This window comes from Pinus tabuliformis, chromosome 7 (assembly GCF_031772625.1).
Source record: "Pinus tabuliformis cultivar Carrire ecotype Pingquan chromosome 7, CPIR1, whole genome shotgun sequence".
NCBI lineage: Eukaryota > Viridiplantae > Streptophyta > Pinopsida > Pinales > Pinaceae > Pinus > Pinus tabuliformis.
In genome coordinates this window covers 1727232855-1727304943 of record NC_142293.1, presented here as the reverse complement: position 1 = coordinate 1727304943, position 72089 = coordinate 1727232855, and the positions used below count along the sequence as shown (strand labels likewise).

The following is a 72089-nucleotide window of genomic DNA, read 5'->3' as shown; positions in this document are numbered from 1 at the left end:
CAATATATTTTTATTCAATTGCAAAAATGGTTTAAATCCATTGGACATAAAATTCTATACAATGTTTTGAAGTAAATTTGAAAACAAATGAAGTTGCAATGGCTGGACTAAGTGGTATATGAAATAAATTCCCCGAATCTCAATAGCATTGCTAATGTGACCAGCAAGAGGCTGCCGTTCTGATTACATTTCATAAAATAAGGAAGATGCCAAGAAAACCAATCCTATGAATCCAAGGAAAAAGGTCTGCCAAGCTACTGTACTGCCTACGAGAGTGATGATCCAGTGGCGCGATGGGTCGCTCCTGAGATGGTGGTATTCTTGTCGCAGGTCTCCAAAATCTCCGTTGATAATCAGTCCCACCGTAGCTGTTATCATTACCATAAACGACTGCGACATGACAGTAACGGGTACAAGACTTTCTTCTACAGCGATCTCTTGAAATGCACGTTGAGCCAGTGGAAAAACAACGCCCGAAATGGTGAAAACAAAACCCAAAATGAAGTGGCTTCTGCTTACTCCTGGTCTCTCGCCACTGGACCAGAGTCCGGATAGAGCAGTATGAACGGCAAGAAGGACGATTGAATTCAAAGGACAATATGTTATCCCGTGCGCAACTAAAAAAGAAGCGAACAACTTACTGCAAAACATGGAGACGATGAAGAGAAAACCCAAACTGGAGGGATAAAACAGTGAGACCCCAAGTGCCATTGCACCCAATAATCCAATTAGGACACTATATCCAACGGTAGCAATTGACGATATTCTTTGCCGATCCAGTATGGGGAGCAACGGTATAGTCAATCCTATGCATAACAGCAGCCATCGTAGCAATTGGGTATGTGCGCCCCGTCGGAAGTAAAAGCCGATCAACAGAATCCCAGCCGAGAATCCCAGCAGCCAAGAAATAACACAAATGCTAACCACCAAACATCGCAGCTTTCTCACAATTGTATCAAGTATGTCACTGACATTTTCTCCTTCAGAGTCGATTTCAGTTATCTCTCCCTCCACCTCCATTTGTTTCTTCAGTCTAATGTTTTGGTGAAGTATGTAAAAAAATAGCTACTAACAGCCCAAAGATCATCAATATCGAATATTTCACAAACAAAACTTAATATGATAGATGACATACCTTGATTAACAGCGGAAGATGTAATGGCTGCCATCTTCTTTGATCTGACTCCTGACTGTTCCTCTTCCTCAGAATTCGGTTTCTCTTTCTAGCCCTGTTTCTTCATGCGCTTCTTGATGGAGAAAAAATGCGACTATGGCCGGGGGAGAGAGGACCCAATCCTTTTTATATTTTTTAACTCTTAATCTGGTACGTCCATCATATACCAATTCAACGCTTTAATGTTTTAATGCTTTAATGCTTTTAACGCTTTTAATGCTTTAATGCTTTAATCGGGTCACATTAAGATTTAGAAACTGTAGATTTCTAACATTCTCCCACTTGACCCGACTATTCATAATAATAAGTGTTGAACATCATACTATGATAAATTGCTGAGAGTTATGGCGATTGTGCACTATTAATTCAATGCATTTCCTTCCATATACTACAATACCAGCAATCCATCAATTCATACTCATAATTTATATAAAACAACATAATGGTCCACATAATGTCTTATATCATAATGATTAAACATAATATCTTTATAAGACTTTTTCTTATTTAAAATTACATAAAATACGTACTACTATATTAAAACAAGAAACACATAATTGTATATCAGAAACACATAAAAGAGCTCAGAATGTCACACATCAATTATTATTAATACAACCAAGACCCATTCTTTGAACATGTTCCTTAAATTGTCTTGGTTGTAACCCTTTCGTCAAAGGGTCTGCAATCATAAGTTCTGTCCTGATGTGCATGATTGACAGTTTTTGTTTCTGAACCTCATCTTTCACAACAAGATACTTCAGATCTATGTGTTTGGCACCTTTAGAGTACTTGTCGTTCTTTGAGAAAAATACAGGTGCAGAGTTATCACAATAGATTTTCAGCGGCTTGCTAATGGTGTCGACAACCGCAAGTCCTGAAATAAAGTTCCGCAACCATAATGCATGAATTGTGGCTTCAAAACATGCCACAAATTCTGCCTCCATAGTGGATGAAGCAACGATAGTCTGTTTCGCATTTTTCCATGATATGGCACCTTGAGCAAACATAAACAGGTAACCAAAAGTCGATTTTCTAGTATCGATGCATCCTGCAAAATCTGAATCGCTATATCCAATCACCTCTGATTCATTGGATCTTCTATACATGAGCATGTAATCTTTCATGCCTTGTAAGTACCTCAAAACTTTCTTTGCAGCTTGCCAATGTTCCCTTCCTGGATTACTTTGATACCTCCCTAACATACCGACCGCAAAGCTGATATCCGGTCTAGTACAGGTTTGAGCATACATCAGGCTACCAACAACAGATGCATATGGAATTGATTCCATTTCCTTTCGTTCAACATCATTCTTAGGACATTGCATGAGATTGAATTTATCACCTTTCTGTACAGGAACTATTCCAGGTGAACACTTACTCATTCCAAATCTCTCTAGAATCCTTTCGACATATCCTTTCTGAGACAATCCCAATATTCCTTGTGATCGATCACAAAATATTTCTATTCCAATCACATAGGATGCCTCTCCCATATCTTTCATTTCAAAGTTCATTGAAAGAAATTCCTTAGTCTCATGCAATATACTTAAATTATTTGCAGCAAGCAAGATGTCATCAACATAAAGGACCAGAAAAATAAACTTGCTCCCACTGATCTTTTGGTATATACAGTGATCAATCGTATTTTCCTTAAAACCAAAAGATGTAATAATGGTATTAAACTTAATATACCATTGCCGGGATGCTTGTTTAAGCCCATATATTGACTTCTTAAGTTTACACACCAATTGTTCTTTACCTTCTACAGAAAAACCCTCAGGTTGATCCATATAAACATCCTCATCAAGATCTCCATTCAGAAAGGCTGTTTTCACATCCATTTGATGTAACTCCAAATCATAATGAGCTACTAATGCCATTATTATTCTTAGTGAGTCCTTTTTCGAAACAGGAGAAAATGTCTCCTTGTAATCAACACCATCTTTCTGAGTGTAACCCTTAGCAACAAGTCTAGCTTTATACCGTTCGATATTACCACTAGAGTCGTGTTTGGTTTTAAAAACCCATTTGCATCCGACTCTTTTACAGCCATGTGGTAACTCAACGAGATCCCAAACTTCATTATGTTGCATGGATTTCATTTCTTCTTTCATGGCATTAATCCATTCCTTTGACTCTTTACTTTCTACAGCATGTGAAAACGAAGCTGGATCCTTATTGATTCCAATATCATAATCTGATTCTTGCATATAAACCACATAATCATCAGAAATAGCTGACCTACGATTTCTTTGAGGTCTTCTTAATGCTACTTGTTGTGGCTCATGCATATCAGTATTATGTAAGTCATTTCCTTCAGGAAGTACTTCTTCATTTATATGTTGTTCATTATCATCATGCTGTTCTACAACAGCTGGAACAACATTTGGAGTAATAGTAGATGGAGGAACTATTCTAGGCAATGTAACATTTACCCTTGTTTCCTTTATTTCTACTATTTCTCTTCTAGTACTCCCACTGACTTCACCATTTTCAATGAATCTTGCACTACCAGTTTCTATAATTCTTGGACTATGATTAGGACAGTAAAACACATACCCTTTAGATTTCTCAGGGTAACCTAAAAAATACCCACTGATCGTTCGAGAATCTAATTTCTTTTCATGTGGATTATAAATTCTCGCTTCCACTGGACAACCCCAAACATGCAGGTGTCTTAAGCTAGGTTTCCTGTTAGTCCATAACTCAAAAGGAGTCTTTTGAACAACTTTACTAGGAACCCTATTCAATAAATAGTTAGCGGTTTTGAGAGCACACGACCACAAATTCTTAGGTAGTGTAGAATCTGACATCATACTCCTAATCATATCCATTAACGTCCTATTGCGCCTTTCTGCTACACCATTTTGCTGTGGTGTACCTGGCATTGTGTATTGCGCACATATGCCATGACTTTCGAGGAATTTTGCAAATGGACCTGGACACTGGCCTGACTCATTATATTTACCATAATATTCACCACCTCTATCAGACCTTATGATTTTCACCTTTTTATCTAATTGCCTCTCAAATTCCTTTACAAACGTCTCAAGGACATTCACAGATTGAGATTTTTCATGAAGCAAATAGACATAACCATAACGGGAAAAATCGTCAATGAAAGTGATGAAATACTTTTCTCCATTAAAGGCTGGAGTGTCCATAGGTCCGCAAATATCAGTGTGTATTATTTCAAGAAGCTGGCTGCTTCTAGTGGCTCCTTTCTTATTATGTTTGGTTTGTTTAGCTTTAATACAATCCACACATAATTCTAGATCACTAAAGTCCAAATTTGATAAAATTTCATTACTTACTAATCTCATCATTCTTTCTTTGGATATATGACCTAGTCGTTTATGCCACAAGAAAGCAGAATTTTCATTCAACCTGCTACGTTTACATCCAACATTATTTACTACATTCAACAAGGAATTCACATAAGTGTCATTCAGTTTCAATTTATATAAACCATCAATTAGAATACCAGAACCAACATTATCAGTATTCTTATATAAATCAAAACAGCCAGATCCAAACATACATCTAAAACCAGAATTATCCAACTTACTTACGGAAATAAGGTTTCTAGATAATGAAGGTACATAAAGGGTACTGTATAAGTCTAATACATATCCACTTTCTAGAATTAGACGATAAGTCCCAATGCCTTCAATTGAAGATTTCATTCCGTTTCCCATAAAGAGAAAACGATCTTCATTTGGATTTATGGTTCGGATCGTAAGAAATCCCTGCATATTGTTGGAAACATGAGTTGTAGCACCAGTATCAAGCCACCATGTATTAATAGGAACTTCAACTAAATTTGGTTCAAAACATACGAAAGATAGATAATCTGCAAATCAAAAATGAAATAACTATAAGCTCATAACTAACGCGATTCAGATGTAGACATAATAGTATAATATAGCACTCCTTTGGGTAGATACTATCTTATACTTAACATAATTAAATACCAAAACATAAGTAGGTAATAAATATATTCAATTAAATAGAACTGACATCTTTGGATGATCAATATTTATTTAATCAAAATATCTATCAAACCTCATCATGTCAACTAGTTATAGAACAAGACCTTCCTTTGGGTAAGTTCTCAGGTTCTATCATTACTGACGCCAGTTTTTAATTGGTATTATTATAACTGGCAATTTCTATCAATAATCATTATGTCACTTATGCACTAAATGATTATTCTGATTTTGACCACTTTGGTGATTAAAAAAATCATAAATCTCATGTGCATAAATAATTTATAACACATACCTTATGCAAAACAATCAGTCATAGAGCAATTACTTTTATGCCCAAATTTCAAACGTCAATCGAAACTGTAACTTTCCTACAGGAGTTCTACTCAACTCTGTACTAAAAATGATTGCTTTGTTAGTCTTCTTACAGTGCACAAATTCGACTATCTACCAGGATTCAATAACTTATATTCACCGCATTTTAATACATTCATTCCAACATACACAACGAACACACAATGATATGGTGAATAAATAAATTTTGAGATTCATATATGCAGGAATTCTATATCACAGGGATCCCATATTTTATTTTCCCGAAACCCTAGCGATTTCTGCAAGCCCACGACTACAACCCTCACAGGCAAAGCCTTCGCACGGCCATTGCCAAAATTAAAATGAAAGAGAGACGCCTAAGATAAGCACGCCTATATCCCCAACAAGCTTTACGGCGACCGCTACGAAACTTACAATTTAAAAAGGGCCTAATGCTTGCACGCCTGAAACCCTCAAAGGGCCTTCCGGCAGCCATTACCAGAGATAAAATCATAGATATCCTCGACTTGAGACATCTTGATTAACAGAAATCCAGGGTGCAGTTAATGAGGGCATGGTTTGGGGCTAAATGATTTTAGATTTTAGCGCTTCGGAACCAATAGCTTAGCTTTCTCCCCTTTATTGTTGGGTTCCTTTAGGTTAAAATCGGGACAGAGAATGAACCTAAAACATTAAAATACTTTTACAGGAATCGAATCACAAGTTTATCCGAAAAGTATTGATACCCAAAATCCAATGTTAATAGTATCGATACCCAAAATCCAATGATTAATATTGGACAAATTAGATGTTTTTTGAAATCGAAGTTCGACAAATGGCCAACACAAATGATGCACGAAAAGACCCTCTGAAATTGTAATGGATCAACGCATCATTTAAGTAGAACGACCAACACATATGCAAATTCTGAAGAGACATTCAACACATGACATCAACGCATAGAGAAATGATTCAGTCACCAATAGAGCACCATTGTTTTCCCTTCAACCAGCGTTCAAACTTCAACGCGAATGGTCCAAGAGTCTATGCAAACTTCAAAAAACAGCACAGTTGTGGAGATGCTCAACTTATCACACTGTAACTTGATTAATTTCGTTGTGAAGCATGCGCGGGATTTGATTAACATCATGAGTAAAGCTCAGAACAGATCAATTGCAATCATAGGAAATATTCAGTTATTGATTGGTGGCTCTAATACCAAATGTAAAAAAAATAGCTACTAACAGCCCAAAGATCATCAATACCGAATATTTCACAAACAAAACTTAATATGATAGATGATATACCTTGATTAACAGCGGAAGATGTAATGGCTGCCATCTTCTTTGATCTGACTCCTGACTGTTCCTCTTCCTCAGAATTCGGTTTCTCTTTCTAGCCCTGTTTCTTCATGCGCTTCTTGATGGAGAAGAATGCGACTATGGCCGGGGGAGAGAGGACCCAATCCTTTTTATATTTTTTAACTCATAATCTGGTACGTCCATCATATACCAATTCAACGCTTTAATGCTTTAATGCTTTTAACGCTTTTAATGCTTTAATGCTTTAATCGGGTCACATTAAGATTTAGAAACTGCAGATTTCTAACAAAGTACACATACAAAAGCCTCCAGTTAGTTGCATTAGGTATCTTGATCAAGCTATCTACATTGAAGTTTGTCTATCCAAATGGTTATATTGATTGGTTAATGGTCCTAAAGTCAAAATTAGCCATTGTACAAGATAGTAGTTGGAGGCTCTGCTCAGACTATTTAACATGTTAATCTGGATCTGTTTCTTCAACTTGTCCTCATGATGAATCACACTAATTGGTTCGAAACACGTCGACAAATGATTTATTTTGTGATTTATTTACGCCCAAAAATTTCTCTTAAACTTAATATGGATCACAGAAATCTCAATTCAACAATTAATTATGTTTGTTTGTTGCGACAACAAGTCTACACCCAAATTGTTATTTTAATTTATGTTTCTCCTTCCAAACGGTTATTTTAATTTCTGCTTTTGGTAGGGTCGCCATCTCCGTCCAAACTGTTATTTTAATTTCTTTTTCTCCTTCCAAACGGTTATTTTAATTTCTGTTTTTGGAAGGGTCGCCATCTCCGTCCAAACTGTTATTTTAGTTTCTGCTTTGTTCGTTCTGATTTCCCCTTCTAGACTGTTATCGTTTAGTATTGATTGAATCTTAAACATTGCAAGTCTCTTTAGGGTTTTGTTTGTTTTTTTAACCAAACTCGAGTTGCATCAGGTTTAGTCATGTTACAACGTATATTCAACGAGTTTCAGCTTTAAAGTTTACCTAGAAGCCGAATAAGCAATACTGACATGGACTGGAATATTCATCTCTTTTTCTGTTTTGAAAAAATAATAATTCTGATGTGTTTCGCGATAATTGTTTTTTGGTGATAAATTCATATTACCTGTTCTCATGCACAAAATAATGAAGACGACCATTCCACACTGACATAGAGTGGAACGATGATGTTTGTTTGTCTCAATTATTTATTGATATTCTATCCTCCATCATCATTGTAGTAGAATTTGATCTGCATTCTCCACCATCATAGTAGTAGAGTCCAGTTTCCATCTCGCTTAAATTAAATCAAAGGTGGTTTTAGTTGGAGTTTCAAAGTAGTTTAAGATTTTTTCCTTATGTTTTTCATATAGTTTAATTGGTTATAAATTATTATTTAGTTTAATTGATTATAGTTTGATTATTTTTTATTTGGTTATAAATTATTATTATTTAGTTTAATTGATTATAGATTGGTTATTTTTTATTATGATATTTATTAACGTGTATTGTTTTAATTTTGAGATTATAAATTATATTTTTTATTTTTTAATTTTTCATAAATATTATATTTTTTAAAATTTAATGATTAAAATAATAATTTTTTTAAAAAGTGTTTTTTATTTTTATTTTTTTATTTTGTTTTCCAATCTCTATTGATTTATAATTGTTTTTAATTTTATAATAATTGTTTTTAATTTTCTATTAATTTATAATTATTGTTAATTTGATAATATCTTTTTTATTCTTAATTTATTTTTTTCTCAATATTTTTAGTTAATTTTATGAATTATATTGATTCCTTAAAATTATTATTATCATAATTTTTTGGATTGAATTATTTATTTGTCAATATTAATAATCATACTTGTATTTGAGCATAATCATTTAACTATATATAGATTTTACTGAAATCTCATATATAAATTTATTAATAATTGTCAAAGGATATTAGCTTGAGTAGTTTGGTGAACAACTCATTTCCCTAGCTACAGGGGTTCAAGTTTCCGAGGATCAGTTGTAACTAGCCTATTGTGGTATTTATAAAATAACAATATCTAGTATAATCTTAGCAACCGATGTATAGTCTAATTTATAGAGTCTAACTTATAGACCCAATGAGTTTTCCCAATTAGACAAATATTTTTAAAAACTTGAGCTTAAGTTGTTTATATGTAGAATTTAAGTGCCACGGGGTTTTTAATTAGGTGCTATATCTATTTATGCATTCAAAAATATATTTTAAACAATAAAAAACACAATTTTGTTTAAAATTTAAGTTGTTTAATTTATAAAATTCAAATACTAGCTTTTTCAATGTGATAAATTTATTTATGCATAAAAACATATTAAACAACAAAAAAAACCTATTTTATATATAAGGTAGACTATGCCTCTCTTTGTATGTATAATTTCTCTATATATAATTTGAGTTAGTAAATATTGATGATTTACTTTGAAATTTAAGATGAGCCATCAAGAATACCTCTTAGATTCTAGCAATTCCATCTAAGTGGCGATCAAGAATACCTCTTAGATTCTAGGAATTCCATCTAATTACTTATACAAAGCTTACTTTCTCTTTCAAGGAGAATGACTTGTAGCTTCTCTTGATTCTCCAAATAAGTTATAGTAGGAAATTTTCTTATTGTTATTTGATAAATGATGTTGAAAACAAATCCAAAAACGTATATTCTCACGAGGGCTAGAAAAGTGTTATAGAGCATCCCGAAGGTTAAGTTTTATCACACATATTGAGAAAATAGTAAAAAAGTGGATGTCCATGCAAATTTCACCATTGGGAAAATAGGATTTTTTTTTAAAGTTACTAGAAGTTTTAATCATCAACCTATTTCTTAAGAATAATTGGATTTTCAAATAGTGTTGCATCTCGTTTTAGGAGGCCATGCTAAGAATCACATTTCATATCTTTTAAAGTGATGTGATGGTTCAACCTATTTCTTAAGAATAATTGGATTTTCAAATAGTGTTGCATCTCGTTTTAGGAGGCCATGCTAAGAATCACATTTCATATCTTTTAAAGTGATGTGATGGTTCACACTCTTGGCTATAAAGGTACTAGATAAGTAAATAAAAATTTGTGGAAAAGAATAATTAAAAAGGGTTTAATATTTAAAAATGTATGATGACAAGTAGATTATGTGTATGGAGTTTTTAATTACCGTTTTAGACAAAAGGTTTAATGGATAAAAAAATAAAAATAAATTTTATAGTTTGATATTTATTTATTACGCTAATATTTATAATTTTTATAACTGATTTTTCTAATATTTAGACTTAATAGCTTAGATAACTTACTTTTAATTTAAATTAATTCATTTTATTATATATATATATTTCTAATATCATAATTATAATTAAATTACTCTAGTTACTCTGACTTATTTAAATAACTATTATTTAACAAAAAATAAAAATAATTTAGTAGATTATTAATATTTATTAGTGTGTGGAATAATGCCGTTAACTTATATGTGAATAATATTATATGAATATTTATGCATATTTATATATTTAATTTTTTTTTTATAGCTAATTAATTATTAACCTAAATTATTTTAGGTTATAATTAATTTTTAAAAACATATATTTATAATTATAATTGGATAAAAAAGATCTATTTACTCTTGATTTAATAAGAATTTAACTAACCTAAGTTATTTTTTAATTATATAATGGTCATACTAAATCTAGCCGTTATCTATATAGCGTTACCTGGTCAAGGAATTCAGCCGTTGGGGTTTCTGCTCTATCTATTTAACATGAAAAGCCTGATCTGCTCACTCAACTTGTCTTGACGATGAACCACACTAGCTGGTTCGAAACACATCAACAAATGAAATATCTTGTGATTTACACCGAAAAATCTCTCATAAAGGAGAAGCATGTTAGACATTTTTTTCTTGCATACAAATGATAGGAAAAAATGTTTAATCATTGTCATAAGTACATTGAGGGCTCAGGTGTAGCAAGATGTAGAGAGCTATGGTGCACTTGAGCCTATGGATGGGTGGAGAGTCATCACCTACATGTTGGTTCATGGGGGCTTCACTTAATGAACCTATGGAATATCATGTGCATTCGTGGCATATTAAACAATACCATTAATTTGAACACATATTGGAAAATACATCTAAAAATAAGTTATTTAACCCCTTACCAATCTGAATCCAATACACCTTTCCAATTAAAAAAACCCTACTTTCACTAGATATTGTAGGTATCTATTTTTTTAATAACATTTTTTATACCCCTTTATATTTTTCATTAACTTTGAGCTCCATTTTTATACCCACCAATATAAAAAGCCTTTACGTAGGTATCTACTTTTTAATAACATTTTTTATACCCCTTTATATTTTTCATTAACTTTGAGCTCCATTTTTATACCCACTAATATAAAAATCCTTTACCCCCTATTATATATTCGATATATTATGTCATCTTTCCCTCAATATATATCCCCCAATATGAATGCATGTGGTGTGGTGTGGTATGGCATTTCCCCCAGTGAAGCCCCCGTGTCTTGGTTGTGGGCATCTAAATTAAAGTATCAAAACTATTTAAAGTCACGACTAAGTTAATTTGCTAGTTTCAAATGTAAAATTATCACCACTCATTTCTTTATGGGTTATACATTTACTAGCAAAATCTTCTTGATGGTTGTAAATGAATGGTCTTGAATTTTTCTAAGTATCTTTTCAAAACTCTATGATTGAATTTCAGGCCACTACATCAACCTCATGCCAATTTAATGTCTCACTTATGTATTCAAATCCCTTTAATGACACGATGCAAGTGGGATAATTATATTAGGGTTGCATGGTAGAAAATTTTTATACTCAAAGAGTTGGCTTGATTAGATTTTGTTTAGAGCTAAATAAGTTTCAAAAAGATTCATATTTAGGGGTGGTTGACTCGCTAGTTGTTTGTTCACTCCTCTTATTCTAGGTACTCCTTCATCGTTATGTGCTCTCTTATTTTGTATTCCTCACCTTTGTGTGTAGGTTTCTTGAAACCTCTCTTGGAGGTGTTTTTTTCAACTACTTGGCACTCATTGTGGTGGCTCATTAGCTTCAATGTTGGCATGCATACAATTTTTAGTAGATACCCATTAGTTGGGTGGCTCTCTTAGTGGAGTCTTGTTGGTTTGATAGTTCTTTTGATGTAGTCTCATCAAAGGACCTTATTTACTTAGATGTATATTGGTTAATTTAATCTAGGGTTTTTTCTACCCTCGAGACTTTTTGGCTTCACATATAGAGTGGGTAGGGACTTCTACCTCCCACTAGTTTTTCTTTGCACTAGTTTTCCCACATCTTCCTACTCCCTTCCTTCTTTCCTGAAGCTATAAACATTCCTTGATCTAGATCTTTTAACTTCATGTATGCATAAGTAATTGAATATAAAAAAACATGTTAACCAAGTAACTTAAACACATGGAGAAGAAGCGTAAATCATAAAGAAACAATGATATCAAAAGGCACAAAATGATTTGATTACAGACTTCACCCTATGTGGGCTATGTTTCCGGGCCCTTCTCAAAGAGGGGATGCCTCTTTCATTAAATGGAAGGAAAAATTAATTACAATAAAATTTACATAAATGACTCTTATACCCCCAATTTCTATCATGGACAAGAAATGCAAAGATCAAATGTAGAACTGGACATCACCATTGGATTCATAGCGTGAAATTGTGTCAAACGACTATAAAATTGACCATATTATGAGAAAGTGACCTCTGGAGCTCCAAGGAATCTTTATATTTCCTCAAGATTCTCTGAAAAAGATTCTCCCAAGATTCCTTCATAATATTTCCTGAATTTCGTGCCCGCTTGGGTGCTCCTGGTTCCACTTGCAAAAACTCAAATTTGGTCTTTGGTCCACCACACCTCCTCCAGTCGAATGGAATGATAGGTTTATATATTAATATGTGGGTGAAGATAACAACATCTGAGTCATGAATCATTGGTGGTAGAAGCAACTATTTCAAGGGCAGGCTGGGTTCAAGGCCTATCGCACCCCATATAGCATGCGTTTGTTTTGAATCAACGAAATATATTGTTTTTAATAGTTCGGCAGTGTAATATTTTAGGATGCCCATTGGCAGGCTGACCCACATGGGCCGAGTGGGTTCAAACCCCACCGACTGCTTCCATGTGTCCTTGTTGCAATGCTTGGTGGGTTGGGCATGGTTTGGGTTTACGGTGGCTCGCCCTAATCATATATATTATATGAATACCATTGTTGTGGGTGGAGGGGGTGGTGGCCCACCACCCTATATATATGTATGTATGTATGTATGTATGTATGTATGTATATATATATATATATAAAATAGAAATTCTGGTGGTGGTTTTTAAGGGTCATTGGGAAAATTAAAGAGGCGACAAATTCACCCATTATGACTACCAGATTCCATGCGTCGTCCCTTCGCAAAATTGTTTCCTCGTTAGTGACTGCTACTTGGCCTAGTTTGACTAGAAATTTGACCAACTATATCCTCAGCATACGAACTCATATTTGCATGGCATTCATACTGTTGCAATTAGGGTGGCGAGAAATACGATTTGGTCATGGTTGCACTTCAATCTGATGACATTGATTTTTGAGCTCTTTTAGTGCCACTTCTATTTTTGGAGCCACTTGGAACATTCTTTTCCGCTAATGATATTTTGGGCTGCCAAAAGATTTATCAGTCAATTGGCGAGTGAGGGAATTCCTCCCTCACTTTCTCCTTGTCAATCCATCGGGCTTTACTTGGATGAATTCCCTTGAAACTAATACAAAAGTACTCCACGTCTCCCCATCATGAAGTCATGGTCTTCCTGTCAAGAATGATATCCTCAGGTAGATTTTCCAAGTATTCAGGTGAAAATTTGTCCACTGTAGGAACCTATCCAACCTCTTCAGTGTCCATGATCAACAAAGGCTCATAAAACTTCAATTGTTCAATGTTCACCACTAAGTACATCTGCATGCATGTTGGAAAATCGAGATGAAAAGAATTGTCTCCAATCTTCTCTAGTATGGTGAATGGGCCATATTATATTGGTCTCAAATTCTTTTCTTCCCCTTTCATTCTGTCTTTGAAGATGTGGAGCCACACTTTATCTCCAACCTAGAATTGGTGATCGACTCGATGCTTGTCATGTCTAGCTTTATATTGAGCTTGAATTTTCCCCAAATGCTCTTGCACTTCTTGGTGAATCATATGAATTCTCTGAATGAAATTCCGTGCTTTTTCCCTATCATATTGCCCACTAGAATCTTCATATCTCCCAAAGACCATGTTTAAGTGATCCTTTGGAAAATACCCAAAGTATGTCTCGAATGGTGAGCTCTGAGTGGATGAATGCACTACCTGATTGTATGCATGTTGTACATAGGGATTTTTCTCATCCCACAACTTGAGATGCTTTCCGAAATAGCCTCAGAGTAAATGTGTCACAGTGCGGTTGACAACCTCTGTTTTCCCGTCAGTCTACAGATGAAATTTCGTGCTCCTCTTCAACTTGGTTTCCATCATTTTCCACAAAATAGTGAAAAACTCTCCAAAAAAGTGGGAGTATTGATCAGAAACAATGGATGTGGGTAGCCCAATGTGGACACATACAAATTGGAAGAAGAGATGGGAAGTCTGCTCTACAATGACCTGCTTTTTACAAGGCATTAAGACACAGATTTTGCTAAATTGATCCACAATGACATACAAATAGTCATGAACTCTCATAGACAAAGGAAAACCACCTACACAATCCATTGACACACTTTCCCATGGACGACTCGGAACAGGGAGTGGTGTGTAGAGCCTCAATTTTCTATTAGTGGGCTTTCTAACTAAACACAACACACATCCCTTTACATATCAAGCCACAATATTTTTCATGTGAGGCCAATAACACAACCTCTACAAATGACACAAAGTTTTCCCTACCCCAAAATGACCTGACACAAGAGAGGTATGTGCCTCTCTGATTATATGTATTCTCTCATTGGTGGGGATACAAAGTTTTCCAAGGTGGTACAACAACTTTCCTTGTAAATGGTAATGGTCCACCTGCAATGCATGAGTCATCTTTACATAAATATCCTTAAAATCATCATTATCAATATATTGTTCAACATAACTTTCAAAAGAGAAAGAAGCATTTTGCAAAATTGTAGATGAAAAAATAGGAGGGCGAGAAAGCATATTTTCCACTTTGCTATTTGTGCCCTTCTTATATTTTATTACCAAGTGAAACTGCTGGGGGAATCCCATCCATCTGAAATGATGTTCTTATTGAATATTGGTCTACCAATGGAGGTATTGTAAGGGCTGGTGATCTTTGTGAATGATGGTCTCCATGCAGATCAAATAGTGCTTCCACTTCTTCACGCTTTGAACCAAGGCATACAAATCCTTGTCATATGTGGGATAGTTCACTATATCTTGGGAGAATTTCTTTGAATGGTAACATACAAGTTTCCTCTGCTGCACCAACACTAATCCCATGGCATATCCACTGGCATCTGTCTCGATCTCAAAAGGCTACTGGAGGTCAAATAAGGCCAAAAATGACACAATACTAATCTTCTGTTTGAGTGTATCAAATTCTTTCTACTACTTTCCTCCCCACTGAAATCTTTGCTTCACACTTGTCAATGCATTTAAGGGGGGTGCAATGGTAACATTGGTGGGTTTAGGCCACTTTACAATCAAATCAATTTTAGAAGGATCTATTTTTAATTGTCCACCTCCAATAATGTGACCCAAGTAAACCAAAGAGGTCTTACCAAATTCACACTTAGACATTTTGACATACAACTTTTCTTTTTGCAAAACATCAAGCATATTTCTAGCATGACTCACATGATCTTCCCATGTCCTACTAAAAACAAGAATGTCATCAAGATAAACAAGTACAAAATCATCAAGAAAAGGGATGAAAATGTCATTCATCACCCTCATGAATGTGGCCGAAGCATTGCATAGTCCGAATGGCATCACCAGCCATTCAAAAAACCCATATTTTTTCTTGAATTCAGTCTTCCATACATCCCGTTCTACAATTCTGACCTGATGATAGCCACTACACAAGTCTAGTTTTGTGAAATAGACAACATTTTCAATTGATCTAATAAATCATCAATGTGAGGGAGCGGGTATTGATTCTTCACTGTTATTTGTTGAGAGACCTGTAGTCAACACACATCCTCCATGTGCCATCCTTCTTTTGGCACCAGCATGATGGGTGAGCCAATTGGAGAAGAACTTGGCCTTATGACCCCTTAGTTCAACATTCCCTACACCTGCTTCTTTATCTCCTCCATCTCAATGGATGAAAACCTGTACATACCAATATTGCATAAAGAAGCATCTTGCTGCAAGTGAATCTCACCTTGGATCTCACGCTTTGGAGGCAACCCACTTGGTTTCTAAAAAAGGCTATTATAGTTAAAAACAATTTCATGCATTTCCTTTTTATGAGTGGGATCACAACCTTGGAAAGCTTCATATGCCTCCGCATATTTTCCAGTCACAACAATGAGCATGCACCCTTTGTTGGAACTGATCAATCTCTTCATTTGACCTGCACTTACAAGATTGAAACTAATTTTGGCACAATGAACTCTAACAATGTATTTCACCTCATCTTTCGTAAGATGATACTTGTTGTCATGGTGAAATAAAAATGCTTTCTTGTCATACAAACATGGACTCCCCAATACAATACCACAGATATCCAAGGGTACAAAATAAAGCTCAACCTCATCTACTAGTTTGGATGCAATCACAATCTAGCTCTACCCTACTTGGTTACATGTAATTTGGCTTTATCACACATGCAACCAAGAGGGTAAGGTTTCAAATGAGTCTTGGTCTCTAATCCTAACTTTTTAACCAAGGATTTTGAAATCAAATTTGCTTGTGAGCCCGAATCAAACAAGGTATCCACTCTAGTATGTTTCATTATGACTCTAATGTGGAACAATTCAATCCTTTTTCGTTCATTAATAAGAAACTCATTTGAAGAAATTATACTTGCATGTAATTCATAAATTTCGTTAGCATCAAGAGAAAGAGTACCTTGTATGCCCACTGTTGTGATCTGTGTCTCGTCACCAGAATTGGATCCATGGTCTTGTTGTGAGGTTTCCACTGTTGTTTGCATGTTCTTCACACCAAATCTCTTTGGTTTCAACTCCGTATGAAACTTCCAACAATGTTCATCATCATGACCTTCCTTCTTGCAATGTGTGCGAGATGGCTTTGCTCCTTCTTCTTTCTTGGTTGTAGCTACCTTCTTATCCTTTCCCTTCCCTTTTCCTTTGAACTTGCCATTATGAGGTTTGAAAGATGATTTCTTCAGTTTCTCTTATTTATCATTCTTGCCCTTCCTTTCAAGGTGAATGGCCTTCACACTAGATGCATCAATAGTAGTAGGCTCAAATAACAACAAATAATGTCTGATGTAACTATGTAAAGTGCCAATATAATTTGTTATAGTTTTAGGTGAATCAAGTGAAATGCCCAAGTTTAAAGCTTGTTTTATAAATTCTTATGTGAATATTTGTACATTTTGACCCTTTCCTTGTCTTAAATATTGTCATTCCATTAAATCCTTTTGTTGATAACCCAAAGGATAAAATCAATATTTTAATGCAGAAACAAAATTGGGCCAAGAAGAAAGGAGATTACCCAAGTTTTTGCTGCCTTTCTGCAACTTTCTCTCCCACCAGACGAGTTTGGTGCCACTCAGCCGAAGAGATGCTAATTTGATATTGGCCTCATCTTCCTTGATCTGCTGAATTCGACAATAAACCTTGATACGTCTAATACAATTGTTTAGTTTATCTGTATTACATTCTCGTTATATGTGGCCAAATAAAACTTTACATCTAGATTAAAAAAAGGCTTCTTAGATGTATTCCTATGATTCCTGTTACAGTGATGAGAAGAAGAAGAATAAGAACTGTCCCTAGAGGATGGAGAGGGTGGTTCAAGAGGCTCTCCTCTTCCACCTTCATGATTTATTGAGGCATGATCATGTGGTTCTTTCTTCTTAGCCTTTATTATCTTCTCATATTTTGCAAACAACTTGTTAACTTTATCTGCCATGGTGAAGAATATCTTGTGATAATTTCACTCTTCCTCCATTTGAGCTTCCTCATTTTCCATGTTCTATCTTCGTGGTACACGCTCTCCTTTGGGAACAAAGGATTTGATTTTTTCTTCACCTATTTGGAGCTTATTCCTGGTTAGCATTCACTCATGCAACTCACATCAAGAAGAATTGCTCTAATACCAAACTTGATCCAAATCTTTTAACTTCATGGATGCATACAAAATTGCATATACAAGAGCATTTTAACCAAGTAACTTAAACACATATAAAACAAATGAAAATCATAAGAAAGAATGAGATCAAAAGGCACAAAACGATTTGATTACGGAGTTCACCCAATGTGGGCTACGTCTTCGGGCCTTGCTCAAAGTGGGGAGGCCTATTTCATTAAATGGAATAAAAAATGAATTACAATCAAATTTACATAAATAACCCCTATACCTCCAATTTCTATCACGGATAAAAAATGCAAATCTCAGATGTAGAAATGGATACCACCATTAGATTCGTGGCACAAAATTGGGTCAGACGACCATAAACTTGACCATATTATGAGAAAGTGACCTTTGGAGCTCCAAGGAATCTTTAGATTCCCTGTAAAAGATTCTCCAAAGATTCCTTCAAAATATTTCTTGAGTTTCATGCTTGCCTAGGTCCAATTCTAGCTTGGGCGCTCCTGGTTCCACCTACAAAAATGCAAATTCGGTCCTTAGTCTGCCATGCTTCTTTCAGTCGAATGGAATGTTGGATTTATATATCAATATGTGGGCGAAGATAATAACATACGAGTCGTGGCTCGTTGATGGTAGAGGAAACTATGGCGGGGGAGGATCGGGTTCAAAACCTACCTCACGCCATATGACATGTGTTTGTTTTTGAATCAATGAGATATATTGTTTTTAATAGTTCGATGGGCCACATGGGCCAGGTGGGTTCAACCCTTGCTGACTCCCTCCACGTGTCCTTGCTACAATGCTCGGTGAGTTGAGTGGGGCTCAAGTCTATGGTGGCCGACCCCAAATGCCATTAGGGGTGGCCGGGGTGGTGGCCCGCCACCCAAATATATATATTTTTATTTTTTATATGAATAATAGACAAAATTCCGAGGGAAATTTTTAAGGGCCAATGGGAAAATTAAAGAGGTGAAAATTTTTCCCATTCTGGCCACTTCATTCCATGCGCCATCCTTTTTCCAAATTGTTTCCTTGTTAGTGACTGCCACTTGGCATAGTTTGACTAGAATTTTGATTGGTTATATCTTAAGCATACAAACTCAAATTTGAGTGTTGTTCACACCATTGGAATCAGGGAGACGAGCACTATGATCTGGCCCTAGTTTAACTTCGATTTGATGATTTTATTTTTGAGCTTTTTGAAGGCCACTTCTATTTCTGGAGCCATCTAGATCATTCTTAGTGGGCCATATTGTATATTAGGGACCAACTACGGGCCCTCAGGAAGTAGCAAGACTCCCAAATTAAGAATATTTGAGCCTTTGATCTCTCTCTCACAATAATGGCAAGTACAAGGACATTCAACATTAGAACAAAGGTTAATCATTATGGGTATTGTTCTTAGTATCAAGGGGTAGGTCACTAATTTCTTTTGTAACCCTACAACCCATTATGTCCTTGCCATCCTAGAATTTTGTCATTGGTTCCTTAGTCATTCAAACAATCTTGACAATAAGGCAAGTAGAGGAAGTAAGATAGTCCTCCCTTCTAGATATCCATGCTTCAATAATGGACCCCTCTATGTTTCTTGAAGGGATAGCATGAAAATCTAGTGTTACTCCCCCTCCAAATTAATGTATTGTAATGTTACATGTTTTTTAGGGTATTTTTGTAGGATATATAGAATAAGGTTTTTTTTTTGTACTCATTCATAGTATGTATAAGCTTACTTTTTCCTCCTCAAGTTAGTAAATTTGATATGTATTATCAATGTATTTCTTGCTCTAAAGTCCTCAAAATGGATTGACATTAGTCTCAACCCTTTTTTGCATAATGCAGACTATCTTATAGTTCTCCTAAAAAAGTATTAATAGCTACATTAATTTGTATGATGATAATTGTGCATTTTGACAAAACAAAGAATTTATTTCTCCCCTTTAGTGATCAAATTTGAAGGGATACCCTTAATTTCAAGTTGAAGGGTATATATTCATTCAACACTTCTATGTAGGAAAGTTGAAAAAGTAGTTGTACTTTAAATGATATCAGTGAAGGAGGTATGTATTTAAAAAAATATCCTGAATAAACTATTACCCTTTTAAATATTTAAGATGATAAAATTCAATGAAAAAATTGGTATATAAGTTGAAATTTCAATAGAAATTAATAACAAGCATACTTCTCAATTTCGAATACAACCTCGATGGATTTTTTTTAATTTTATTTTTAATTTTTTTATAACTGGCGTAATCAGTAATGCGCCGACTATCATACACGCGTGACACAGGGTCAATCCCTGACGACTGCCACTATAACCTCTAGGTGCAACTCCACCGCCCCCAAGTATAACACACAAGTAAGATGAGGTTTGAACCTGTGAACTGCATAGCAACAAAAACTCCTTAGCAATGCATTCTCTGGCCAACAAGCCACACCCTAGGGGCCAAATACAACCTTGATGGATTATATATACATTAATATTAATTAAAATTAGTAACCATTGAGCTATATTTTCTTTGGAGGAATTTAAAAATGTTAAAAACAATAATATAAAACTTTTGGCACAATAAAAAATCATTTTTTTGTGAACAACAATATAAGAGAGGATGTAATATATCTATTCATGTGATGCATGAACATTAAATATAATATTCACATTTTAAACATACTCTAATCCTACTAAACCATGAGAGTTCGGTTCATTCTAGATCTCATTAAAAAATGTAAAACTGTAGCAGATACTACGATTCTATTTTAAACTATGATAATTCTAACAAAATGCTAGAAAATAAATGAAGAGTCCATAATTACAATGTCGACCGCTAGGAACATGGAAATATAACATGAAAATATCAATTTGATTCCAAGGTTATGCCAAATTATTTCTTCAGAAAACAATTTGTGTTAAATACCAAAGTTTACACAGTCATCCAATGGGATTTCAATTTGATTTGAAGAAAAACATAAACCCCTTCATATCCATTCTATTTCCTCAATTGATAGCTAAGCTTTGTTTTTAACAATACCATTTCGAAGACTTAACAACTAGCTGGAATCATCCACCATACTATGTTCCAATGTTTAATTTTCCATGATGTAATACTGAATTAACAATTATAAATTAACCACGCTGGAAATTATTGAATTTCTTCTATGCATGGATCCTGACAACAACAATATTATCACTCACACACAATTTTTATAGAGTAATCAATCAAAGGTTGGATCATATCAATTCAATTGACTAGTATGCATAAATTTTAATTGTGGATATAACAACCTTTCATTCTGTTATAACTCCATTGGAAAGAACCGCTGGAAAGAGAAACAAATGGTTGCTTGGAATATGCATCAATTCAAAGAGTAAGTATGTTTCCTATATATTCATTTACAATACTCCGCAAAACCAAAATAATATCATATCTTAAAAAATATATTACAACAAGATAGCTTTTTCCTTCAATGAATTTCTTTGGAGGGACCCAAACCTGTACAATTGAAACCATCTTTCCTATGCATGAAACAAACATGTTAGAATTAATTTGAATTTTTTTCTTTATGGTCAAGGTACTTTCTCTATTGACTTCTTCCATTTATTGTCCAAAAGTTTTTGCATTATGATTGTCATCATCTATAATTTGGAGTTTTTCACACATTAACTTCTCGCTAGTTTCCAAAGCAACCTTTCCCTTGAAATTATTCTGTTGTTCATTTATTAAAATATCCTCATTCATAACCATTTATTCCATGGATACTATTGGATGATCTCTATTTTTTACCATAAACATTTCATTGATTATCATATTATCATATTCATTGAACAAATCCTAATTTTATGGAAAAAAATGATTTACCTCAATTACTAGTTCACATTCTTTGTTATCCAACGTTAACACCTGATGACTGCTTGCATCCTTTAATGGTAGAAGTGTATGTAATTTCCAATCTTTCTCAAAACTGTTAGTGTTTTGGTTTCTATTATGTGTTATATCCCTATCATATTGCCAAGGTCTTCCTAACAAAATATGGCAAACATCCATTGGCAAGAAATCACACACAATTTCATCTTTATAGCTTCCAATTTGAAATTCTAACTTACATTGCTCCATAACCAAAACTTGATGACCCTGTTGTAACCAAGAGATTATAAGGTGTAGGATGTGGTGTCTTCTTTAATTTTAAATTTTCTACCTTTTCAATATAGACTAGGTTATCCATGATATCGCTATCAATCACAAATTTGTAACACTTGCCTTTGGACTTACACATAGTTCTGAACAAAATTCTCCTTTGAGCTGGTTCTTTCGTATCTTTTTCTACTTGAATAAACACTCTTTTTAACAGCAAAGATTCACCTTCCTTAGGAGCATTTACAACTACAACTAGATGTCCATCCTCCTTTTCCTCTCCCAAATGAGCACCTCGTTGGCTTGTTGACCTATGTTCAGGATCTTCCCAAGACATGTGACCTAATTGTACATAGCTACAACATCTAGGTTGATAATCTCTTCCTTGACCTCTACCTCTAGAAAATGATCTCCTCCCTCTAAAATCACTTTTTCTTGGTGTTTGGCTACTAGAAATTCCTTCTTCTTTACTTAGAGACTAAAATCCTTCTCTATTGATTTGTCCTTATATTTTATGAGACTTCTTCTCTAATTCTTAGTTTTTTTTTCCGGAAAATCTTCTCTTCTACTGTTAAAGATGCTTGATTTGCATCTCCGACAATTTTCAAAGGAAACGATCTAATTTCATCTTGAATCTCAAACGTTAAACCAATAATGTACCTTGCAACTTTTTCATCATTCTCTTCTACATGTCCAACCCTAATGTTTAATTTGTAAAATTCCTCAGTGTATTCATTAACAGTCATGTTCCTTTGTATAAGGTTTTGTAATTGCTTAAAAAGATTAATACAATAATCCTTAGGTAAAAAATTACCTTTAGTTTTCATCACCATCTTTTCCCAATCTTTAGTTTTGGCTTTTCCTTTCCTTCTTCGTTTAACTTGTACCTTGTCCCGCCATAGCACTGCATGTCCTTTAAGTCTAGTCACTGTTTACTTGACTTGCTTATCCTTGTCAACATTCTCATAATCAAAGTATTTATATAATGCAAGTATCCAATCCATTAACTTATAAACATTCAAGTTACCTTCATATAATGGTACTTCAATTTTTGGCTCGAAAAACATCTTGGCAAACATGTTCAATATTGTCTCCTTTGTCGTTTCCTTACTTCTTCCTCACTAGAAGCCTCTTCATCAAAATCACTGACATCTCCCATGTCAGTTCCTCTTCTTTGTGCAACTTCCATGGTTTCCATCCTCTCTTGAATTCTCCTGATTTCTGCTTGCAAAACCACATTTGCTACAGGCCTACTCACTCGTGCTCCCTGAGCTGGTCCTCTTATTGCTCCTCTTCAACTTTCCATAAATATTGGTTCTGATCTAATACCAATTTATGGCACCAAATATACCCTAACACCAATTTCATGAATCCACTCCATACACATTTTTGCATTTACAATAATTTCACAACATTTCTTGAAATATTCACCATGCACACTCAATATAAAATATATAATTCATGAGCACCCATTATATTTCTTTAGATTAAGAACATTGAATAATTATTCTTCATAAAATAATACCACTCTCCACCATTTAACACACGTAGTAAATTTAATTTAACTAAATATTCAATAATATTGATGTGCCTAATTCACACACATATGCACTTAACTCTACCAATTCCAAATTTAATAATTCTTCAATGATCGTGCACATAGACACTTCAAACATAGAAGGTATCAAACTTCATTTCATTAACAAAACCTGTGCATAAAAAAATACTCAAAAAAATTGTTTCTCTCTATTTTTCTGATTCCACATTCATTTGGCCATTAGTTCTCATTTCCCATAAAGCTTAAAATAAGTAGAATTAATAAATGTAATAAATTTTCTAAATCCTAAAATCACCATAAAAATGCCCATAAATGAGTCCATAAATTAGATTTTCATAAATCCTAAAATTACTCCATAAATCATCCATAAATCACTCAATGAATAATATTTTTCTAAATTCTAAAGTCACTCAATATATCCCTAGAATCTCTCACACTTCTCAAGGTAGTTTCTCACGCTAAAATATTGTCTATTTTGTGTTATCTCTATCCATGGTTATTTTAGACATAAAGAAATTAAAATTATTTACAATAAGGAAATCAAATTCCTTTTCCATGTTGAAACCTGGTTTGAAGATTTGTATCCAAAAAGCTTCATGACTTGAAAGCTATAATGCTCCTGCATCACCATTAAATAAGTTAATATTTTTATGAATTGGAGCTTCCCAAGATCCATAGATACACAAAATTGAATGAAATTATTCATAAAGAAAACTCAATATGCTATTTGGATATAGATTATTCTACTTGATCTCTCATGTCATGAAAAATGCATGAAAGAGTGGGATGTTAGAGTCAAATCCTTAATACACGAGTTTGATGATAATATATTATGATGGGGATATGGAATTTGGAGCATCGAACCACACAAGCATCTAACCATATGAACAAAATTTCTAAGCGAGATAAGGATGAGGGTCGAGGAAAACATACGGAGGTACGACTACGGGCACAGGATTGATTTTTCCGAAGGTTAAATATGGGGTTCTGTAGGTCGGGTAGAACGTTGGGTGAGTGGGTGGATAGGTCATAGGACAACGAAAGTCTACACTGGCAGCATGAACTGACTGCGTACACCGATATTGCGAGCGGGCACGACTTAGTATCGCTGCACGGTGCAAGCATAATGGTAGTGTGGATAGTCGTGACAGAGATGAATGGTAATACCAGGTGGTGAAAACTGCACAACAGTCGGGCAGGGCGTGCAGAATGTGAATTACCACGATGGCAAGTTGGGGGAAGCGTACAGGGTTGCACGATGAGTTGTAAAGGGTGCATGGTATTGGTAAAGTGTGAAGGATGATACTTAGAGGCTTCACAGACTTTGTAAATGTGTTTTGTACAATTGAATTACAAAAATTATTATATTGGCCATACTCAGATTATTTGGGAGTTTCCCCTCCCACATATGATACATGTGTAATGTTTATGATGTTATATTTCCACTGCATATGAAAGATAAATTGATGAAAGATAATTAAATGATTTCCACTACATGATACACACTTAGTGAAATTTCTTTAAGTGAAAAATAAACATAGCCTACAAACTCAAATATTGGTGAAAAGAAAAAGTTCAGCGATACCTCACTTACTTATGCGTAGTTTTTTTTTTTTTTTTTTCTAGGTTAAGACTAAACTAAGTACCCACGGGGAATTGAACCAGTAACCTATCGCAAGGAGTGCCTTAACAACGCACCCATTCACCGTCAATCCAAAGCCCCGTGGGCCACCTACTTATACGTAGTTAGAAGATTACCAAAAAAATTAAAAACATGACATGCCACATCCAATTTAATAAAAACTACAAATATTATTTATATTAAAATAATAATATTTTTATAAAAACTTGTTTTTCTCTAACAAAATTTAATTAAACAATTTTTTTTTTCAAAAAACATTTTTTATAATTAACTTTTTCTAAATTTTACAAATTTATATTTCATCTATATTATCTTTTTATAATTTATAATTTCTATGAAAAAAATAAATAAATTATTTTTATTATTAAATTAATCTTAATATACACCATTTTAAAATACAATTTATATTTTTTCCTTATTTAATATTCCTATATACGTATACTATGCTTCCACTTCATCAAAGCACAATTTGCTTCTCTCCTTTTAACGCACTTCACCACCTTAACAAAACAAAGGAATTGATGCTATCTCTTATCCTCAAATAAGCTGAACTTTGTGCTTCAAAAGGATAATAATATATTTAAAATAAAAATGTATTTATGCCGAATGTTCTATTTTTTTAATGTCTTCCAAAGGATAATAATATATTTAAAATAAAAATGTATTTATGCCGAATGTTCTATTTTTTTAATGTAATCAAAATTGGTCGAGTCATTATCAATAAATTTAAAATTATAAGATTTAAATAATTTCTAAAATAATATTTTAAACCTTAGTTTCTATTTTTTGAATTAAAATAATATATTACATTGTTAATCATGTTTTATATCTCAAAGAAACTAATCACAAACTAATCTTTAAGAAGGTAAGGGGTAATGACCGTAAAGTAGATATACTTAGGAAATCCCCAAGACTAAATTGACTAAGAACTTTTATAAATGAAGATCTTATTCCAGAAGACTAAGTTGAACTAAAGAAAGAGGTCCAAAATATCAAGGAAGCAAGAAAGGAAGGGAAATGGGAAATTGTTAGGAATATGAAAGCTATTATTAGTGATAGAGACTAAAATATGAGTGATAAATAAGCATTAGGACCACTATCGATCTTCTTCTGGAATTCCTGTGGTTTTCCATGGTGTAAAGGTCCTACGTTAAGTTAGATCCTAAGTGATATTGATCTTATTTTCTTAGTTGAAATGTGGGAGCATGATGAATCCAGGGTCCCTCACATTGATAGATACATTCTTTGGTTTGCTTGGAACAAGAAATCCTCTTGTAGAGGTTTTGGTGCTATAGCTTGTTATATAAAGATTAATGTTTCTTCTCGCATTCAAAATCATAAAATCGATCCCCTTAAAGAATACATCTGGATCAAATTTTTTGAGTCTAGCACCAGTAGGATTTTTTTTTCTTCATAATTTGTTATTTTTCCCCTATCAACTCTACCTACTATAAGAAAAATAACTTTGATAACAACTTCCCCTTCAATAGCTTAAAAAATAACATCCACGACATAAGGAATGAAGGTAATATCCTTTTTCTTGGGGACTTTAACACTACAACCACTACTAATAAGTCTACTATCCTTAGTAATAAATCTAGCCCTGACCCCCTATGGCTTGATGAGGATAGTGTCTTAGCTATTAGTCTCAAAAGAAAATTTGAATACATAGCCAAAAACCTATTTGGTAGCGAGCTTCTCAAGATTTTTAGTACCCAATATATGATAATTTGTAATGGAATTAACAAGTTGTCTACCTCTAGCCAAATGACTTGTATTCATAGGCTAGGCAGTAGTGTTGCAGATTATGCAATATCTAACACCAATGTTATCAATTGTATTGTAAAATTTGAACTTCTAAATAATCACAAGCTCGACCTTGACGACAAACCTCTATCCCTAACTTTCAATCTTGCGAGGATACCAACCACAAACAAAAGAAATATGAGAATCAAATGCACAATCACTTTGATAGAAGTAAAAAACATATTTTCTTAAAGGATTTAAAGAGTGACTTAGGCTTCCTAACATATAATAATAACATTTTATGAATTCTATTACATTTTTATGAAAACTCTTTCAAATACCATTAAAAAATTCTCTATTGAGGTCTCATATAATAAGAATAATAGAACCTCCAACCCTTGGTATGATAAAGATTGCAAAATTTCCAGGATAGTGATTAGGGATTCTCCTAACGAAACTATACAATTTGGAAACATAAGTATATACAAATCCCTTATCAAAATGAAGAAAATATCCTATATTAATAAGAGACAAGATCATCTTCTCCGCCTCTCTAAAGCTAAACCTAGAAAGTTTTTTTGAAATATACTAGCTCATAAAACTACACAAAATCGTTCAATCACCTTAAAGAAATGGTATAGTTATCTTACAAATATTTATGACTCCCCGAACACCATGGGAATCATCGTAAACACTTCTATAAAGGAGGATATATTTTCTTTAGAAGATGAGGACTTTGGAATTAAGAAACTCGCTAATGGGAAAGCTAGGGATATTAAGGGACACCAAGATGAAATTCTCAAAATGGGAAGGTCTATCTTCATCCCTCATTTCCCCAAAATTCTCAATTTAGTGGCAAAACATAGATTCCCTAAGCTTTGGACACAAATCCTTATTGTTCCCATCTATAAAAATGGAGATATAAACGTTCCCTCTAACTATAGGACCATTATGATTAGTCACATTTTAACTAAACCATATGGGCTCATGTTGGAAAATAAGATGAGCCTTTGGCTTGAAATCCATGGTGAAAGAGCTAAAGGAAAACATGGTCACAACAACAAAATTTCTCTCTTTTGCTATTTTGCTGACTTTAGAAAAGATTTTGACACTGTTCCTTGGGGTAGGCTATGGAAAATACTTTAATAGATAATGGTCCCTCCCGAGTTAAGGATTGTTGTAATTAGACTACACGAGAATGTTGTTTCTAGGCTTAAAACTAATTAGTGGTGGTCTAAAGAGATTAAATGTAATATTGAGGTTTAGCAAGGATGACCCCTATCCCCTACCCTTTTTGACATTTACATCGATAAGCTACAAGAGTGTTTGGAAGTTATGGGATGCAATGGCCCCAAACTCACTGGTATGGTCATTACCCTTCTCTTTTATGTTGACAATATCATTTTTCTAGCTAAAAGTCATGATGATTTCGAGAAACAACATAAGAGCCTCCATCATTTCTCCTCCAAGATGGGTATGACAGTTAATATTGACAGGACTAAAATCATGAATATTAAATCTAGAAAGACCAACCAGGGTAATTTAATCTATGATAACAATTACTTGGAGTGGGTTTTTTCCTACAAATATTTAGGCATTGACATTCATCATCACCTCAAATGGAATCATAGCATCGAGAAAAGTCTCATTAGAGGTTGGAAAGCCTATTATGAGCTTGGAAACAATTGTAAGTTAACTGATCTTTGGATTTGAAACAAAATAAGGTTCCTCTTTGAGACTCTCATCACCTGTGTTATTTTATATGGGCGCGAGGTTTAGGGTTGCAATATATCTAGAGAATCATGGAGGAAGATCAAGATGATCCAAAAGTAATTTATAACCTACAACCTCAAGATTAAAGGAAATATTCCCTATCCTATCCTCTTGATCGAAGCTAGCCTTTTCCCCATTGAAAACATGACTATGTTTAGGTATTTGATGTACAAGAAGAAGCTTTACAACATGGAAGCCACAAGGTTTCCCAAAATTGCCTCTAACTCTAGCCAAAACCCCCACCTTCACCTCAAGCGTGGATGGCACAAGGATGCCTAGTCTTGGCTCGACCATTGGGGGATAAAGGAGGAGATCATTTTGGGGAATAAGGATAATATTAAAAATATTATTAATTCTAAATTTAAGGATAAATTATCGGATGATAAGGAATTAGAGGGAAAAATGAAGCGAAGGTATTATAAGGAGGTGATCAACCCTACCCTTGCTAACCATAATTATCTCTATGTCTTGACCAATGCTAAGAAGAAAATGAACATTGCAAGGATAAGAACTAATTCTCATGAGCTTCTATTGGGTCCCTATAATAATAGTGATTACCCCATTACTATTGTAGTTGTATCCCTTATTAATATTGTTGTGCCCCTCTTGCCCCCATATTGTTATTACTGTGCCCCATAGAATCCCTCTATTGTTAATTTTGTGGCTTTATATTATTGTTGTTAGGTCGGCTGGGTTATATTGTGACTCTTTAGACTCCTATATATAGAAAGGAGGTTTTGTCATTTGAATCATCCAAGAATTGTTCATTTATGTAATGTAAAGGAGGTTTCCCCCTTGAAGAGGCTGAATTCTAAGGCGTTGATCTATCTTTTCTATATTTTTCTTGAGCTGGTTTCATAACATTTGGTATCAGAGCTTTGGATTTTAGGGTTTCGCTTCTCTAAACAGGTCATCATGGAATTTTCACTATAACTTTTTTCTGCGATGTTTCAGAAGCTAAAAAAAAAACCCATTTGAGAAGAAATCATGCTGAATCTTGAGTCTGAATTTCAGATATTTTCGTGCTACATTTGTGGAGATATGATCTGAGGAAGTTGGTATTTTTGCAGACTCCTGAATTACATTCCAAACAGGTGACCTGGTGAAAATCGTCATAACTTTCTCTCAGAGAATTGGATTGAAATTTTGTAAGAAGGTACAGAAAGAGAACAGAATGTTGTTTCTTGTATATCGTTTTTAGAACCAAAGGTCAAAACAAGGACACGTGGCACGTCGTACAAGTTCGCTCTACTAAACTAGTCTATGATCAGGTCACTATGGGAGATTTGACATAACTCTTCCTTGGAGAATCCAATTGGGATCAGACTGGTGGCATTGGAAAGATGACATAGAGAGATACTACAAATTGCAATTTTAGAACTGGATGATCCAAAATTACAGAGATACATCAGAGGAAATATCGAGCTCCTACAAAGTGAAAAAATGTGTGTAGATTCTTTTAAATTTTTGCTTAAGCTTGGTTTGAAAAATTATTTTGAAGGAATTCAAAGGGAATAGTAGAGCATTGTTATCAGTAACTGATGCCCCGAGGAAATAAAATGCAAACACCTAGTAAGCAACCTGAAAGCTCTAGAATGACTCATGAAGAAGAGGAAGAAATGTTACATGATATATCAAAATTACAAGACCAAGTGCAACAAATTTCACTCTCACAAAAGATAACATAAGCTAAGATAAATGGCGTGGAATCTAAGATAACGGGTGTGGAAGCTAAGATTAATGATTTGAAGACAGATTTGAAGACATATTTGAAGAGAGACATGGTAGATTTGAAGACAAATTTGAAGAGAGACATGGCTGATTTGAAGACAGTTTTGACAAATTTTCTACAAGAAATACTTACTAATGGTGAAAAGGTAGTAAAGGAAACTCATGATGTGAACAAAAGATATGTTAATCATGATTTCATAGACTCTAATGTGGGATCAAAGACCCACCATATTCCAAAAATCGATATGAGGAAGTTTGATGGCAAGGATCCTGCAACATGGATATTACAAATGGAGCAATTTTTCGATCTCAATAATGTGCAAAACACACAAAAGGTATGCATTGCAACTTTATATTTGGAACCAAATCAGTTTTTATGGTATCAATGGCTTTTCTCTCATAAAAAAATTATTACTTGGACAATTTTTACGGAATAATTAATAGCACATAATGAGGATACAAAAAGAAACACTTTTTTTAGCCAATTGATAAGTCTCAAACAAAAGGGTTCAATAATGGAGCACATTGAGGAGTTCCAAAAATTGAACATAAGGGTAAAAAATATTCCAGAGGAGCATAGGATTGATGTGTTCATAGGGATTTTAAAGGATAATATCCAACATGATGTTCGCCTTTGGGAACTTGATTCATTAGAGAAGGCATTCAGGTTAGCAAGAAAAATGGAAAGCAAAATTATGGCAACCAGGAAGCATACCACTCACAACTATAAAGATGGAAGTGTTGTTGCCCCTAGTCTTCCACAACCTATAAGGTGGACACCACAACAATTGGAAGAAAAAAGAGCAAAAGGGCTTTGTTACAGTTGTGATAGCAAATACACTAAAGGTCATAAGTGTGCTGAGAAGAAATTATTCTACATAGATTGTGAAGAGGAAGAAGAAAAGGAGCAAGAAAGGTCAAAAGAAGAGGATATACTCCAGGAACAAAGCCTAGATAAAGAAGAAATGAATCCGACAATATCTTGTAATGCATTGGCAGGAATTACCACTCCTCAAACCATCAAGATAGAAGGACAAATCAAGAAGAAAAAGGTAATAGTGTTGATTGATTCAGGAAGTACCCACAATTTTATTCATTGTAAGGTAGCAAAAGAATTGAATTGCTTCTTATATCTAGCACTAGAGTGTCAAGTGATGGTTGCAAATGGAGGAACAATAAATTTCTTAGGAAAGTGCCATAATATCAAGCTATCCATGGGAGAATATGTATTGACTAGCCCAATGCTTTCCATTCCAATGGGAGGTGCTGATGTTGTACTAGGAGTCCAATGGCTACAAGCCTTGGGTACAATAGCTTTTAATTTTCAAGAACTTTTCATGAAATTTTCTGTGGAAGGAAAGGAAGTTGAATTAAGGGGTATTGCAAGGAAACCGGGAAAGATAATTAGCTCTAACGGTATGACAAAGTTTCTAAAAAAGGAACAAAGAGGTGTAATTGCACAATTATGTTCGCTAGATGTTTCCACATTGGAATCATCTATTTCTCCAGATCTCCAAAAAGTCTTGGACAATCATTCCAAGGTATTTGAGACTCCCAAAGGTCTCCCACCTATTCGTGATCATGATCATGCTATTCATCTGATTCCAGGAAGTGTTCCTCCAAACATCAGGCCGTATAGATATCCCTATGCCCAAAAGAGTGAAATTGAACGTATGGTTGCAGAAATGCTAGAGGCTGGTATAATTCAACCGAGTCAAAGTTCTTTCTCTGCTCTAGTAGTATTGGTGCACAAGAAGGATGGATCATGGTGCATGTGTCCGGATTATAGGGAGCTCAACAAGCTCACTATTAAAGATAAGTTTCCCATTCCTGTCATTGATGAATTACTGGAAGAATTGCATGGATCAATTTACTTCACCAAGTTGGATCTTCGTTCAGGATATCATCAAATCAGAATGAAGACTGAAGACATTCTGAAAACAACATTTAGAACTCATGAGGGTCATTATGAATTTTTGGTCATGCCTTTTGGCCTTACCAATGCACCTTCAACATTTCAAGGTTTGATGAATTCCATTTTTAAACCATTCCTTAGAAAATTTGTGTTAGTATTTTTTGATGATATACTAATCTACAACAAGTCTTGGAAGGATCATGTTGAACATGTTGACAGGGTGCTACAACTATTGGAGAAGAAACAATTATATGCAAAAAGATCCAAATGTTTCTTTGGAGTACAAGAGGTGGAATATCTGGGTCATATTGTATCTCATGAAGGAGTTAAGGTAGACCCTAGCAAAATTAAAGCCATTAAGGAATGGAAAATCCCCACATCCATAAAGCATCTGCGAGGATTTCTCGGGTTGACAGGGTATTATCGCAAGTTTGTTAAGAATTATGGGAGAATAGCAGCACCTCTAACAACGCTATTGAAGAAAGATGCATTTTCATGGACTCCAACAGCAACAAAGGCCTTCGAACATCTTAAAGAGGCAATGTGCCAAGCACCAGTCTTAGCTACACTAGACTTCACAAAAACCTTTGTTGTGGAATGTGATGCTTCAGGAAATGGAATTGGTGCTGTTTTAATGCAAGATGAAAGACCCATTGATTTTGAAAGTTGTCCAATCAAGGGAAAGTTTTTACATAAAGCTATTTATGAGAAGGAAATGTTGGCAATACTCCATGCACTTAAGAAATGGCGACCCTACCTAATGGGAAGACACTTCATGGTAAAAACGGATCATGATAGCCTTAAATACATTTTAGAACAAAGATTATCCTCTAAAGAGCAACAAAAGTGGGTCACAAAGATGTTGGGTTATGACTTTGAAATCATCTACAAAAAACGGAAGCAAAATGTGGTGGCAGATGCACTCTCAAGAAAGGATGAGGATGTGGAAGCATTGTTGTGTGCCATTTCTATTATCCAACTAGATTGGATAAACGAAGCAAGGGAGGAATGGAAGAATGACGAAGAAGTGTGGGCACTTATTCGAAAGTTACAAAAAGATTCCAGTACATCTGATACATTTAGCTGGCAAAATGATTCGTTATGGTACAAAGATCGCTTATACCTTTGTAAGAATTCCCAGCTAAAACAAAAGATTCTTATGGAATTGCACACCTCTCCCTTAGGAGGGCACTCAAGATTTTTAAAAACTTACCACATGGTTAAGAAGGAATTTTTTTGGGATGGCCTTAAATCAGATATTCAAAAGTTTGTGGTGGAATGTTTGGTTTGCCAACAAAATAAAGTTGAAACAATTAAGACACCGGGTCTATTAAACCTTTATCCATTCCAAGCCAACGTTGGGAGGAGGTTTCAATGGATTTTATCACAGGTTTACCCAAGTCTGAGGGAAAGAGTGTCATCATGGTGGTAGTTGACAGACTTACCAAGTATGCACACTTTTGTGCATTATCACATCCATTTAAAGCCAGTACAATTTCTTCTACATTTATGGAAACAATTCAAAAGCTACATGGAAACCCAAAGATTATTGTAAGTGACAGAGATCCAATTTTCACTGGAAATTTTTGGACATAATTATTTTCTTGTCTTGGTACTCAGTTAGCTCATAGCTCATCTTATCATCCTCAATCTGATGGGAAAACTGAGATAGTAAACAAATGTTTGGAAGGATATCTTCGTTGCTTTGTATTTGATAAACAGACACAATGGGTCAAATGGTTGCCTTTGGCTGAAAGGTGGTATAACACTTCCTTCCATACGGCAACAAAAATGACCCCATTTATGGCACTTTATGGATCTCAGCCACCATCCATCACATCATATTTAAGAGAAAATTCTAAGGTTCAAGCAGTGGAACATCACATCGAACATCAACAACAAGTCCTCCAACTCTTAAAGGATAACCTCGTGTTGGCATATAATAGAATGAAACAACAGGCAGATCAACATCGCAGTGAAAGAAGTTTTGATGTAGGTGATTGGGTATTTCTACAGCTACAACCATATAAGAAAATGTCCCTCAAGCAAGCTAAGAAGGATAATAAATTATCACCAAAGTATTATGGTCCGTACAAGGTGTTGCAAAAGATTGGTACTATGGCATCCAAATTGGATCTTCCTGCAGCTTCTTGATTGCACCCAGTTTTCCATGTTTCATGTTTAAAGAAGGTTATAGGCGACAAGCTACCAGTTCAAACGATATTGACAGAACTTGACGAGGAAGGAAAAATTATATTGGAACCAAAATCAGTCACAGAAACAAGAACTTGACAGCTACGAAATCGATCAATTTCGGAGTATCTTTTCAAGTGGAAGAACTTATCCGCTAAATATTCCACATGGGATGATGAGAATTTTATACAGAACCATCTAGAACTACTCAAGCGTTGAGGAAAACACCTTTTTGAAGGAGAGGGGCATGTTGGGTCCCTATAATACTAGTGATTACCCCATTACTATTGTAGTTGTATCCCTTATTAATATTGTTGTGCCCCTGTTGCCCCCATATTGTTATTACTGTGCCCCATAGAATCCCTCTATTGTTATTTTTGTGGCTTTATATTATTATTGTTAGGTCGGTTGGGTTATATTGTGACTCTTTAGACTCCTATATATAGAAAGGAGGTTTTGTCATTTGAATCATCCAAGAATTGTTCATTTATGTAATGTAAAGGAGGTTGCCCCCTCGAAGAGGCTGAATTCTAAGGCGTTGATCTATCTTTTCTATCTTTTTCTTGAGCTGGTTTCATATCAGCTTCTTAGTGAGATTGCGTGTTGGTCTATTCCCAAAACACCATGGGATGAAATATATGCCACCTTTGTGATACTAAGAGGGTTAAAGATGAAAAACACTTTCTCTTAGATTGCCCAATTCTTACTCACATCCGTTCTCAGTTTCAAAATATTTGTCACAATTCCAACATTCTTGACTTCTTAAGTCAACAAAACGAATTGTTAAGTCAACAAAACTATAGTGATTTTGGAGCGCTTCTCTCCCTTCTTTTTGATCATAGAAATAAAACATTAATTATAATTGATTTCTTACTTTTTAAAAATACCATAAACCACATTGATCTTAGTAGACGATATATATATATATATATATATATATATATATATATATATATATATATATATATATAGATATATATATCATTCTTGTTAGATGTATATTGTTTCCCATATATTTCATAAAATAAATGTTTTATCTTACAAAAGACTCTTACTTGTTAATCATTTTTCATAAAATTTGAGTTTATAAAAGTTAAACCCCAACAAACTAATAAATTTACACCCAATAAGTAAAAAAATATTAAAATTATTCACAATTTAATTAAAAATTAATAATAATAAAATACAAAGAACTTTTTCAAATCGAAAGCCTAGTTACGCTCTAAGGCATTTACATATGAAAATAACTCCCCAAACTGTCGACGTGTCAATTAGTAAACTGCTGATTCTATATGTTAGATGATTATAATGTTTTCAGCCTTTAGATGATGTTAGGTGGAAGTTATTATCTGATAATTGATCTCCAGAATCGAAAGGGTTCATATGTTTGACATTCCATCACAACAACTCTGCAAATTTACTCCTTCCATCGATTTTCCTCTTCATGCAAAGGCACCTAAATTTGGAGCGCAAAACCAAACAACACTGTCAGAGAAAAGGCCAGGGTCGGTTCACATGTAGCTGTTTCTAAACTCATTCAAATTTTCACTATTGTAGACTTAACAATGAAGCTCTGAGATTCTTGAATTATGAGAGTTTCCCATCTACTCCCAAGTCTGAAGGGGAGATCCTCTCTTCATCAAATTTGAAGGTTTTCACTTTCAATGAGCTCAGAAGTGCAACAAGAAATTTCCGTCCCGACAGCCTTTTGGGTGAGGGTGGATTTGGGTTGGTGTTCAAGGGCTAGATTGATGAGCATGGATTGGGGGCCTCTAGGCCTGGTATGGGCATTGTTATTGCTGTGAAAAAACTCAACCTGGAAGGTTATCAAGGCCATAAAGAATGGCTGGTAAGTTTGTGACTCTCTCAAACTCGGTCATCTATTTTTTCTTTTGATGCCTTTCTACGACAGGAATATGTATGCCAGAATTACACTAACTCGTTATTTACTTTGACAAACATGAATTTTGCAATATTTTGGTTACTAACTATTGTATGTAAGGTCTCCCAAATAGGACTAAGGGTGTTTTTTTTCATAGAGTTAACCATGGCCGACTTCAATGATAGATTGATTATGTTTTTTATTTGATTGTTTGGTGTATGATTTTGGGTTCCTTGTGGATTGTTTGTAGGCCGAGGTGAATTATCTGGGCCAACTCCACCATCCTAATCTAGTTAGGCTCATAGGATACTGTGCAGAGGATGATCACTGCCTATTGGTCTATGAGTTTATGCAAAAAGGAAGTCTGGAGAATCATCTGTTCAGAAGTGAGTAACCTTTATACTGTACATTGAATTCCTCCTTTTGGGTCTCAAGTTGAAACAATTTAATGCTTGATCAAATTGATTCCACATGGGATTTTTATAAGGGAACTAGTTGTCAATCGAGTCTGGCTTAGCTACCCATGTGTTTATCTTCATAGAAACACGGTAGCTTGTTCCTGTAAAGAATTGAGTTTACAGGGCATGGACTAGACCTGTGTGAGATCATGAGTTCTTTTGTTTTTGTTTAGAGCCCCCTTCTGTGATAAAGCTTATGAACATTTTCTTTTTTGAAAATGCAGCATATATTCCATTAAAAATCAATAGACATGTACATCAAGGTCAACATTATTTAGGAGCCAAAGAGTGGGCACAACGAAGTATCTATAGCCTAGAGAGGCCAAAAGTGCCAACAATACTGTTTTAGTTCCACGTGGCAGAGAATCTATATCCTTCTTAAACATATCAAGTCTAACTGAAAACTGAAGGGACAAATCTGATACGGATAGATGAAGACTTCTATGTTGAAATGATAAGAAGTTATTCTAGTAGGAACCAAGTGCTCTTAATTATTTGTTTTATGGACAAAGTGCTTAGAGTTGTATCTAGGCCTTATGTGTGGTAGGTTGAGCTCCAAAGGTGGATGAAGGCTTCTGTTCTGTATATACATGCAGAGCTGCAGTTGGCATTGGGGTTTGTTTTGTATGTGCAAGGGATGATTCTAGGAAGGTTTATGCCATGCACACTGGATTTGAAGTTCTCAGGGTTGTATCTGTGCCTTATGTGTGGTAGGCTGAGCTCAAAGGGTTGATGAAGGCTTTTGTTCTGCATGTATGTGCAGAGTCTGCAGTTGGCATTGGGGTTTGTTTTGTATGTGCAAGTGATGATTCTAGGAAGGTTGATGCCATGCACACTGGCTTTAAATGCTTTCAACCGTACTCATTTATGCTTTATATTGAACTACTTTTTGTTGTTTCTTATCAGGTGGTTTGACTCTAACAAAAGTTGTGGTTTTAATATTGCAGAAGGTTCTCAGCCACTTTCCTGGGCCATAAGGATAAAAGTAGGTGTGGGGGCTGCCAGGGGACTTGCATTTCTTCACAATGCAGAAAGACAAGTTATTTATCACGATTTCAAGGCATCAAACATCCTTCTAGATTTGGTAAGTGAATTACCAGATCCCTAGCCTAGCCTTGGCTATCCCATAATGAAAATATATGTTCTTATATCCTTCCATGTCTTGGTGTCAACCCATACCTTGCCTTACCACTTCGCTTCTATCACAGAATTTTAATGCAAAGCTCTCTGACTTTGGACTAGCAAAGGATGGCCCAACGGGTGATAACACACATGTCTCTACAAGGGTCATGGGTACTTATGGCTATGCTGCTCCTGAATATGTAGCAACAGGTCAGGATTGCTTCTTTTTTGCTGTTACATAGGTTTCTTTGAGATAACTTTGCCATGGATTTAGTCGAATGTTTGCATTCATAATTTATTAACTCTTTGGACAAATGTTTGAAATGATTTTCAACAGGTCGTTTGACAATCAAGAGTGATGTGTACAGCTTTGGGGTTGTCTTATTGGAACTATTGTCAGGTCGCCGTGCTGTAGATAAGAACAAGCCCAAAATTGAACAGAATTTAATGGAGTGGGCTAGACCATATCTGAGTGATAAACACAAATTGTATCTTGTTATGGATACCAAATTGGAGGGTCAGTACTCCATGAAAGGTGCCCATAAAGCGGCAACACTTGCTCTGCAGTGTCTTAACTCCGAAGAAAAACATAGGCCCCTTATGACAGAAGTACTTGAGACATTAGAACAGTTGCAGAATGTCAAGGAAATGGCAAAGTATTCTCAGCCTGAAAGATCTGGACAGAAGCAGTCTGGGGCTAATGTCAATCCCACTGGGCACTCTTCGTTTAATCATAGAAACGCAAATCATCTTCCTACTGGTCTTCCAAGAGCAGGTGCTTCTCCACTAAATTCATATCAACGGTCCCCAAGGGTAGGCTGAATTGATCAATGACATTAAAACAAATCTGATCATCTATGGACTGTCAGTGATTTGCAGTTTTGATATTTACAACTGCCTTTTGAGGGTTGTGGAAAAAATGACCAAGGTATCTTGTGTGCATGACAGGGTCAGAAAGTCTTTGTATATTTCCAAGATTATGTAATTTCAAATTTGTGCAGTTATGATATTGACTTATTGAAAGCTTTTGTCTAAACTATGTAGCAGACAAAATCTGAGTGTAGATGTTGATGTGAAAGCTATTTTAGGCTCCTCCAAGTACTAATTACTGTTGTCATTAGTTAATTTTTTCTGGTCACAACCCTGAGCTTTATCTCATAGCATATGTACAACAACGAACATCATTTGGATTATTTATATTCTTAACTTCAATATTTTCTATTATTTATCTCGCTCTCCAAGAGTAATATTATCTCCATGGAATCTAGTGGCATGAATAATATTGGATGCATTTACACTTGGGGTATTACATTTTATTAAGTGTATGGCATTGGATATTATCATTACGATCATAGAGTATTTGATTACTTTTGGTTCTTTTCCTACAAAAATTAATGCCATAGAACTCTCCATTTTTGTATACATGATATTGCAAGTTTATAAGTGTTTCCATTTTAACCAGTGGATCAAACTTAGAAAGGAAAAATCATGGCTATATTGGTAGGTTTGACATTATATGACTTGTAAAATTACATTTTTTGATTTGATTATGCCATCAATGAATGTGTTTAAAGTATTCGTAGACAAGAAATGTGTATTTAGTGAAAGTTAAGTGTTCTTGGATATGAATTTTGAATTTAGTCCAAGGGTTGATAAAATGCATGAGACTTTGTCTTCTTATTATCATCTCTGCTGAAAATATAAATGTCCATTTTTCACAGAGAGGTTTTGCCAATACTTTGTTTTGGAAGCCATCCCTGCCTCTGAATCTGAAATGCCCATTGTCACAGAGAATTCTGCTCGTACTTTGTTTCTGAAGCCATCTATGTTGAAAAGGTATTTATCTTGGATTTGTCTTCGTTGATAAATACACACAGGTGAAATCATTAATGTCTACAAATATAATAATCTTTTTCATGCCAGAAGATAAAAAAAGGCTTTAAAGGGTTATCCACTAAAACTGTACAAGTCACAATCCTTTTCATACTTGAAGATATAAAACACTTTGAAGGGTTACCACTGAAACTGTACAAGTCATTTACTTCCATAAGGGTTCTGGCATTTTATTACTAGAAAAGGATTTTTATACTTGATGCATGTAATTTTTTCATAAATGTAAACATGTGAAATCACTATGGTATATCGCTATAATGGTCACAGATGGAAGTCTGAAAAACATGCAAAAATTACAAGATGTTTGTATTTTTTGAAAAGTTGAATTTATTTGGTAGAATGGAATAGCAAAGAGAAATATTGATGTTTATCAACTAACAAAAATGTCAAACTCCATGTGGGTATATGTATCTTAGAGATTCCTTTTACTATTCAAAATGAAATTTCAAAACAAAGAACTTATAATCTGATATATAGGAGAAGACCTCCTTAGTAGAGGGAGATTCGAGGTATCCCCAATTTTTATCCAAGGCATTTAGAACCAAACACGTATGTATAGGATGGAATACCCTTGGGCATATCGTTCTTTGTGCAAATTATTTTTGAGTGTGAGTGTCACATTTGGTTCTGTTGGCTACGGTTGATTTGTGAGAATGCAGAACTTTGGCCTAATTCGCTAGGAAAAGACAAAAGTCAGAGCATTCTTTTAATGGAGATAAATTTCCCTAGATATTTCAAATTTCTATCTACCAAAATCTAAAGAACATTGCAACTTCATTACAGATGCATAAACCTTATGCTATTTGCAGTACAAGATTATTTTGCATCGCCGAAGGAATATCAAATTGGAGTTTTATTGAATTGGTATGATTCCAGTAGGATCTATTGGGTACCAGTTCTAGTGTTTGTGGCCAAGGCCTCTTGTTGGCTTGGGGATTACGACCCAGATATTCCCAGGGGCTCGTACCATAAGTTTTGTTAAACGTGTACCAGCCCTCCAAGACAAATTCATGCAAATGTTGATAAGCTTCCAGGTAGACCTTGTCTTCTATCAGGAGCAGAAAAGGCTGATTTTCTACACCAGCAGCTTCGGAATCCCTGTCAAGCTGTACTTTATTTTCATGGTATCTGCATGGTTTGACTGATCGACTTCTTCTTGTTCAGTAAAAACGCCATAGGAAGCAAGGAGCCTCAGAATTCTGTAAAGGTATCCAACATCCACCTGCGAATGGGAATTACTAGTAGATGAGGAATTAGCAGCAACAATGTGAAAATCAATCTGCTCAATCGAAAGGGCACCTCCGTTGTCTTGTGCGGCGATAATGTCAGGAGTGTTGAGCAACATGGATGCTCTCAAAGCCAGGGGCTTGACGAAAGACCATATCATCTCATAAAGCTGGATATTAAAGATAAAAAAAATTATTATATTTTTGTTTAAAAATTAAAAATTAAACGTTATTTTTTTATTTTTATATGCATCAATTAAATAATTTTTTAATAAAAATAATAAATTGAATATTTTTATTGATATATTCTTAATATTTTACTTATTTGTAAATTTGTATTTGTAAAATTTTCTATTAAAAAAGATGCATATTTTTATTTTTATTTTAATATTTATGTTTTATATATTGAATTTTATAATAAATTTTGTGAAAATATGAGTTTATGTAATTTTGGAAATTTTATGTGAATGGAATTTTTTTAAGGATTAATTATAAGTTTAGTGTTTAAATCTATAATGTATAATCACATTTTTTTCAAGTTTCAAGGTGTTTTTCTATATTGAATTGTAAAATAAAGAATATTAATTTAGATAAAGCAGTTTTAGAAATTTTTTATGAAGTGGAATTTCTTTTAGAATTTAATGCATGTTTAATTTTTGAATCTAAGATGTCACTTTCTTTATATTTTAAGTTGTTTTTATTTATATTGAATTATAAAATAAAATTTTTGAAAATATGGACTTATATAATAAAAAAATTTGGAAAATTTATATGAATATTGGTGAATGTTTTAGGCACACTATGTATAAATGGAAAGTATGTAAATGAAACACCTTTAGAGATTACTCACAAAGAAATTTGGTTGGGAACAATTACCATATGAGGGAGGGCAAAGGGTTCAATTTAGGCGATGAAAGACAAAGCTACCATATTGAGGTGATGAAAGACAAATGTACCATATGATGGTGGAGGGTTCAGTCTAGCTTTTATGCTTGGAGATTCGTGAATTTTTTAGGGACACTGTGTATAAATGGAGCCATGTATAAATGGGAATACCTTTAGAGCTTACTCATAAAGAAATTTGGTCTGGAACAATTACCATATGAGGGTGGGTGAGGGGTTCAGTTTGGTTGAGGTGATGAAAGACAAAGGTACCATATGATGGTGGAGGGTTCAGTCTAGCTGGGACTATGAAAGACAAATGAAAGACAAATGAGTTATGGTCTGGGATGCAATTATCAATGAAAATAAACTCTTCGAATTGTCAATGAAAATAAACTCTTAGACTGAGCATTTGGGAAGGAAGTTGCGCATGCCTCTTTTTTGAGTAGATTTTTTGATTGTATTACATTTAACAGTAACATTTTTTTCACTCAAATTAGGCTATAGTTAGATCATATAACATATCACATCTTTTTTCATTTATGCTATTCATACTATTTTTCCATATGCACTACTTACAGTGTTTCCTTTGCAATATCTAGTACATATGTTAATTATAAATATGTTTACTACATATTTCCTCCACTTAATTATAAATATGTTAATTGAAGTTTAGATTAGAAATGACATTCTTTCCCTTTTTTAATTTATTTATAATAATGACTTCTTAGGGATATTCTACCCAAATGGGCGATGCAACGCATTCATTGTGTTTATTCAGCTGCGAAATTATTTTCATAGTAACGGCATGCAATTCTGTTTTTTATGTATAAAATTTTAATAAATCAGGGCATTGTTTAATTTTTATCACTCCTTTTGTGCCCTACCTTCTGTTTCCAGCTGTCTTGCTTTGAATAAAAATTTCCATTTTTTAATAAAAAATTTATTTTCTTAATTTAAATATTTTATAAAACAATAAAATTCAAATTTATATTATCACTACAACTTTAATTTTTCAAATAAACCATACTATTTTCGTTTTGGAAAATAATCATGATCTCCACATGGGAAATATTCTTTTGTATCAATTTATTATTTATAAAGCTCAAAATAAACGAAGCTTAGGATCAGAAGAAAATAGACTAAAGGTTGAGATATCTAGTGTTTTTTCTTAATCATTTATTTATTGAAATCAAAAGAAAATTACAATGAAAAATATAATAATAGAATGGATTATAATGATTGTTAACATGTATTGAAATTAAATTTGATCTATAAAATTATTTAGATTTTTTTTCATTTGATTTATGAAATTACTTAGATTTTTATAATCTTATTTTTTATTAGAAATATATTAAAAGAACATTCTAAGATAACCATAGTTTTATTAAGTTACAAAGATATTTTGGATTTTTGGAGATTTTTTTTCCTCGTATCTATTTCAACTCATGGTAAATGTAGGATTGTGGGTTTTTTATTTTTATTTTAAATGAATCGATTAGATTTAGTATCATCAAAATATTTTTTTTTTCTGATAGAGCTTCCAACACTTGTTTTTGTTTGTTATCAAAAACATTATAGTAATACAACCACATTAAAAATATTAATGTGGTTGATATAGTGGAAGGCTTTATAAATATAACAAAAAAGACTATTGGAACAAAAAAAACATTGCAAAACGAAGAATGCCTTACTAATGTACACATTTACTAGATTAACCATATATAAAAAGATCATGGGTCAACTTTAACTCGAGAAAAAAATGAATTACGCTCCAGGAAAAAATGAATTACACATCTTATTGTAACATGGGCCATTTTAGTAAATAAAATTTGCTTATATGTTAATTGCCCCATCTAATTAGAATATTAACTTATTAATCTCAAATCCCTAGGAAATTGGTGGGAGGGAGTCACATGGGAGGAATATAATTATTTAAATTTGTTAAAAGTGAATGTATCCCAACAAACTCTATAACACACTACAACAGTTCATAAGCATTAAGACTAAGAATGTGCTGACTATATTCTCTTGAGAATCAATGTCAGTGGTCAATTAAAAAAATAAAAACAATAACCTCATCCACCTTAAACTGAAATAAGAAATTTTGAATAAAAATTAATATTTCTAATTTTTATAAAATTCTTTTATTTAAAAAAAAAATATTTACTTAATTTTTAATTCTTTGTTTTAAAATAATTTTTAAAATTTTTCTGAATTTTTTTTAATAAAAAAATAAAAATAAAAATTATATTCTCACTACCATTTTAATTTTATAAATAAACCATACTATTTTCGTTTAAAAAAATACATTTTTCTATTAGAAATAATTTAAATCCAAATTCGGACGATAAACATGATCTCGATATGGAAACATTCTTTTCGATTAATTTACTCAAAGCCCAAAAGAAAAGAGAGAGACTTAATGTTGAGATGCCCCATGTTTTTCTTAATTATTTATTTATTGGAGTTAAAAGAAAATTAAAATGAAAAAAAATAATACTGGAATTGATTATAATGAATGTTAAGTGTATTGAAATTAATTTTGATCTATGAAATTATTTAGATTTATTTATTTGGTTTATGAAATTATTTCGATTTTTTCACAATTTTATATTTTATGATATTGTAAGGACATTCTAATATGTAGAGATATTCTTAATATTTTAAGAAAAAACGTTTTTTCTTTATATCTAGTTTTAATAAGGAGATAGTGTGGATTTGAACATTTTGATGGTGTGGATTTGAAGATTTGAGCGAGTGTATTTGTAATACCTAGAACCAATAAAAATTTGAAGATTTTAAGAAAGTTTTTTTTTTTTTGGGGGTGTAACCCACGTTCCCTATGAAATTATTTCGATTTTTTCACAATTTTATATTTTATGATATTGTAAGGACATTCTAATATGTAGAGATATTCTTAATATTTTAAGAAAAAACGTTTTTTCTTTATATCTAGTTTTAATAAGGAGATAGTGTGGATTTGAACATTTTGATAGTGTGGATTTGAAGATTTGAGCGAGTGTATTTGTAATACCTAGAACCAATAAAAATTTGAAGATTTTAAGAAAGTTTTTTTTTTTTGGGGGGTGTAACCCACGTTCCCTATGTAGGGAGTGAAAAATTGAAGATTTTAAGAGAGTGCTTTTATTTAATACCTTGTTTTACGACGATAGAGCTAGTGAGAATTCATAGTTATTTTCGAATTATTAATTTATTTTATGTACTAGTTAAAATAATTAGATATATTAGTTAAAATAACTCAATACTTTTCATCTTGTAAGGGTTGATCATAGGTTTATTACTTTTTTATAATATTTTTATTTTTTCCCTTTTATTTATTTATCTCATCACAATTTTTCTTTAAATTTAAATGTATATTCATCACAATTTTTCTTTAAATTTAAATGTATATTCTTATTCTATAGTATAAGCTTTTTCTTTATTTTTTAGTAGCATCTCGATGTCATTCCCACTGAAACTAAAGGCGGTTTAATTGGTTTTTGATGAAATGTTAGTAAGATTCTTGTCTTATAGGTTGTTTAACTTTGTATTATAAGTTAGGTACTTGATATAACTATGCTTTCAATGGGAGAAATGCTAAGTTCTTTTAAGAGGAGAGGATAAGGTGTATTTTTATTTTTATTTTGAGATTATACGTTATCATTTTTTTTTGGATATGCTCTATATTTTTTCATGAATATCTATCTTGAAAATTTGAATTCATATAAAATGATAGAAATAATGAGAGTCTCAAAAGAAGTTTTTTATTATTATCCAATCTCCAAATGTTTACTAATTTACAATTGTTTTCAATCCCATAATACCCTTTCCACCTTCCATTTATCTTTTTCTCAATGCTATAGCCTAAGTTGAACTTGTGACTAATATTGATTTATGCTATAGTACTAGTTGAGCTTATGATGAATAATGATTCCTTCAAGTTGTTATTGTCATATACCAAAGTATTGTAGATAATCCTTTTAGATTCAACTTGAACAATCATACTTGAATTAGAGCATAAATTATTAAATATTCTTAGTTGTTTTTCCAGATCCTAAAAATTCCCCACCATAAAATAAATATTATTAGTATAAAGAAGAAAAATAATAACTATAATAACCAAAAATAAATAAAAATAAATAAATTTTATAATTTATTATTAATTACTTTTTATTCTCATTAACTACATAAATATATACCAACTTAATATAAATATATTTACTAAATACTATATATAAATGCGTAATTAACCTTTTAACCAATTAATTAATATTCTAGCTTAATTTAAAATAAATGATTAATATGGCTGCAGTTGTTCATTTACCAAAATAGAATTATAATATCAATGTAATATCCTTTTGATTTCTTGTTTGATTTCAAAATTTAATTATAAATAATTCAATTAACAATTAGTTTAGTAATAATCAGGGGTTATAGGTTTTGATGGGGTTCGTTTACACTTAGCTAAAACAATTAAGAATACTTATGTTTAGGATCTAGGAAATATTTCTAATGAGTACAACCACATTAAAAATATTAATGTTGTTGATATACTTGAAAGCTTTATAAATATAACAAAAAAATTTATTATAACAAAAAAACTATTGCAACAAGAAGAATGCCTTATCAATGTACACATTTAATTCATTAACCATGTATAAAAAGGTTATGAGTCAACTTTAATTTGAGAAAAAAAAAGAATTAGAATATGAACTTATTAAAATTGGAATAATCTCAAATCCCTAGAAAATTGACGCATTAAGACTAAACATATGGTGTGCATATTCCCTTGAGAATCAATCTAAACACTCAATCAAAAAATAAAAAAATAAAAAAATCTTCATTCGCTTTAAATTGAAATAACAAGGCTTCAACAATTATCTAAAAAAATTCTACTTACTTTAAAAAACAATGACTTGTAACGCCTTATGAATGTTAAATATTCAAATTGGTCATATTAGGATTTGCTTATTGAAATTCAATAAATGGTTCTGAGAACAACTTGAACCGATTACATGCCAAATATCTATTATGTCTGGGACCAAACAAATGTTGTAGAGCATCCCAAACGTTAACTTTTATCATACCTACAAAACAATAAAAAAGTGGATCTCCATGCCATGCGAATCTCACCATAAGGGAAAAATAAGATTTTGTTAATGTTAGTGCAAGGCTTAGTTATCAACCAATTTCTTAAGCATGATTCAATCTCTGAATAGTGTCATATATCAATTTAAGTGTTCTCAATTATTCTCACAAAAATTCTCCATTTCGGAGCTCCTACAACTATAAATTCGACAAAACTGAAGCATCAAATATTTACATTTACATTTTTTCATTTAGAAACTATGAGAAAAAAGTTATAAAAACTAAATATCCATTGGTGCTAGACTGTTAAGGTCCAGGCCAATGGAGACTTCTTTGGTTCCTTTGTTTAGGTCCAACTCGGTAGAGTCCTCCTCATTTTTCTTGCTGCTCTCCTCCACTTTGATCTTCAGCTTCTCAATTTGTTGCCAAACTGCATCTACTTCATCACACTCTCTCTTTTCCTGTTGGCTCTCCTGCATCGTTATGTTCTCTTGCTGCTGATGATGTATGTTGCAACTTGCATTGAAAATCAACCAAGCCTTCCCTTAAACACAAGTGGTCCTACACACAGTTGATGCAAGTTGGTCGATTTCTCCTACCTGCCAGAGAAATTCCCACCCGCGACCCCCTTGACCTTGTCTATGACTGCCCTAAGAGACCGAATAGGAACTATCCTCTACACTCTTCACACTCGAGTCCATCATCAGACTACCTAGAATGTCCGAGAACCTTTTACCACTCCCGCTCAATTCTAGGATGAGCTTGACCCACCGGTCCAAGATCCAACCTTCCACCACCTTGTCCACCTCACTGGCCTCCAACCAAGCCCCACGGATCTGGCCCAAGACACCTTCTCTCCAGCAACAATCTTAAAATTAAACATGTTCAAACAGACTTCCGTTGGCGAGTTGATGCTCAATTCTTCCCCGAGGTTTTGGACTCGAACCTCCTCCCAATTTAGCAAAATAACGACACCCAACCCAGCAACAACGCTCAGATCCTTAATGGCACTTAGACCCATGCCCGCCTAAAGTTTCCCACTTGAAATCTCAGTTACGTCTGACTCCTTGAGTTTTTCCCATGAACCCAGACCCAAAAACTGACTTGCAACAACCTTAGCTTCAGTCGCTAAGCCTTCAGAAAACAGAACCTTAAACCATAAAAATTGAAAATATCGTTATTCCTTTTATATCAGCTACGAGAATTTGTAATGATGTTGTACTATGTGAAGAAGCTGATGCAGAAGAGATCCCGATGGACTTCCATAATTTCCCATCCATCCACCATAAAATCCCATCACTACTCTTGGTTCATCCTTCTCATCCTAAGGATCCTCCCGTGATCGAATACGACTGTTCTGTGCATCAGAACTAAATGTTTCTCTAAAATCCCCATTATCTTACAATCTCCCGAGGTGGTGTGCCATCCTTTGCACCTTGAACCAAGGCATGGGAACTGAATACACAGACAAAGATCTCTTCCATGAACAAGTGTAGTACTAGGGTGATGAACACCAACATGTCATAGATGTAAGCATAGGATGCTCCTTCCACGAGGCTCCATGACAGGCTAGGGCTTGCATGTAATGATGTGACAGGGCCCAAGGGGCATGAGGATGAGGTGGGAAGGGGTTGAGAAATGATAGGAAGGAAGGGCAGTGGGACCAAATGGGAGATGTGAGCGATGGGGAAATGAGAGGAGAATGACAGAGGGAAGGGATTGGGGGGATAAATAGGGAAGATGGGATGTGAAGGGAAGGAGAGGGGATGGAAAGGAAAGGGGGAGGGATTACAGGATGGTGGAGGGGCCAAATAGCCACCCTAAGAAATTTGAAAGAAATATCTCTAATTCCAAAATTTGTTGATTTCCTTGCAAGGCTGAGAGCAACCTCCACAATCCAAAATTTGTAACTCATCAATACACTTATGGGATGTTAGTCGTTCTCATGACCTCATTCAAAATGCACCTTTCTTCTCTCAACTGGCATTCATGGTTATCCTGTTTGTCAGCTTTGTGGTTATTTACTCTAAGAATATGGAAGAAAGACACCAATTTGAAGGAGGGGATTAGCCCTTGGGATGTCTTGATTATTTGGTTCAAGGTAGTGTTTTTAGCTAATGAAACAAACCTGTATTGTTTCTATGCCCTTCTTTTGAGCTAGTGTGAGGCCCAGGAACAAACCATACGCTTTTTCTTGGTTGTTGGTCTTTCGTACAAGCCCCCAAGCATATCTATATTCAATGATTCATTTAGGATTAGTGAGAGTCCCCTCCCCTCCCGCCACACCATATATATAATTATAATTCACCATTGAAGAGAATGATAACAACTAATATATATATATATATATATATATATATATATATATATATATATATATATATATATATATATATATATATATATATATATATATATATATATATATATTTTTCATTTAAAAATTAAAATTCTTAATGTATCAATTTAAAAATTCAAAAATATAGTTTGAATTGTTTTTTTGGATTCTACAACATATCATAATGTTAAATTGAAATTTAAATGAGGAATTGTTCATAATTCATTTTTTATTAATTTTTTAATTCAAGTTTTTAATTAAGTTTGTCAATTTCTTATGAAAATAAATATTATGATTTCAAATAATGTATATATTCCTTGAATTACAGATTCCTTAAGGATGAATGATTTTTCTCAATACTTACTCTATATTGTGAGTATGTCATCAATATGAACTACTATTGGAAGGACACTTTTAAGAAAAAAGAAATATTGTCTTAAAAAATAACTTTTTATTTTAGTTATTTTATATTAAAATTTAATATCAATTGAATTGTCTTAAAAATAAAATTTAGGACAAAAATGGTCTGAGACATAAATATTTTAAGACAAAACTTTATATTAAAAAAAACCAATTTGAGACAAAAATATTTTAAGACAAAACTTTGTATTTAAGACAAAAATAGTTTAAGCCAAAAATATTTTAAGACAAAACTTTATATTTAAGACAAAAATAATTTGAGGCAAAATATTTTAAGACAAAAATTTATATTTAATACATGTCCACTTAAGGAAATGGACATTAAGACAAAACCCATTTAAGACAGTTAACAATTAAAACAAAACCATATCAATTTAAGACAATATTATCTAACACCTACAAAATAAACTTTGTGAGTGCGTCCTGAATCTACTAGCTTGCAGGCTACTACTATCTCGCACCTATACCGAGGCTGCTATTTCACTTGAAATTCATGCTCTCTTATATAAAGATAATGATTTGTTGAGCTCTTTGTTTTGTTGGGTAGCTAACTTTGAATAATGTGACAAAATTTTCGTGGCAGGATTTATTAGTCATCGATTCCCCTTCTATCCCTTCGATCTCTTCTGATACGATTAGAAATAACCTGTCTGTCGTTGCATTCGGGAAGTTTTCACAAAGATTCAATGAGTGGATACGGGATAATTATTTTTAATAAAATAGATATTCAAACCACATGAAATTTAATCATATCAATTTGTTTCTTTTATATTATATTTATCTTTTTCATTAATCATTTTTAATTAAATATAAAATTAGATTATGATAATTGGATTACTTTTTTAGTTAATTATAAAATTAAAATATATCATTTTGAATAGTTATAATATTTTTAACTAACTTTTAAGTATTTAATTGAATGTATATTTATTTGAAAATTATATTAAAAAATACACAAAAGTAATAAATTAAAGATAATTTGATTTCAAAACAATTACGATATACATACCATATTCTAAAAATATAATAAACAAATAGATAAAAAATATGTTTTTGGGTTGGCCTAACTCATGGGGAATTGAACTTTGAATCTCATGCTTTTACATAATACTTCATAACAAGGTGTTTTCCAATTGAGTTACATTCCATGAGAAATTTTTATTTTTTTTAAATGTGAAAAAATTTAAATTACTTCAACTAAACTTTGATATAAATTTGAAAGAAATTAGATACAATATAACTATAATTTTTTTTTTTTAATTTTTTTTTTATTTTCTCAATTGTTTTATATATATATATATATATATATATATATATATATATATATATAATTTCAAAATTATAGATAAAGAAATAAAAAAAATTAAAGTACAAATTCATTAATATATGCATTTTAAGTCTGCATTTTCAGAAATTTGATTCTTGCATATGTCTTATACTCACATCTCAATTTTCTTTTCACTGTTGAACACATATATCAAAGAGATAAATAATGATAATTTAATTATTTGTTAGATAATATTTTAGTATTTAACACATATATCAAAGAGATAAATAATGATAATTTAATTATTTGTTAGATAATATTTTAGTATTTAAATATTTTCTTATTGTAAAAATCTTTCTATTAATATTGTGAAAAAAAAATATACAAAATGCAATTTAGTATTTCCTGATATTAATTTATTGTTACGTATTAAAATTGTGGTAAATGTTTTCATCTAGTAATTAGAAAACGTGAATGCATTACCAAGAAACCAAGTAATATTAGTAATTGATATCATATCAAACTAGGAAATAATGATTATGTGATTTATCTTCCTCACTTAATAGAGATATATATAAATAAATTATGAAGGAGGTTGAAAGACTACCTCTAGCATAAACTTTAATTTAACCTAAAAAGTCATTGTCATGTCCCTGTAGTCACCCACATCAGAGGCTGACTTAGTGCACCCAGATGTCCCATCACTATAGGTTTGTGGCACATCATGACTCATTTCATCTCATCATTTTTCTTAATTTGAAACTATGTGATTCCATACTACTCCTCATTTTTTATATTTCATGATTATTAAAATTTATAAGTTTAACACTTATTGACGTATGTACATAGTCATTCCATACGTTTATGCCTTAAAATAACTAATATGAAAATGATTTGAATGAAATTAATCTTATAGAATCAACAACCCAACTAGCCTAACAGTTGTCAAATATTCAAATTTGTTACAACCAAGTGAACCCTAGTCTCATATAACAATATCAAAATTATAAGAGCACACGGTTCATACAAACTTATCCCCAAATTTCCTGTTTATTTTACTCCCATCGATCGCAACTTTGTCATAGATCAAAATAATTTCACTTGATAGAAATAGTAAGTACTCTCCTATGTATGCAATATAGGAAGAGTTAAGTTAAGTGAAGGAAATAAAGTTAAGTCTAATATTAGAAGTCAAGTGATTGAGACTTAAAAATTTAATGCCTTTTCAAGAAAAGCTAAGTTGAGGAAAATAAAAAGGTCGATTTATGTTAAAGTGAAGTTAAAAAAGTTTATTGAAAGCATCAATTCATAATTTGCATGAGGAAAAGAAAGCTAGAGTTTGCATGATTCCATATTTAGAAAGTTTAGTGCTTATATACTCATGGTTGGGTCATTGTAATGTGAGGTAAGGAGAGAGAATAATAACTTGTTGGATGTATATGAGAGAATAATTAATGAATATAACTTATTTATTCAAGCATAAACTTGTGTACTTATTTGTCTTGTGTTTGCATGTTTGTATCTACCTCTCAATAAGAAGTGATATCAAAGTAAGGTTTAGCAAGGTTTCAAAGAACCAAAGGAGTTAAGAAGGTCATGATATTCTTCCACTAAGAGCCTTGGCTATTATGTGTAATGCCTTCATCCCACATTTACTCAAGGTAACCACTGCACTGGGGTAAAAATGTGACGAAGAGTTACTATTATGTGATTCAACTCCCAATGTATAGTTAAGAAAGTGGAACCGACACAAAAATACCAATCTAACATCCCTCAGGAGCTAATAGAACATTCAGGGTATAACCAACCCTTCCAGGTGCCTAGCCCTTGAGGAAACTTGTCATTTTGCTGAGCTATAACCCCATCCACTCCCATGATAAGCCATGCATGCCACTGAGGCCTTCCAGTCTCTCCCAAAACAAGGAAATCCAAAAACTGTGGCCTTTTTCAGGTAGTGACCTTGGATTTTGAGCCACTTTTTCAGGGCTAGGTCTCAGGCCTGAACCACCCAACCATAGATTGGGCTGAACCAAATCTATCTTTCAGCCAATCACACCCATACCATATTCAAAGCATGAATGTGGGACTCATAAAAAAACCAACAAGGGATTCCTTAGGCTTTACCATATATCCCATGAATGGATTCCTAGGCCCAAAACCCTCATCAATACAACCAGAATTTACCGCAATCCCACTAGATCACTAGGCCTAAACAAGCATGGATGCCATTAGATCTCTCCACCTAAACCATGAGGAATTTTTCCATCTCAACCTCTTGTCTTTATTCTGTATCCTTCCATTATCGATCAAGAGATTCCTAAGACTACAAGGTCTCCACCCTCTGTGCTTTACTATGTATCCTGCCATTACCAATCAAGGGATTCCTAGACTCAATCAAGAATATTCACAACTATAATTACCGTATATCCCAGCCCGAGATTCATAAGACTTGTGATTAATCCCGAGACCATCCAACTCAGCTTCGAATCCATATGGAAATCCAAATCAACCAAAATAAGACAACCCCATCACACCATGGTTATCCATAAATGGAAAGTAAAGGATGAAAAACACTATCACAATTGGCAGGATCCACACCAATGAAAACAAGAGAACCAAAAACACACATGGATGTGTCACGCATGCCAAAACTAGCAAGGAGGTCCCTATACTACTAGTTAGCCCCTTATTGTTATTAGTGCAACCCCATTATTATATTGTTGTGCCCATGTAGTCCCCATATTTTTATTATTGTGCCCCATAGAAGCCCACTATTGTTATTGTTGTGCCCCTACAATATTATTGCTATCTAGGCTTTGATTATATTGGGACCCCTTAGACTCCTATATATAGAAAAAATGTCTTGTCATTTGTATCATCTAGGAATTGTTAATTTTTGTAATGTAAAGGAGGTTTTTCCCTCAAAGAGGCTTATTTTGAAGTTGTTGATGTTTCTCTTCTTCTATTTTGTGAGCTCGTTGCATAAGATTTGGTATCAGAGCTTTGGATTCAAGGGTTTCGCTGTTGCAAACAGGTCAATCTTAGAATTTTCCCTATAACTTATTTTATAAAAAGATTCAAAAGCTAAAATTCAAACCCATTTGAGATGAAAGATTTATGAATATCATGTGAAAATTTAAGATCTTTTCCTGCTACATTTTCAGAGATATGAGCTACGAAAGTTAGGGTTATTGAAAGATCCTAAATTCTATCTGAAACAGATGACCACGAGAAAATCGTCATAAATTTATCTCTAAGCATCAGATTTAAATTTTGTAAAATGGAATAGAAAGGGAACGAACTGTAGTTTGTTGGGTATCTCTTTCAAGGCCAAAGGTCAAAACAATGACACATGGAAATTCGTACAATTTTTCTCTACTGGACTAGTCTATAATCAAGTCATCGTGGGAGATTGGGCATACCTATTTCTTGTAGAATCAAATATTGATCATAATTGTGGGGTTAGAAAGAGGATGCAGAGGGATACCATAGGATAAAATTTTAGAACTTGGAGATCTAAAATTACATAGTTACAATCGTTTCAATATCGAGCTCCTAAAAGAAATAAAAAGAATGACTCGAATCAGGAAAATATAAACACCTAGAAAGAAAAATTGGATGGATGATTTGAAGAATGAAATCAAAGCTAATATAAATGAGTTTATCTATGGAATGGAAGCTAATATTGATGGTATAGAAGAAAAAGTGAAAGGAAACATGGAATATTTGAAGAAAGCCATGAAAGGTTTGAAGGAAGGTGGGACAAACTTGCTACAAGAAAGGCTTCTTGATGGCAAAAAGGTAGTAGAGGAAACTCATGATGAGAACAAAAGAAATGTTAATCATGATTTCATAGAATCTAATGTTAGATTGAAGACACATCATATTCCAAATATTGATATAAGGAAGTTTGATAACAAACATCCCGTAACATGGATACTACAAATGGAGCAATATTTTGATCTCCATAATGTGAAAAACACACAAAAGGTACGTATTGCATCTTTATATTTAGAAAAAAATCAATTTGTATGGTATAGAGGGCTTTGTTCTCCTAAATGTCTTGTCACTTAGTCAATTTTCAGGGAGGAAATGATAGCACATTATGAGGATACAAAGAGAAACACCTTTTTTATCTAATTGATAAATCTCCAACAAAAGGATTCAATGGCAGAGCACATTGAGAACTTCCAAAAATTGAATATAAGGGTAAATGATATTCCAGAGAAGAATAGGATTGAAGTCTTCATAGGTACTTTGAAAGATAACATTCAACATGAGGTTTTCCTTTGGGAACTTGATTCATTAGAGAATGAATTCAGGTTGGCAAGAAGAATTGAAAGAAAAATTATGGCAACAGGGAAGCTTACCACTCATAACAATAAATATGGAAGTGTTGTTGCTCCTAGCCTTCCACAACCTGCAAGGCTGACACCACAACAATTGGAAGAAAAAAATAAAACGGGCTTTGTTACAATTGTGATAGAAAATACACTAAAGGTCATAAGTGTGATAAGAAGAAATCAATTTACATAGATGGGGAATAAGAGGAAGAAAAGGAACAAGAAATATCAAAAGAAGAGGATATACACTAGGAACCATCCCAGAGAAAGAAGAAATTAATCTGACCATATCTTGTAATTCATTGACAGGAATTACCACTCCTCAAACTCTCAAGATAGAAGGACATATCAAGAAGAAATAGGTAATAATGTTAGTTAATTCATGTAGTACCCATAATTTTATTCATTGTAAGATAGCCAAGGAATTGAATTGCTTCCTATATCCAGCACTAGAATGTCAAGTAATGGTTGCAAATGGAGGAACCATAAATTTCTTTGGAAAGTACCATAATATCAAGCTATCCATGGGATAATATTTCTTGAATAGTCCAATGATTTCCATTCTAATAGGTGGTGTTGATGTTGTACTAGGAGTCCAATGGTTATAGTCTTTGGGGATGATAACTTACAATTTTCAAGAACATTTTGATTTTTTCTTTGGAAGGAAAGGAAGTTGAATTAAGGGGTATCGTAGGAAACCATGAAGAATAATAATCTCTAATGGCATGAAAAATATTCTAAATAAAAAAAGGGGGCGTAATAGCACAATTATTTTCACTAGAGGATTAAACACCAAAATCATCTATTTCTCCTGATCTTCAAAAAATATTGGACAATCATTCTAAGGTTCAAGCAATGGAATATGACATTGTGTATCAACAACAAGTTCTTCAAATATTAAAGGATAACCTCACTTTTGCACAGAATCAAATGAAACATCATGCATATCAACATCGCAGTGAAAGAAGTTTTGATGTAGTATTTTTATAGTTACAACCATACAAACCAATGTCCCTCAAGAAAGCTAAGAAGGATAATAAATTATTACCAAAGTAATATGGTACTTACATGGTGCTACAAAAGATTAGTAACATGGCATACAAATTGGAGCTTCCTGCATCTTCTCGAGTGCCCCCAGTTCTCCGTGTTTCATGTTTAAAGAGGGTTATAGGTGACAAGCTCCCAGCTCAAACAATATTGTCGGAACTTGAAGAGGAAGGAAAATCCACATTGGAACCTGAAGAAGTCATAGAATCAAGAAACTGATAGCTACGAAATCGATCAATTTGAGAGTATCTCATCAAGTGGAAGAACTTACCTGCTGAAGAGTCCACATGGGAGGCTGATAATTTTATACAGAAGCATCCAGAACTACTCAAGCATTGAGGACAACACTTTTTTGGAGGAGAGCAGCATGTTAGGTCCCTATACTAATCATGTAGCCCCTTATTTTTATTAGTGTAACCCCCTTATTGTATTGTTGTGCCCATGTAGTCTCCATGTTGTTATTATATTTCCCCATAGAAGCCCACTATTGTTATTGTTGTGCCCTTGCAATATTATTTTATGTAGGATCTAATTATATTGGGACCCCTTAGACTCATATATATGGAAACGAGGTCTTCTCATTTGTATCATCCAAGAATTTTTCATTTGTGTAATGTAAAGGAGTTTTCCCCCTCGAAGAGGCTCATTTTGAAGTTGTTGATCTTTCTCTTTTTTTATTTTGTGAGCTGGTTGCATAACACCGTATATCCTAGCCTGAGATTCATAGGCCTTGTGTTTAATATTGAAACCATCTAACTCGACTTTGAATCCATCTGGAAATCCAACTCAACCAAAACAAGAAAACCCTAGCACACCATGGTTATCCAGAAATGGTAAGGAAAGGATGAAACGAACTGTCGTACTTGGAAAGATTCACATAAATGAAAATAAGAGAACCAAAAGCACACATGCATGTACCACACATTCCAAAAATAGCAAGGACATCATATATGCAACTTGATACCTGCAAGTAATTTCATTGTAGCCACTTGATCTTGATCTTCCTTGCTTGATATTTGCTTCCTATTGCTTTCTTTTCCTTCCTTTTCTTCTTTCCTCCAATTCTAGAGTTCTCCAAGAATGCTCTACGTGTCCAAGAGTATGAGAGAGAGGGAGAGAGAATAGAGAGAGATCAACTGACAAAAGGTTGTGAATTGATCCTCGAAAGCCTTTTTATTAATGACGCCTCTCTTTTCTTCAATTTCCATTATTTTCCTCCTCACATTCAACCTATGACCTTTCACCTTCCTTTTCTCCTAATTTCTATTATTTTCATAAATAAAATACCAATTAATGCCATTTTTCCTTTCGAAATCCTTTTCCATTTCCTTTTCCAATTCCCTTAGCCATAATAAACTAAATGAACACCTAAACTAGGATTTTTTTGCCCAACAGCCAGCTTGGAATACATGTCCCATGACCTTAGTTATTATTTTTCCTTTATTAACTTTATTACATGAATTTTTGACCAGCGATGTTACATTATGGGTAGCCTGCAAATCAAAGTTTTCATTCATTATTCCATAAGTAGAAACTAGAGCTCATTGAGAGTTTGTAAACCCAAATACTAAAATATTAGGGTGAGTAGCCTACAAAGCCACCACCATATCAAGAGGAAGGAGCTGTTGCCATTGACCAAAGAAGGAGTCTCCATTGTAAGTTGTAGCCATGAGCCTCAATAAGAATCTACGTAGAAGAGTTTAGCAAAGTTTCTAGTAGTTGTTGCGACTCCACTGGGGAACTAAATTTGGTTTTTGGTTTTCCTTTTTCTTTGACTTGAGAAACTTGTTCTTGTTTCTAGTTTTTACTTGATGTGTGTGGGATTGGGTAGTTTTAGGATCTGGATTATTTTTTGTTTTTCGAAGCTTTCAGAGGACCTCACTTTCTTTTTACAGACAGTGTGATCATCTTTGAACTTTTCCTTTAGTACACAGAGCAGTACCACATCTGGTTCTTCTGGAAGTCTGCGGACCCTGTCAAATTTTTGAAAAACCTAAAATGTTTTCTTCCAGTTAAGTTTAGGTTTTATTTACGACTTTTAATGTCTACCCAGATCAGCATGTGTTCTGTCAAAAATCTCTTGCAAGTAAGTTCCATTGGTATTTTTGTTTTAGATGATTTTCTAGAAGTTTTGCATGCCTGGATTGGTTTTCACTTGGTCTATGTAGTGACTCAAAGATTAGAAGTCTAAGAAACCTTAGATTACCCTGGTGTCTTTTTATCTTCTTGATGAGTTTGACTGGTTTGTGAAATCTGTCCTTGGTGAGAAATAGATTTATTTTTCTCTTTGCAAATCTTTGAACGAACTTGGTTATAAGTTTTGAATTTCATTTTTATAAACGAAACATATTTGGATGTTTTTGATTGATTTGTTATTCTGAAAAAATTAATCCTTAGTTTACTGAATAAATAAGTAAAACGTCCTCAAAAAAATTTGAAGCTTTTATTTCGATTAGGTCTTCCAAGTTTTTAGATCTCAAAATTAGTTTTTGTAGTTTTGAGTGTTTTCTAGAACTTGTAGAATCTCTTTTGAAAGAAATTGTTTTTTGTAGTTTCAAGTTTTGAAAAAAGAAAAGGGATTTTTTGTGAGCTTTAATTAGTAGTCTCGTTTTGAGTTCTTATTGAAAAAGACAAAAGGATTTTCTTTTCATTTCTATGTTGAAAGAAGGATTTGTTTCTTAAAGAATTGCATTTTCGAACTCTTTCTTTTAGCTAGAATTTCATTGAAAGAAAAACGAATTGCTTATCATTTTAGGTGCATTTTTAGTGTTTTTGGAGTCGAGTCTTCACACCATCAAAGTTTCATTTCCATACCTATTGACTTAAGAAACAACCCATAAAAGTAACGCTTAATTAAAATTGATCTAGCAATCTTTTTTATTTCTAGGGCTCTTATCACCAATATAGATTAGGCTAGTATCTTGGAGTAGGGAGTAATTAACTCTCCAAGATAGTTAAAACAAACAAGTAGCTATATCTTGCGGTAGGAAATAAATCCAATTGTAATTGATATAATCTGGGAAGCTCCTCTTAAAGGAGTCAATCACGAGATCATGTCCGAACCTTTGAGACAATCAAGTCTGTCTCATTGGGAAAGATAGAAAATTTGTGCGTATTAAAAATGGTAAACCTCAGATTAACCATTTTCCAAGAGCCTGGGGTCACTTGTTGGTAAACCTCGGATTAATCATGTCGAGGAGCCTTCAAGGGGATTGAGCTTTGTTACTTTGCCCTTGTGCATAGATCGGATCGTAGATTGTTCCCCCAGTTGTATTTGTTGTTGTTGGTAACCTTAGTGTCCATAAACTTAAGATTATTTCCTAAGGTGACGGTGAAGGACGGGTCTCACTGTACCTGGAGCAGACATCGACTAGACTCACTTGGAATCTCTGTGGGGTTCTCTTCACTCGAAATGGTTATGTGAAGAAACTTGTGCCAGTCTGTTTCATTAAGCAGGTTGTCAGGGTAACTGTTCCAACCGCCCTTTCTGTATTGAATTCTACGACGTTGGATTTCATCACCAACTAGTGTTTTTAGTACAGGAAGTTACTGTTTGTGTGTGCTTTGAACTCTTAGATTTTTTAGGCGTGTGATTTAGTTGTTTATTTCTTTAGAGACTTTAGGTGCTTTTATTGAAATTTTCTTTGTTTGCGTGTGATTATTTTTATCCTACACCTGGAGATTATTATTCTTGATCGATCATGTCGAGACAATCATCTATGTTTTCCCAATCACCGGAAACATTTTTATATGGTGGTCCTACTGTTCCTTTGGGGTACCAGTCACTTTCTTGTACTTTTTCAAGAGCAATTCCTCGACCGACTAAACATCAGTTATCACCTGGTAATAATGGAACTAAAACATTGAACGTAGAATAGATCTTTATGATGTCTGGTAGTATTCCAAATCCTCAACCTCAAAGTAGTCAGTTACCGCTTGGGGGGCAACCTCAAGGTAGTCAGTTATCGCCTGGGGGGCAACCCCAAGGTAGTAATTTTCCTCTTGGAGGGCTACCTCAAGGTTTTCAACCTTCAGGACAGTACATACCCTAAGGTCAACCCCATATTCCTCGGGATGCTTTTCAATCCTAGATTCAGTATGTGCCTCAAGGTTATCAACCTCAAGGTCAGTACCTGACTCAAGGTTTCCAACGACCTTCTGGTCAGTCAGTTTTGCAAGGAGCTAGAAATGTACCTCCTAATTATTAGACTTACATTCAACCATGTTATGGTACTCCATACGCACAACCTTTTATGGGTGTCAGAATGAATATGGTGTGGGATTCGTCTCAAACTCAACAAACTTTGCAACCTAATGTGTAGTTATCTAATCAAGTTGGACAGCCTTTGGTTTCTGGTCCAACCCAGCAACCTGTCCAACCTATGGTGCAAACCTATGCACCTGGTTTAGTTCAGCAGCCTGGGCCTAGCTCACCTCAGACTCCGCCTCGAACTGGTGCTGCAATTGCTGCATTTTCTGTTCAATCTACCACACCTGTTTCTGGAGTATCTGTAGCTTCGGTTTCTACTATCCCTGCATCAGTGTCAACTCCTCAAGTCTCTATGCCCCAGTCAGGACCTACGATTCATACTTCAGTCCAGATGCCTGCAGGACAAGCTGGTCTAAGTACAATTGCCACGAGTCAATTGTACGAGGGACAATATCAATCCGGTCCTACTATACAAAATCTATTTTATCAGAATCAACCGTACCCTGGCTATACGTATCAACAGCGTCAACAACCCCAGTTTGGTCCGGTTAATCCTGGTTTCCTAGGAGGTTATAACATTCCTAATGCAAATCTGATTCCAGGTTATCCTGGATATCCTCCTCCTAGAGCTGGTCTCGTCACACAAGGTTTTCATGAACCTAACCGTCAGTTACCATTTATTGCAACTTTGGATTTACCTGATTTGTTGCACCTTATGAACGATCTGATTTATTATCTTTCATATTGGCCACCAATGCCTAATAAGTTGCCCAGTGATATCCCAAAATTCGAGGGTAAGTCAAGTGAGGATCCGTCAAATCATGTGATGACTTATTACCTCTGGTGTGCATCTAATTCAATCGTTGATGATTCAATTCGATTGCGTCTTTTTCAAAGAACTCTTATTGGTCTTGCTGCCAAATGGTACATTGAGTTACCACAAAGCTCTTTTTATAATTTCAGTCAGTTAGCTACTTCTTTCTTAACTCATTTTCAGTTGCCTGTCAGATACGACAATGGCACAGAATTATTAACTTCACTAAAACAATCCACGTCCACATATATTTCTGATCATATTCATGAATGGAAACATAGAAGGCGTTTAGTGAAAGTTTTCATTCCGGATCAAATTTTAGCAGAATGGTTCGTTAAATCATTGTTACCTAAAATCACTGAAGATGTAGCTAAGGCAGTTGTTGTCACTGAAGAGCAAGTCATTTCTCAGGCTCAGTACCTTGACCTCGTCTATACGCAGTCAGGTACTTTACACGAAAAAATCCCTAATCTTCCGAAAACTACAACTCCTTTAGGGTCTCATGCTACCGATGGTATGATTGGTTCAATTAATATTAAAAGCAAGAAGAAATCTTCAAAGAATTCTTCTCCTACAATAACTTTACCTGATTGCCCGAAAGGAGATTCTTCTGTTGAAGTTTCTACCGAGGTCCATGTCGTAGATTCATCTACAACCAAATCCAATAGTAAAGAGAAGGAGAAGAATAAAAACAATAAAAATTCAAAATATAAAACAAATAAAAATGAATCTATTTGAGAAAAAACGAAAACCTCGCTATCCTTGTTTCATCTGCAACGAGGATCATTTTACTAAAGAATGCCCATATCGAGCAGATTTTCAAAATTCGTTAAAGGTTCTCAAATGCATGTTGTCTTAAAGGATCCTTCTCCTACTCGAGATAGTAAAGTGGTTGCTTCTTCCTCGAATACCTTGGAAGAACCCATTATGATGATGTCTCATGTCAAGATTGTGACACGATCGCAAGATTATGGTAGTAACAATCCTATTGATGGTAAAGAAGCAGAATCTTCTAATTCGAACCCATCAACTACACCTCCTCCTGGGTCTGCTCCACTACAGATTGAGAAACCCAACCCAAACTTAGTAACCAAATCGTCTGCTAAAGGTATATTTCGGAAATCAACTTTCAATCCATATGCGAAAGTTGCTCAGAATTATAACATTGTTGAAGACTTAGTTGTTTCCCCTTCAGCAATGTCGGCTTTGGAAGTGCTGCAATCATGCCTAGCACAGCATAAATTACTATTGTCGGCTATAGGAGCTGTTGATATTCAGGATTCGAACCTAATAATATTTGATATAGAGAATAGTACACCTCGCCTCCCTCATCAAATGGCTTTCCAGATTCCAGTGTTAGTAAAAAACAAGCCTTGCTTTCGGACTGTGATTGATGAGGGAGCTTCTACATGTATTATGTCAATCCAGTGTTGGAGATCTCTTGGTTCTCCTACACTTAATCAGTCTCCGACAATTCTAAAGGCTTTTGATAGCTAAGGGTTCCATCCTTTTGGTATTTTGGAAGATTTACCTATGAGAAGGAAAAAATGTAAATCTAGATGTGGAAGTGGTTGATGCCCCTCTAGATTACAATCTTCTCCTGGGTCGTAGTTGGTCTTATGCTATGACTGCTATTGTTTCATCGGTCTTTCGGCTTATTAAGTTTCCTCATAACAGAAATATCATTATGATAGACCAGTTGAGTTATTTCTCATCTGACCCGGCCTCTACTGATAGCGTTCAACATGTCGGTAAAACAACTATCCCTTACAAGGATGTTGGGGTAGGTTTGATTAAATATTCTAGTTTACTAGGAACATTTTCCTTCCCTCCTAACATATCACCTTCTATTGTAACTATTCATATGATTTCATCGAACACTATTGCTTTTGATGATCCTTGGATCGTACCTTCCGATTCTGAGGTGGATTCATTTGATGGCGCAATGCCTTTGAGTCCATTTGAAATTGCATATCAGGCTGTACAATCATTTTCTGATTCCTGACCTAACGCGAGGATAGTTTCTTCTTGTCTCAACCTCGTTAAAAAATGAAATTGGATGTTTCGAGGATAGTTTGTTCCCATGTCAACCTCGCTAAAAAATGAAACCGGACGTCTCGAGCATAGTTCCTTGTCTTGTGTCAAGCTCGCTAAAAATTGAAACAAGGGGTCATGAGCATAGTTCCTTGTCATGTGTCAAGCCCGTTAAAAAATGAAACAAAGGTTTTCAGGATAGTTCTTTTCCTGTGTCAACCTCATTAAAAAATGAAACAACTCCCTTTCTAATTCGAGTCTTTACAATATCTCGAAAGTGAACCTTCATTCCATCCACCTGGTTGAATGCAATGAAGCTTGGGGGGCATGTACCTCGATTTGAATCATTATGTCGGGGGCATGCGAACTTATAACAAGCATAGTTTTTTGTTTCAAGCTTGCATAAACATGAAACCGAATCCAAACAGAGTTCTCTATGGTTCAAGCTTGTGCAAAAATGAACCCATACCTGTTTTACATCCCGTGATTGCCATTTTTATCCGCTAAATTCTATTAGATGAGCCTTGATTGTTTTCATTCCATTGCCACCATCTCTTTGGCTGATCATATGCTTTCACTTGGTTGTTTACCCTTCCTGAGGGACCGCATCTATAAGTGGTTTTATTAGCCAACCTCTTAACCATTACATGTTTTGTGCAGTTCCTCCATTGTCGGAACCAGTTGTAACCCTTTATTCCACTCGTTCCTCTAGGACGAGTCCTCTTTAAGCTCTCTACCCTTTATACCACTCGTTCCTCTAGGACGAGTCCTCTTTAAGCTTTTTTTTGACTCATAAAATATGAAAATATTGCCGAGTTTTCCCATTTTTAACTCATTAAACAGAAATTAAAAGGGCGGTCCACTTACAGCTCTTTTCCGACTGTATAAACATGAAAAGATCACCGAACTTTTGTCGTTTCAAGTTCGATATTGTTTATAAAATGATGTGTCTTCGATCACTTTTTTACTTTTTTAGATTGGAGCCAATAATTATGAAAAGTACTCCTTGATCGTAATGGTCAAGCGGTTCTCTCAAGTATTATTTTATACTTTTTCGAGCTTAAGGGACACAAATTTACAAAAAAGGATGCCCATGGAGTTTCCTTAAGTTTTTCTTCTGACTCCCTAAAATTGAAAAACGCCAAGTTTTTCCTATACTGGACTCGTTAAAATTTAACAGTAAAGGACCTGTTCAATTTTAAATAGGAACGAACCACTCCTTCTTAGGGTTTGAATTTTAAACTAAGTTGGACTCATCCGAAGGATGAGCTTATAACCAAGCAAATGTTATACTCAAGCTTGTCAAAAATAAAGAGGTACTTGCCAGAAATGGTGGGGGAAAAGAGAGAAAAATGAACCTATTTGTTATACTTTGTGTTTTAGAAAAGCAGTCAACCACTCTTGAACACGACACTTTTTGTTTACCTCGGAAATATTTTCATATTTTACGAGTCAGAAAAGAGCTTAAAGAGGACTCGTCCTAGAGGAACGAGTGGTATAAAGGGTAGCAACTGGTTCTGGAAATGGTGGAACTTCTCAAAACATGTAATGCTTAAGAGGCTAGCTAACAAAATCACTCATAGATGCGGTCCCTCAGGAAAGGAAAAAACAACCAAGTGAAAGGATATGATCAGCCAAAGAGATGGTGGCGATGGAATGAAAACAACCAAGGCTCATCTAATAGAATTTAGCGGATAAAAATGACAATCACAAGATTTAAATCAGGTATAGGTTCATTCTTACAGAAGTTTGAACCATAGTTAACTCTGCTTGGATTCGGTTTCATGTTTACACAAGCTTGAAATGAAAAACTATGCTTGTTATAGGTTCGCATGCCCCCATCATAATAACTCAAATCGAGGCACATGCCCCTCAAGCTTCATTGCATTCAACTAGGTGGATGGAATGAAGGTTCAACCTTGGAAAGACTCGACTTGGAAAGGGAGTTGTTTCATTTTTTAATGAGGTTGACAGAGGAAAAGAACTATCCTCAAAACCCTTGTTTCATTTTTTAACGAGCTTGACACAAGACAAGGAATTATGCTCATGATTCCTTGTTTCATTTTTTTAACAAGCTTGACACAAGACAAGGAATTATGGTTCAGACCCTTGTTTAATTTTTTAAATGAGCTTGACACAAGATAAGGAATTATGCTTCAGACCCTTGTTTAATTTTTTAAATGAGCTTGACACAAGACCAGGAACTATGCTCGAGAGATCCAGTTTCATTTTTTAACGAGGTTGAGACAGGAAGAAACTATCCTCACAACATCCAGTTTCATTTTTTAACGAGGTTGAGATAAGAAGAAACTATCCTCGCCTCCTAGTTTCATTTTTCAACGAGGTTGAGATAGGAAAAAACTATCCTTAAAACATCCGGTTTCATTTTTTAATGAGGTAGACATGGGAACAAACTATCCTCGAAACATCTAGTTTCATTTTTTAACAAGGTTGAGACAGGAAGAAACGATCCTCGCAACATCCGGTTTCATTTTTTAATGAGGTTGAGACAGGAAGAAACTATCCTCGCAACTCCTTGTTTCATTTTTTAATGAGGTTGAGACAGGAACAAACTATCCTCGCGATAAATTAGGAATCAGAAAACGACTGTACAACCTAATATGCAATTTCAAATGGATTCAAAGGCATTGCGCCGTCAAATGAATCCACCTCGGAATCGGAAGGTACGATACAAGGATCATCAAAAGAAATAGTGTTCGATGAAATCATATGAATAGTTGCAATAGAAGACGATACGTTAGGAGGAGGGAAGGAAAAAGTTCCTAGTAAACCGGAATATTTAATCAAACCTACCCCAACATCTTTGTAAGGGATAGTTGTTTTACCGACATGCTGAACACTATCAATAGAGGCCGAGTCGGATGAGAAATAACTCAGCTGGTATATCGTAACTATCTTTCTGTTATGAGTAAACTTAATAAGCCGAAAGATTGATGAAACAATAGTAGTGATAGCATAAGGCCACCTGCGACCTAGGAGAAGGTTGTAATCTAGAGGGGCATCAACCACTTCCACATCTAGATTTACAGTTTTGCCTTCGACCCCTATAGGTAAATCTTCCAAAATACTAAAAGGATGGAACCCTCGGCCATCAAAAGCCTTTAGAATTGTTGGAGACTGATTAAGTGTAGGAGAACCAAGAGATCTCCAACACTGGGCTGAAGGGGAAACAACTAAGTCTTCAACAATGTTATAATTCTAAGCAGCTTTCGCATATGGATTGAAAGCTGATTTGTTTACTAAGTCTAGGTTGGGTTTCTCAATTTGTAGTGGAGAAGACCCAGGAGGAGGTGTAGTTGATGGGTTTGAATTAGAAGGTTCTACTTCTTTACCAACAACAAGATTTTTACTACCATAATCTTGCAATCGCATCACAATCCTGACATGAGACATCATCACAATGGGTTCTTCTGAGGTATTCGAGGAAGAAGCAACTTCTTTACTATCTTGAGTAGGAGAAGGATACTTCAAGACAGCAGGTGTTTGAGAATCTTTAACAACTTTCGAAAACTTTGCTCGATATGGGCATTCTTTATTGAAATGATCCTCATCGCAGATGAAACAAGGATAGCGAGGTTTTCATTTTTCGTCAATAGATTCATTTTTATTTGATTTATATTTTGAATTTTGATTATTTTTATTCTTCCCCTTCTCTTTACTACCGGATTTTGTCGTAGATGAATCTACGACATGGACGTAGGCAAAAACTTTAGCGGAAGAATCTCCTTTTGGGGAATCAGGTAAAGTTATTGTAGGAGAATAATTCATTGAAGATTTCTTCTTGCTTTTAATACTAACTGAACCAATCATACCATTAGCAGCATGAGACCCTAAAGGAGCTGTAGTTTTCGGAAGATTAGGGATTTTTTCGTGTAAAGTACGTGACTGCGTATAGACGAGGTCAAGGTACTAAGCCTGAGCAACGACTTGCTCTTCAGTGACAACTCCTGCCTTAGCTACATCTTCAGTGATTTTAGGTAACAATGATTTAACGAACCATTCTGCTAAAATTTGATTCAGAATGAAAACTTTCACTAAACGACTTCTACATCGCCATTCATGAATATGATTAGAAATATATGTGCCCATGGATTGTTTTAGTGAAGTTAACAATTCCGTGTCGTTGTCGTATCTGATAGGCAACTGAAAATGAGTTAAGAAAGAAGTAGCTAACTGACTGAAATTATAAAAAGAGCCTCGTGGTAACTCAATGTACCATTTGGTAGCAAGACCAATAAGAGTTCTTTGAAAAAGACATAATCAACTTGAATCGTCAACGATTGAATTAGATGCACACTAGAGGTGATAAGTCATCACATGATTTGACGGATCCTCCCCTGACTTAACCTCGAATTTCGGGATATCACTGGGCAACTTATTAGGCATTGGCAACCAATATGGAAGATAGTAAATTGGATCATTCGTAAGGCGCGACAAATCAGGTAAATCCAAAGTTGCAATAAATGGTAATTGATGGTTGGGTTCAGGAAAACCTTGTTTAACAAGACCAACTCCAAGAGGAGGATATCCAGGATAACCTGGAATCAGATTTGCATTAGGAATGTTATAACCTCCTAGGAAACCAAGATTAACCAGACCAAACTGGGGTTGTCGAGGCTGTTGATAAGTATAGCTAGGGAATGGTTGATTATGATAAAATGGATTTTGTATAGTAGGACCGGATTGATATTGTCCCTGGTACAGTTGACTCGTGGCAATTGTACTTGGACCATCTTGTCCTACAGGCATATGGACCGAAGTCTGAACCGTAGGCCTTGACTGGGGCACAAAGACTTGAGGAGTTGACACTGATGCAGGGATAGTAGAAACCAGAGCTACAAATACTCCAGAAAAAGGTGTGGTAGATTGAACAGAAAATGCAGCAGTTGCACCAGCAGTTCGAGGTGGAGCCTGAGGTGAACTAGGCCCAGGCTGCTGAACTAAACTAGGTGTAGAGGTTTGAATTGTAGGTTGGACAGATTGGTGGATTGGACCAGAAACCAAAGGTTGTCCAACTTAATTAGGTAACTGCACATTAGGTTGCAAATTCTGTTGAGTTTGAGACGGATGCCACACCATATTCATTTCGGGACCCATAAAAGGTTGTACGTATGGAGGACCATAACCTGCTTGAACGTAAGGCTAATAATTAGGAGGTACATTTCCAACTCCTTGCAAAAATGACTGACCAGAGGTGGTTGGAAACCTTGAGTCAGGTACTGACCTTGAGGTTGATAACCCTGAGGCACGTACTGAATCAGGGATTGAAAAGCATCCCGAGGAATATGGGGCTAACCTTGGGGTATGTATTGTCCTGAAGGTTAAAAGCCTTGAGGTAGCCCTCCAAGTGGAAACTGACTACCTTAGGGTTTCCCCCCAGGCGATAACTAACTACCTTGAGGTTTCCCCCCAGGTGGTAACTGACTACCTTGCCCCCCAGGCTGTAATTGAGTGCCTTGCCTCCCAGGCGGTAACTGACTACCTTGAGGTTAAGGATTTGGAATACTACCAGACATCATAAAGATATGTTCTACGTTCAATGTTTTAGTTACAATATTACCGAGTGATAATTGATGTTCAGTCGGTCGAGGAGTTGCTCCTGAAAAAGTACCAGAAAGTGATTGGTACCCTAAAGGAACAGTAGGATGGCCATATAATCACATGCAAACAAAGAAAATTTCAATAAAAGAACCTAAAGTCTCTAAAGAAACAAACAACTAAATCACATGCATAAAAAATCTAAGAGTTCAAAGCACACACAAATAATAACTTCCTGTACTAAAAACACTAGTTGGTGATGAAATCCAACGTCGTAGAATTCAATACAGAAAGGGTGGTTGGAACAGTTACCCCGACAACCTGCTTAATGAAACAAACTGGCACAAGTTTCTTCACATAACCATCTCGAGTGAAGAGAACCTCCCAGAGATTCCAAGTGAGTCTAGTTGACATCTGCTCCAGGTATAGTGAGACCTGTCCTTCACCGTCACGTTTGGAAATAATCTTAAGTTTATGGACACTAAGGTTACCAACAACAACAAATACAACTGGGCGAACAGTCTATGATCCGATCTACGTGCAAGTGCAGAGTAAAAAAGCTCAATCCCCTTGAAGGCTCCTCGAAATGATTAATCCGAGGTTTACCAACAAGTAACCCCAGGCTCCTCGACAATGGTTAATCCGAGGTTTACCGTTTTTAATACGCGCAAATCTTCTATCTTTCCCAATGAGACAGACTTGATTGTCTCAAAGGTTCGGACATGATCTCATGATTGACTCCTTTAAGAGGAGCTTCCCAGATTATATCAATTACAATTGGATTTATTTCCTACTGCAAGATATAACTATTTGTTTGTTTTAACTATCTTGGAGAGTTAATTACTTCCTACTCCAAGATACTAGCCTAAGTGTTGGGTGTGGAGCCTGATTATCTTCTATATTCAAAGGTATCGCCACATTGGACCCCAATTCGAAATGGGGGCGGCAACGTCGTCCGTAAAATATTTGCTGCAAGGGGGGTCCATGGGGGGGCGGCTGCGAAATTTGGGAGCCCCCCCTGGCAGGGGGTTTCGGGGGTAGCGCCCCCGAAGCTAAAAACAACTGTAAAACTGCCTTGTAAAAGTATAGAAATTTCTAGTCAATCTGAGCCGTTCATTAGGTGCATGATCCGACGATTGAACTTATGTTTAGTTTAGGGTTTTTGGCCCTAGAAGGCAACCCCTCTCTTTGTATGAGGGCATTGTATTTGAGGTTGTGTAATAGATGTGTATTCTGTGAGCGAGAAACAGAGAGGTGAGACTGTGAGAGAAAACAGAGGATATTATAGAGGAATTGCTGTAGGTTGTGTCTCTTCATTTTGTTGGATAATAGCAAGAAAGGACTGGCTGTTCGGGGTGGACGTAGCCCAAACTGGGTGAACCACGTATATCTGTGTCTCTCTTGTTTTCTGCGTTTTCTGTGTTTATATTTCTGCAATATTTTATGTGTTCCATTGCTCCTTAATATATAATATTCTAACAACTGGTATCAGAGCCGAAGGTCTATTTGGCTGATAAACTCGCAGGAAAGAAGGGTTCCTCGTTCGAGTGGGAGCAATGGCGGAAGATGGTAAGTTTAGGGTTGAGAAATTTAATGGCCAAAACTTCTTACTGTGGAAGATGCAGATGGAAGATTATCTGTATTAGAAAGATCTATACTTACCATTGGGCAAAAGAGCAAAGATGCCGGTGGGTATGAAAGATGAAGAATGGAACCTTCTCGATAGAAAGGCACTCATAAAAATACGGTTGTGCCTTGCAACGTCGGTCGCCTTCAACATTTCGAAGGAAACAACGACAGAGGGTTTGATTAAGACATTGGAGAAACTATATGAAAAACCCTCGGCCTCAAACAAGGTATTTCTTATGAAACAGTTATTTAATATGAAGATGTCGGAAGGTGGATCTGTTGCAGATCATTTAAATGATTTTAATACTGTTACAAGTCAGTTATGTTCTGTAGGGGTAAACTTTGATGATGAAGTTAGAGCTTTGTTATTCTTGTGCTCATTGCCAGAAGGTTGGAATGGTTTAGTAATGGCCATTAGTAACTCTGTGTCTTAATCTAGTACTTTAAAGTTTGATGATGTTGTTGGTGCTATCCTTAGCGAGGAAATGTGACGGAAAAGCTCTAGTGAGACATCAGGAAATGCTTTGAGTGCAGAGTCTAGGGGAAGAAAAATGGAAAGAGGAAAGAGCTCAGGATATCGCAGTAAATCAAGGAAAGGCAGATCCAAGTCCAGATCGGGGATAGTGTGTTGGAAATGTGGAAAGAAAGGACATCTAAAGAAAGAATGTAGATCTCAGAAGGGAAAAGAAGGAGATTCACAGCAAGAAAAAAATCATGAAGCAAATGTGACAGGTGGCGTGTTACAAGATGCTTTGATTATTTCTTTCGAAAATATTACTGATTTGTGGGTTGTAGATTCAGGGGCCTCATTCCATGCCACACCTGATAAGAAATACTTTCATGACTATGTTCAAGAAGATTTTGGACAAGTTCATTTGGGTGATGATAAACCCTGTAAAATTGTTGGAATGGGTAAGGTTCTTGTAAAACAGCAGAATGGAAACCAATGGCTACTAAAGGAGGTAAGGCATGTTCCAGATCTAAAGAAAAATCTGATTTCAACAGGGCAGTTAGGCGGTGAAGGTTGTGTGACAACTTTCACAGATAAAGCTTGGAAGGTCACCAAAGGAGCCCTGGTAATAGCAA

The 72089-nt window shown here is 34.5% G+C and overlaps 1 protein-coding gene and 1 pseudogene across 2 annotated transcripts; one reads left to right on the top strand and one right to left on the bottom strand.

Annotated features, from left to right (window-relative positions):
* Positions 1-183: 183 nt before the first annotated feature.
* LOC149255230 (putative purine permease 11) lies at positions 184-1020 on the bottom strand. Its single transcript, XM_089454986.1, has one exon. The coding sequence runs from the start codon at positions 1018-1020 to the stop codon at positions 184-186; it is 837 nt and encodes a 278-aa protein (XP_089311112.1).
* Positions 1021-24699: 23679 nt separating this feature from the next.
* Positions 24700-39159, top strand: LOC149255229 (putative serine/threonine-protein kinase PBL11; annotated as a pseudogene). Its single transcript, XR_016265499.1, has 7 exons — positions 24700-24760; positions 24959-25031; positions 36346-36637; positions 36921-37056; positions 38076-38212; positions 38337-38460; positions 38588-39159. The product of XR_016265499.1 is annotated as a putative serine/threonine-protein kinase PBL11 (transcript).
* Positions 39160-72089: the final 32930 nt, after the last annotated feature.

Excerpts from the sequence above, each read along its gene's own strand:
- LOC149255230 (XM_089454986.1), bottom strand. The coding sequence starts at position 1,020 with ATGGAGGTGGAGGGAGAGATAACTGAAATCGACTCTGAAGGAGAAAAT.